At 40.3% G+C, this 72,089-nt stretch overlaps 1 long non-coding RNA gene across 1 annotated transcript; it reads right to left on the bottom strand.

Annotated features, from left to right (window-relative positions):
- Nucleotides 1-12,996: 12,996 nt before the first annotated feature.
- On the bottom strand, nucleotides 12,997-69,398 carry LOC145792291 (uncharacterized). Its single transcript, XR_014331680.1, has 2 exons — nucleotides 68,211-69,398; nucleotides 12,997-13,275 (listed from the first exon to the last, which is right to left on the bottom strand). It is a non-coding gene; the product is annotated as an uncharacterized LOC145792291 (long non-coding RNA).
- Between the last annotated feature and the right edge of the window lie 2,691 nt (nucleotides 69,399-72,089).

Here is a 72,089-nt window from a genome sequence, read left to right as displayed (position 1 = left end):
CGTGATTGTTGTAGACAATGCATGTGGATTAGGTATAACTGAAACTAATCACATTAGTTGAGTCATTAATTTTGACTGTTGAATTAATACAAACATTATGTGTAGTGATTGTGTGATGTATATGTTATGTGTTTACATACTTTGTTTTGTATGGGAGGAGATAGGGGATGTACTCCAAGGTTTAGGGGAAGATAGGGGATGGACCTCTAAACCGGATTTTGTTTGGGAGGAGATAGGGGATGGACTCCATTAGCATCACTTTTATGTGTGCTTATTTATATTGAAGTGTTTTGTTGATACAGCACTAAAATGTATATCAAATTGGAAGTATGAAGTGTTTTGGTTTGAGCCTGAGTCTCAATTGTTTGTTGATATTGGAAGAATGTGAATTTGTTATATATATAGTACTCTGTTGTAAGTTTGGCCAGGTTTTGAGCCATATTGAATTAATATATTGGAAAGTAAAACGAGTCTTAGATATTAATGTCATGAAACTGTATAAAGATATAACTGATTATCTTGGTTAACCAATTATTGAATGATGTTGCTTTATTCAATGCTTATATTTGGTTTAGTATATTTCTGCTGGGCTGTGGCTCACCCTTTATGGGAACATCATTTTCAGGTTCAGGTGATAAGCTACCTCCAAGGACTTAGCTTGGGAGGGTTTGACTTCTGGATTTTGAAGAAGACTATCTTTAGTTAATTGTCTTTATTTATTAGTACATGTAAACATTCAAGCCTAGGGCTTTTCTTGTAATGAGTTAGAACTCATATTTTTGTATCCAAGTGTTGGCTTGGAAAGATGTAAGCCTGTAGGGCATTTTATTCAATGTTACATGTAATGCTTTTATTTAGTAATACTCTGATGAGTGAATTAATAAATTGTTTTCATTAAATAATGCATGTCAATGATATATATAATGGGTTTATTTTGAGGGCGTTACAACTTGGTATCAAAGCGTACCGGGTTTGAATACTTTGGGTACGTGGGAAGTGATTAGTATCACATTGGGTTCGTCTCGTTTGATAGAAACTTAGTGTAATGTTATATGCTTATGTGATAACATGTTTATGTGATTATGTGGGTTTGGAATGTAGTTCCTAGGATGTTGATTGGACCCATGAGTTTCTAGTAGTCTTGTTGGAAAGGCACTTGATCACTGCTGTTTCCAACCGGAACTATAGTAACGCATTGGGACTATCATTATCAGGGAATGAAATTCGTAGGTGCTTATGTGATTATGTGCTTACGTGGAATGAATTATTGTTGTCCAATGCATTAGGACGCGAGTGTTTAGCTTCGGCACATTTATTAATGTGCTAATGTCTTTGTTTCCTTTAATAGGATGTCAGGACGAGGACGAGGACGCGGTAGGCGTGGTAGGCCGGGCAGGCAGGAGGTGCCTGTGCCAGAGGAGATTCCGGTAGTTCAGGAGGGAATTGGCCAGGCCAACGTGGCCGAGCCAGTAGGCCAGCAGGCTATGGGCGCTCTAGCCCGAGAGATAGCAGGGGCATTCAGGGAGTCAGTAGGCATTCTCAGAGCTGAGAATCAAGCTAGGGATGTTGCTGCTGATGCAGGACCTTCCTTTATGAAGAGGGAGTTCTTCCGGTCTAATCCGGATGAATTTGTGGGTGATCCTAAAGAGCCGCTTAAGGCAGATGAATGGCTGGAACAGACAACGAAGACGTTTGAGATGCTTGGCATCGAAGACGAGGGGTTGAAAGTGACCTTGGCATCTTTCCAGTTGAAGGGGGATGCGGGTCAGTGGTGGAAGTTTACTAAGGGTCGTATAGGAGGTACATGGGAGGCTTTTGTGAATGCTTTTCAGGAGAAGTTCTTATCTCCAGCAGTTAGGGAGAAGTTGAGAGACCAGTTCTGCCAGCTTAAGCAGTCAAGTTCTTCAGTGGCCAAGTTTGAGGCTGCATTTACTAGTTTGTCCAGGTTTGCACCTGAGTTGGTGGCGTCTGAGGAACGCCGTTGTATTGAGTTTGAGAAGAAGTTGAGGCGTGGCCTCAAGCTGAGAGTTGGGGGAACTATGATTCGGGATTATGGGCGTATTGTTGATGCTGCAGCTCACATGGAAATCATGATGCAGGAGGAAGAGGAAGGACAGAAGGGCTCCAAGAGGAGTCAGGATGGTCAGAGTGATGGTAGGAGACAGAAGGGTTTTAATCCTCAGCAGTCTCAGGGTAGCTTTTCTAGATCGACTTTTCCTGTGGCGAGTGCTAGTTCGGGGAAAGGTAGTCAGGGAGACATTACCTGCTTCAAGTGTGGCCAGTTGGGCCACAAGTCTCCAGTTTGTCCTCAGAGGGGAGGAGTTCAGAGAGCAGCATCTTCTTCGGCTCGATCTCAGAGCCAGAGTCAGGGTAGAGGCCAGCCACTCTCGTGTTATCAGTGTGGTCAGCTAGGGCATATGAAGAGGTATTGCCCGCAGTTGGGTGGCACACCTGGTGCATCTGGTTTGAGGCAGATTCAGGGTCAGCAGCCAGCTTAGTCGGGTCAGGCCTCGAGGGCCAATCAGGGGGCTTCATCGTCCCAGTCGGTGCAGCAATCTTATGCTCCTAGGGGTGAGCAGGTTGATCAGAGGTTGTCTGGGCGCGTGTACGCTGTTACCGCGCAGGATCTTGTGCCAGCACCATCTGTTGTGAGAGGTACCTTCTTGTTTTGCAACTCGGTTGCTAATGTTTTGATTGATACGGGTGCATCTCATTCCTTTGTGTCTGCTGCATTTGCATCTGTTTTGGAGTTGGAGTTAGCACAGTTAGCATCTCCTATTTGTGTAGTGTCACCTCTTGGGGGTGAATTGATCTTGAAACAAGGTGTTAGGGGTTGTGATATAGAGGTTGATTATCATAGAATCCCATTTTCCTTTGTAGTTATGCCTATGAGGGGTTTCGATGTTATTTTGGGTATGGACTGGTTATCGTCATACCGGGCAGTTATTGATTGCTACCGCCAGAGGGTTATTTGTTGTACCGTGAGCGGAGAGTATTTTCATTTTCTGGGGGACCGGGTTGGTGATGTGTTGCCACCGGGGTATGTTCCACGAGGACGGAGTGAGCTTAGTGGTCTACTTGCTAACCTTTCGATTAGTGAGGATGATGAGACACAGATTGTGTTGCCAAGGGTGGTTTGTGAGTACTCGGACGTCTTTCTAGAGGATCTTGTTGGTTTGCCACCGCATCGGGAGATTGAGTTCTCTATTGACCTAGTGCCCGGCACGGCGCCGATTTCTATGGCACCTTATCGTTTTGCCCCAGCCGAGTTAGTTGAGTTGAAGATTCAGCTCCAGGAGTTACTAGACAAGGGTTTTATACGTCCTAGTGTTTCGCTGTGGGGAGCACCGGCCCTCTTTGTTAAAAAGAAAGGTGGTGCTTTGAGACTTTGTATAGATTACCGGAAATTGAATCGGGCTACGGTTAAGAATAAGTACCCTATGCCTCGTATAGATGATCTATTCGATCAGTTGAAGGGTTCCCGTTGTTTCTCGAAAATAGACTTGAGATCGGGTTATCATCAGTTAAGAGTCCGGGAGGAGGATATTCCGAAGACGGCATTCCGTACGCGGTATGGCCACTATGAGTTTTTGGTGATGCCATTTGGGCTCACCAATGCACCGGCAGTTTTTATGGATTTGATGAACCGGATATTTCGGGAATTTTTAGATCGTTTTGTAGTTGTCTTTGTGGACGACATCCTTATCTATTCACCTTCTGAGGAGAAGCACAAGGAACACTTGAGAGTGGTGCTTGAGTTGCTTAGAGCCCATAAGCTTTATGCTAAGTTTGGAAAGTGTGAGTTCTGGTTAGAAGAGGTCAAGTTCTTAGGCCATGTAGTTTCTGGGGAAGGAGTGTCTGTTGATACATCCAAGACTGAGGCAGTGCAAGATTGGGCCCAGCCTAAGAGTGTGTTTGAGATCCGCAGTTTTCTGGGGTTAGCTGGGTATTACCGTCGGTTTGTGAAAGATTTCTCCAGATTAGCTTCGCCTTTGACTAGGTTGACTCGGAAGGGAGTCAAATTTGTATGGAGTGAGACTTGTGAAAAGTCGTTCCAGGAATTGAAAGTTAGACTGACCACCGCTTCAGTATTGATTATTCCAGAGAGAGGGTTGGGTTATGCAGTCTATTGTGACGCCTCACGAGAGGGTCTGGGTTGTGTGTTAATGCAAGAAGGGAAAGTAGTTGCCTATGGCTCACGTCAGTTGAAAATTCACGAGCAAAATTACCCTACGCATGATCTAGAGTTAGCAGCTGTGATATTTGCCTTGAAGATTTGGAGGCATTATCTTTATGGTGAGAAATTTGAGGTATTCTCGGATCATAAGAGTCTGAAATATTTGTTTACACAGAAAGACTTGAACTTGAGGCAGAGGAGGTGGATGGAATTCATAGAGGATTATGACTTTGAGTTGCATTATCATCCGGGAAAGGCCAATGTGGTGGCCGATGCCCTTAGCAGGAAACCTGTTGGTGACATAGCTAGTATAGCCATCCGAGAATGGGAGATGTTGGGTGCACTTGGGGAGTTTGATTTACTTCTGGGCGAATCCGTTGAGGCTGCGGCCTTATTTTCTATTGTTGCACAGCCTACACTTGTGACTCGAGTGTTAGAGGCTCAGAGAGGTGACCTTGAGGTAGAATCTCTCCGTGAGAAGATTTCCAGTGGGAAGGTTGAGAAGGGTTTGACGGTGTATTCTGACCTGAGTGTGAGATACCGAGACCGTCTGTTTGTGCCGGAGTCTTGCCAAGAGGAGGTACTCCGAGAGTTTCATCATTCACGCCTTGCGGTGCATCCGGGAGGCACTAAGATGTATCGGGATTTAGGTCGCCAGTTTTGGTGGTGGGGTATGAAGAGAGATGTGGCAGCTTTTGTATCTAAGTGCCTTACTTGTCAGCAAGTGAAGGCTGAACATCAGAGGCCAGCGGGTTTGTTACAACCCTTGCCTATTGCAGAGTGGAAGTGGGAACACGTCACCATGGACTTCGTTGTGGGTCTTCCGAGGACTCAGCGGGGTAGTGATGCTATTTGGGTGGTTGTAGACCGGTTGACTAAGTCGGCGCACTTCATTCCGATGTGCGTGAGAGATTCGGTAGATCATCTGGCCGATTTATATATTCGGGACACAGTGAGGTTACACGGGGTCCCAGTGACGATCATCTCAGATAGAGATCCTCATTTGACTACCAGGTTATGGCAGAGTTTGCAGAGTGCCTTAGGCACTAAGTTAACCTTTAGCACGGCTTATCATCCTCAGACTGACGGACAGTCCGAGCGTACTATTCAGATCCTTGAGGATATGCTTCGAGGGTGTGTTCTAGACTTTAGTGGGTCGTGGGAGAGGCACTTGCCGTTGGTGGAGTTTGCCTACAACAATAGTTTCCAGTCTAGTATCGGTATGGCACCGTTTGAGGCCTTGTATGGCCGACCGTGTAGATCTCCTGTTTGTTGGGCCGAGGTGGGTGATGCACCTCTGTTGGGTCCGGAGTTGGTGAGGGAAACGACGGAGAAAGTTGAGCTTATCCGTAAAAGGCTTGTTACAGCACAGAGTCGTCAGAAATCTTATGCTGACCGTAGGAGGAGACCTTTGGTGTTTAAGGTGGGTGATCATGTCTTTCTGAAGATATCACCTAGACGGGGTTTGATGAGATTTGGGAAGAGCGGGAAGTTGTCCCCTCGGTTCATTGGTCCTTTTGAGATCCTTGAGAGGATTGGCGAGGCTGCCTATCGTTTAGCTTTACCACTGCAGCTGTCCGGAGTACATGACGTGTTCCATGTGAGTATGCTTCGGAAATATGAGCCGGATCCATCACATGTGTTGGATTTGACCGATTTAGTGGTTGATGAGGATGTCTCGTATGAGGAGAGACCGGTTCGGGTCTTGGATACGCGGGATCAAGTTTTACGAGGCAAAACCATCCCTTTGGTCAAAGTTTTGTGGAAACATCACGGAGTGGAGGAAGCCACTTGGGAACGTGAGTTGGAAGTTCGCGAAAAATACCCGGACATGTTTATCGATTTGTAATCTTGTATTTAGATTTTGTAATATTATAGAACTTAAGAGCTTTACATATGTCTTAAGTTGTAAAACATTGAGTATGTATCGGTAAATGTGTGTATTTTGAAATTTGCTTCATTATAGAAGTTCAGTGTAACATTGCATATGTTGATTGCATTGTTAAATGTGTTGTATATATCATGCAATTGACTATGATATGGGAATTGCTAACATTGAAAGGAATAATGCATAATAGTGATGCAGGCTGAAATATATGTTGTTTTATATATTGTGAGATGCCTCTTGATAAGGAGATGAAGTGACCAGTATTGGGTCAAGTTGTTTATTATTGTTATATAATATCTTTGGGAATTGAGAAAAACCTGTTTTCAAAAATTTCTGCTTAATTTCGGGGACGAAATTCTTTTAAGGGGGGGAGGTTATAGCGACCCCGGTCTTTTCCCATTTGATTATTGTATCCGGACTTGGGTTCCGTTTATTCTGTCATTATATATTTGTTGTTGTCGTCTTTTATTTTCTTATTTGGAGTTATAGGGTGTGTTGGGCAGGTTTGTTTCAGGTTGGTTAGGTTCGTAAACCAAGAGTTGCTGTCCAGTTTTTGGGTTGGTCGCTCGAGCCAGGATTTGGTCGCTCGAGCGAGGTTTGTTTTTGTGTCTTCTGGCTCGATCCAGATTTGCTTCGCTCGAGCGAGCGACTGCGTCTGGTACAGACCTGAGGGCAGTGCTTATTCGCTCGAGCGATACTTTCTTCGCTCGAGTGAGCGAGGTGTTTGTTTTCGAGTTCCTTGCTCGAGCGAGCATTCTGTCGCTCGAGCGTGCTCCAGGGTTGCAGACCTGAAGCATTGCATTCTTGGCTCGAGCGAGATTTTCTTCGCTCGAGCGAGGTTTTCTTGTGTCTGGTCGCTCGAGCTACCATGTCTTCGCTCGAGCGAGCCTGTCCAGTTTATATACGCAGCAGCGGGTTTTGATCAGTCTTTTTCATATTCATTTTGATTCCAAACCCTAGGTCCGACTTCTCTCTCTCCCTACTCACCTTCTCTCTTAGATTTGATCCACTTAAGGTGTGTTTCTACCCTAGATCCTTCATTAAAAAGATAGAGTGAGTCGAGGGCTTCCATTTAATCTGAATAGTTGGCGACTTGGAGCACTTTGGTGTTTGGGTATCATCTCTGTCTTCTCCATTTGGGTTGTTTTCTTCGAGGTAGGGATTTCCTACTCCATTTTATAAGTTTTGTTCTAAGTTTTGGTATTTTGATATGTTGGGGTTACTTTCATAATTTTGGGAAAAACCCTAGTTGTAATAATTAATTAATTTGTATAATTAATTTAAGGGAATTGAGGAATTTGGTTAAATTCATGAAATTGGGAAATTATTGATTAAATGGTGTAGTTGGATAATTTAAATCACTCGCCTATTGAATTGTTGTTATAGTTATTTCCAAGTCTAGAAATAACTGTTTTGGGCTATCGGTGGAGGATAGTCGTGATTGTTGTAGACAATGCATGTGGATTAGGTATAACTGAAACTAATCACATTAGTTGAGTCATTAATTTTGACTGTTGAATTAATACAGACATTATGTGTAGTGATTGTGTGATGTATATGTTATGTGTTTACATACTTTGTTTTGTGTGGGAGGAGATAGGGGATGTACTCCACGGTTTAGGGGAAGATAGGGGATGGACCTCTAAACCGGATTTTGTTTGGGAGGAGATAGGGGATGGACTCCATTAGCATCACTTTTATGTATGCTTATTTATATTGAAGTGTTTTGTTGATACAGCACTAAAATGTGTATCAAATTGGAAGTATGAAGTGTTTTGGTTTGAGCCTGAGTCTCAATTGTTTGTTGATATTGGAAGAATGTGAATTTGTTATATATATAGTACTCTGTTGTAAGTTTGGCCAGGTTCTGAGCCATATTGAATTAATATATTGGAAAGTAAAACGAGTCTTAGATATTAATGTCATGAAACTGTATAAAGATATAACTGATTATCTTGGTTAACCAATTATTGAATGCTGTTGCTTTATTCAATGCTTATATTTGGTTTAGTATATTTCTGCTGGGCTGTGGCTCACCCTTTATGGGAACATCATTTTCAGGTTCAGGTGATAAGCTACCTCCAAGGACTTAGCTTGGGAGGGTTTGACTTCTGGATTTTGAAGAAGACTATCTTTAGTTAATTGTCTTTATTTATTAGTACATGTAAACATTCAAGCCTAGGACTTTTCTTGTAACGAGTTAGAACTCATATTTTTGTATCCAAGTTTTGGCTTGGAACGATGTAAGCCTGTAGGGCATTTTATTCAATGTTACATGTAATGCTTTTATTTAGTAATACTCTGATGAGTGAATTAATAAATTGTTTTCATTAAATAATGCATGTCAATGATATATATAATGGGTTTATTTTGAGGGTGTTACAGGTTTTGTCATCTTCTCCCTTGGGGCTCCGGATTTGAGGTAGGGATATCCTACTCCTCTCTATGGATTTTGTCTTTAAATTTTGGTATTTTGAGATGTTGGGGTTGGTTTGGTAATTTTTGTGAAAGTTTGGGGCTTTTGTGTTATTTTACAAAAGTTGGGGTTTTATTTATAATAAACCTAGATGCATGTTTGGCATAGAGAAATGGAATAAATGTTGAATCATTGATGAAAAAGGGACCTAAGGGTCGTGATGTTAATTATAGAAATGACCTAATTACATCGTTTGATTAATTGGGATAATTAATTGTGAGAAATGAGGAAATGAAATGAAATTGTCGGGATTGGGAATGTATGGGATTAAAGGGTGTAGTTGAATTATTTATCACTCACCGAAATGAAATGTTGATTGAATATCCAATTGTGCATTTATTTTCTGTTTAGAAATAATTGCTTTGGGCTATCGGTGGAGGATAGTCGTGATTGTTGTAGACAATGCATGATGGTTATACATATCTGTTGAGAATGGGGATATAGCTTACATGCTTATCTGTGAATGTGAGATATAGTTTTTATACATATCTGTTGAAATGATGATAGAGCTAATATGCTTATCTGTTGAAAAAGGGAAAATGAAAAGTAACTTGGACTTATAAGTCGGATGACATAAAAATGTGATTTATGTGGATGTATCAGTGTTGGCCATCTATCAATTGCTAATCTTTTAGTCATTGTTCATGGTTGGTTTAGTGTATTTCTACTGGGCTGTGGCTCACCCTATATGGGAATATCATTTTCAGGTACAGGCAGCATGCCACCTCCAAGGACATAGCTTGGGAGGCTAGATGCGAGCTGATTTTTGCTGTTTAGTTTCTTTTGTTGTATTACATGTATATTCAAGCCAAGGGCTTAATGTGTAGATAAGTTAGCACTCTTTTGTTGTAACCAAGTGTTAACTTGGAAAGCTGTAAGCCCGTAGGGCATTTTGCTTTTTTTTGTTAACATGTAATTCATTTGTAATGAAACTCTGATGAATAGAAGGTTATGGTTATTATTTTGAGGGTGTTACAAAAACTTACCTACAGATTCCACTAATAATAGCCTATATCACACAGAAGGGGCATAAAAACCTATATCTATAAAATTACACTAATAATAACCATAATCATAAATATATACACACAGAAGGGACATAAAAAATAGAGAACCTACCAGAAATTTCAAGAGGTTTTTGATTTCAAAAGACAAATTTGAGTAACTTCAATGGTGGTTCGGAGCTGTGAGTAACTTCAATGGTGGTTCGGAGCTGATGAAACAGGGCTTCGTTTCAGAAACAGAAGGCAAGGAGAATGAGAAGGGACATGCGTGTTTGTGAAATTCAATGGGGAATGGAGGAGTCATCTTTCTCATTCATGGGTATGGGTATGGGTAGAATAAAGGCGCGAATTGTATAGTATATTTTATATAAAAATCAAATTGAAATGTTTTATACGACCATACTGTTTAGGAGTGTGATTAAATATATATATATATATATATATATATATTCATTTAAGAGTAAGAAATAAAAAATAAAAAATAATTATCATTTAAGAGTAAAAAATAATTATCATTTTAACTTTTGAGCATGTTATATACATACGTATGACTGTTTCAATTAAATTTGTAAAAAATTATTTCTAACTACTCGAAAGATAAAAATTATATTAAAATGATAATTATTTTTTATTTTTTATTTCTTAACCAAATTAATTTTTAATTTTTAAAAAAAAATTCTAAAAATCAAACTATACATAGCCTAAGAATCTTTTAATAAGTTATTTCTTACGTTGGTAACTTATTTAATTATTTATTAGTTTTACGACATTTTTACCATCAAGCCTGTTTGGTAACCATTTCGTTTTCAATTTTTAATTTATATTTACAAAAATTTTAAAAACTGTAATAAAAACTTATTTGATAATTTTTTTAGTTTATAAATGTTTGTCTCAGTTTGTAAATTTGAGAAAAAAACGTAAATTCAAAAAATGAACTTACGTTGGTTTTTAAACAAAAATTTAAAACATTTACTAACAAATTTTTTTTTCAATTAATCTTTTTTTTCAAATAATTTTTTTCCAATTAATTTTTTTTTTCAATGAATTTTTTTTCCAACTAATACTAACTAAGAGAGCAATTGGTAATGCTATTTTAAACCTTAAAGAGGGGATTGTAATTCCCAAAATGTGAGGGGTGTCAATGTAATTTACCCAATGAGGGCAAAATTGGTATTTAAAAAAACTAAATTGCTGAAGGGGGGAATCTGTAATGAAACTTTGAACCTCAGGGAGGGAGATGTAATTTCCAAAAGGTGAGGGGGCGAATTGCAATAAACATAAACCTCAGGGGGGTGTCAATGTAATTTACGCAAAAAAAAACTTAATTGGAAAAAAAATTATTTGAAAAAAAATTAATTGAAACAAAACTTTGCTGGTAAAATTTTTAAATTTCTGTTTAAAAACCAACGTAAACTTATTTTTTTTAATTTACGTTTTTTCCTCAAATTGACAAACTGAGACAACCATTTATAAACCAAAAAAATTATCAAACAATTTTTTATGACAGTTTTTAAAATTTTTATAAATATAAATTGAAAACTGAAAATGAAATGATTAGCAAATAGGCTTTAGATGGTAAAAATATTATGAAATTAACAAATAATTAAATAAATTACCAACGTAAGAAATGACTTATCAAAAGATTCTTAGGTCATGTATGGTTTGATTTTTAGAAAAAATTTTTAAAAATTAAAAATTAATTTGGTTAAGAAATAAAAAATAAAAAATAATTATCATTTAAGGGTAAAAAATAATTATCATTTTAACTTTTGGGCAGGTTATATGCATACGTATGGCTATTTCAATTTAATTTGTAAAAAATTATTTCTACCCACTCGAAAGATAAAAATTATATAAAAATGATAATTATTTTTTATTTTTTATTTCTTAACCAAATTAATTTTTAATTTTTAAATTTTTTTTCTAAAAATCAAACCATACATAGCCTAAGAATCTTTTGATAAGTCATTTCTTATGTTGGTAACTTATTAATTATTTGTTAATTTTACAACATTTTTACCATCTAAAGCCTGTTTGGTAACCATTTCATTTTCAGTTTTCAATTTATATTTACAAAAATTTTAAAAACTGTTATAAAAACTTATTTGATAATTTTTTTGATTAATAAATGGTTGTCTCAATTTGTAAAGTAGAGGAAAAAACGTAAATTCAAAAAATAAATTTATGTTGGTTTTTAAACAGAAATTTACAAATTTTACTAACAAATTTTTTTTTCAATTTATTTTTTTTTTCAATTAATTTTTTTCAAATAATTTTTTTCCCAATTATTTTTTTTTCAATGAATTTTTTTTCCAACTAATACTAACCGAATGGGCAATTGGTAATGCTACTTTAAACCTTAGGGAGGGGAATGTGATTTCTAAAATGTAAGGGTTGTCAATGTAATTTAGAAAGTGAGGGCAAAATTAGTATTTAAAAAAAAATTAAATTGTTGTGGGGGAATCTGTAATGAAACTTTAAACCTCAGGGAGGGAGATGTAATTTCCAAAATGTGAGGGGAGAACTGTAATAAACATAAACCTCAAGGGGTGCCAGTGTAATTTACCATATATATATATATATAATCACACTTTAATTAGAAGTGTGATTAATATATATATAAATTAGAAAGCAACATAAAAAATAAATATTATCACACTCAATTAGATTAAGTGTGATTAAAAATTTGGAAATTGTATATTTTATATAAAAATCAATTTGAAATATTTTATACAGTCACACCTATTTAGGAAGTGTGATTAAAAAGTAGAAATGTAAATATAATCACATTTTAATTACATTGTGTGATTAAAAAATATATAAATAATCACACTTATTTAAAAAGTGTGATTATTTATGTAATAGCGTATATATAATCACATTTTAATTAGAATGTGTTATTAAAATATATATATATATATATATAATTACACTCATTTAAAAACTGTGATTAAAAAATAGTAGTGTAGATATAATCACACTTCAATTAGAAGGTGTGATTAAAAAATATATAAATAATCACATTTTAATTAGAATGTGTGATTAAAATATATATAAATAATCACACTTATTTAAAAAGTGTGATTAAAAAGTAATAGTGTATATATAATCACACTTTAATTAGAATGTGTGATTAAAATATATATATAAATAATCACACTTTAATTAGAATTTGTGATTAAAAAAATATATATATAATCACACTCATTTAAAAAGTATGATTAAAAAGTAGTAGTGTAGATATAATCACACTTTAATTAGAATGTGTGATTAAAAATATATAAATAATCAGATTTTAATTAGAATGTGTGATTGAAAAATATATATATAATCACACCTATTTAAAAAGTGTGATTAAGAAGTAATAGTGTATATGTAATCACACTTTAATGAAAAAGTGTGATTAAAAAAATGTATATATAATGTAACGCCCTCGAAATAATAACATTAAACCCAACAAATAAGACAGGCATTGATATTCAAAAGTTCCACATTCTTTCATTTCCCAGAGTTTCATTACAAAAGTATTACATGTTAACAACAAAAGCAAATGCCCTACAGGCTTACAGCTTTCCAAGTTAACACTTGGTTACAACAAAAGAGTACTAACTCATACACATTAAGCCCTTGGCTTGTATTTACATGTAATACATCAAAAAGTAAAACGACACCATTATGTCCGTCTCTAGCCTCCCAAGCTATGTCCTTGGAGGTGGCATGCTTCCTGCACCTGAAAATGATATTCCCATATAGGGTGAGCCACTGCCCAGTAGAAATACACTAAACCAACCATGAACAATGACTAAAATATTAGCAATTGATAGATGGCCAACACTGATATAATCACATCAATCACATATTTATGTCATACGACTTATGAGTCCAAATTACTTTTCATTTTTCCCTTTTTCAACAGATAGGCATATAAGCACTACCCACATTCTCAACAGATATGTATAACCACAATATCCACAGATAAGCATATAAGCTATATCCACACTTCACAAAGATAAGCATATGAGCTCTATCTTCACTTCTCTAGACAAGCATATGAGCTGTATCTACGGAGTTCATCCCCTATCTTCTCCCAACACTATCCGGTTTAGAGGTACATCCCCTATCTTCCCCTAAACCGCGGAGTACATCCCCCATCTCCTCCTCTACACATAACGTATACAAACACATTGGTTCTATATACAATCACTTAATACATATAGTTAATATATTCTATCAACCGTCAAGTTCCATGACACACTTCATTGATTAGTTTCAGTTGGCCTAATCATCATGCATTGTCTACAACAATCACGACTATCCTCCACCGATAGCCCAAAGCAGTTATTTATAAACAGAAAATAAATGCACAAATGGATATTCAATCAACATTTCATTTCCTCATTTCTCACAATTAATTATCCCAATTAATTAAACAATATAATTAGGTCAATTCCCATAATTAACATTTCAACCCTTAGGTCACATTTCATCAATAATTCAACATTCATTCCATTTCTCTATGCCAAACATGTATCTAGGTTTATTATGAGTAAAACCCCAACTTTTATAAAATTGCACAAAAGTCCCAAACTTTCACAAAATTACCAAACCAACCCCAACTTCTCAAAATACTAAAATTTAAAGACAAAATCCATAGAGAGGAGTAGGATATCCCTACCTCGAAGTTTGAGCCACAAAGGAGATGAAGACTCGAAGATCAACGTGTTCCAAATCCCAACTTTTTCAGATTAAAACAAAGCTCTCAACGCCCTCTATCTTTTTAACAAAGGCCCTAGGCTAGATTCACACTCTAGGGAGATCAATTCTTAGAGAGAATATAAGTGTAGAGAGAGAGGGTCTCGGATCTAGGGTTTGATCAAAAAAAGAAGATGAAAAAGTGATGTTCAAAACGCTACTGTCCGCTGATATAAAACACGCTTGCTCGAGCGAAGCCTTCGTCGCTCGAGCGACCAGACACAGAAAACTCTCGCTCGAGCCAAGAAGTTCTCGCTCGAGCCAAAAACTCAAAAGTGCGCTCGAGCGAAAGAATGCTCGCTCGAGCCAACAACTCAAACCCTCAGGTCTGTAACCAGAAGCACGCTCGAGCGACAGACCTCTCGCTCGAGCGAAGAACAAACCAGACTGCTCGAGCCAAGAAAAGCTCGCTCGAGCCAAGAAACGCAACTCTCAGGTCCAGAACCAGACGCCATCGCTCGCTCGAGCGAAGCCACTCTAGCTCGACCCACCAGACACAAACTCAACTCTCGCTCGAGCGACAAACTCCTCGCTCGAGCGATGAGCCAAAAATCTGGGCAGCAACACTAGGCTCCCAAACACAACCAACCTGAAACAAACCTGCCCAACACATCCTATAACTTAATATACCAGTTAAAAGGATACGAACAAGATAATAAACAACTACCAACATCCACGGACACATGTCCGGATCACTGTACAACAAGGGTAAACCCGGGATCGCTATATATAATCACACTTAATTGAAAAGTGACATAAAATATAAATATTATCACACTCAATCAAATTAAGTGTGATTAAAATATCAATCTAATTTTTGTTATCACACTTTCAATAAAAGTGAGATATTTTTTTTGGTTAAAGTGTGATCTTTAACTATTTTTGTAGTAGTGCCGACATTGAGGACGGATATACGGACGCAGCTGTGACGCTGCCAGATCGGTTCAAGATGCCACAAATTGACCGATTTGATGGGTCCGGGGACCCCATGGTGCACCTAAGGTTGTTTTCAGATATCTTAAGGCTGATAGGCCTCACCAGACTATAGAAGCTGTCTCTGTTTGGCCGGACCCTATCGGGTGTGGCAGCCATCTGGTACGCAAAATTGGAGGATGATGTTAAGAGGAACTGGGATGAGATGGCTGAGGCTTTTGTTGCACAATACTCGTATAACACACAAATCGAGATTACGACTCGTGATCTTAAGGCGACGAGACAAGAGGCTAAGGAGAGCTTCTCAGAATTCGTGACCCGATGGAGGGAAAAGGCCTCAATGATGACCATTAGGCCAACAGATAAGGATCAAATACGGATGGTTGTGCGCAACCTCCAGCCCAAGCTGATCCAAAAGATGATCGTGCTCCTCTTCCCTACCTTTTAAGATCTGTATGAGATGGGAGTACAGATTGAGGATGCCTTGAAGCAAGGATTGATCGATAATGGCAGAGAGCAACCCAGAAGAACCTTTAACCGCAACACTAATGCGAGCCCGAGTGGCGCTACAACTACAAGAGCCTCCGAAGTGAGCATGGTCACCACCATTCCCCCTCCAAGAACCATGGCAGCTAAACCATTCTCCGATGCGTCCGGGAGCAACACACAGACAGCCAAATACCAACCCAAAAACCAAAGAACCTTCGCTCCACTATATATGTCCCTGTCCAAAGCTCTAGGGGTTTTAATTAAAAAAGGGCACTTGAAGCCCCTAGAGCCGAGGCCATTGCCGAAAAAACTTCCTCCTACCCACAACCCAGCCAAATATTGTGCATTTCACCAACAGCACAGTCATGACACTGACCAATGCTTCCAATTACGTCATGAGGTTCAAGATCTCATTGATAACGGGGTGATTTTGCCTCCCGAGAAACCCAATGTTACAACAAACCCTCTTCGACCGCACAACCAAGTTCCACCGTCCAAAAGAATCAACTTTATCTAGACTGGGATCGTGGCTTACGATCCTAGCATATATATCACCCTTTCCCGCCTACCTAAGCCAAAGGTGTTCCTTCCTAATTGCATTGACTTGTGTATGTTGGACATCTCCAGAACCCAACCCGAACCAATGGTGGTGACTGTCAAAGACAGAAGAGGGGAGATTTCAGAGGAGAATAGGATTGTTGAGCCAGAGTCCGAGGAATCTGGGAGTTTTATTGAGAAGGTATACAGTCCGAGTGACTACATTTCGTTAGTAGGCCAGGATGGGCCAAATGTGGAATGGCCAACAGGGGCAGAGTTGTGTGTGATCCAAGGAGACGGATTTGGACAGAGGACAGATGGTTTGAAGGTAGTAGAAGGAGACCTTGCCAACCTCCAGTTTTCGATGACCAAGATCCAGGGGACGTAGCAGTCAACTGGTTTGATTATGAGGAATCGACAGAGGCTACCGGGTGGCTGGATGATCAACCGGATGTCGTGGAAGAGTTCCAATCAGAACGAGGCCCGGCAGGGGCGAGAATGTCAGTGACGGCCAGAAGGGCCGAAGAGCAGAATATATCGCCGGAGAGCGCCGGTGTCAAGAATCTCGCTCAGGAGTGGAGCATTTTGAATACATAAATTATTGAACAGCCAACTGTACTGACACAATTGGAACGGGAAAGGTTTGAGGATTCTGAGAGAATCAGGAAAGCTAAAGCCCACGAGAGGACTGAAACTACTATGTACACAGAAACAGAGAATGCTGCGAGCATACGGATGGAGGGTACTGCGAGTACGAGAACAGTCATGCCGGAGTCGGACAGGTGTCTATCGGCTGCCGATAGAATGTGGTGGGAGGACAATGATTTATGTCTTGCCCACACGGATGAGGATTGGGGGAATAACCAACCAGATGATGCCTGGTACATCGGCGAAGTCGATCATATGACTACAAGTGGACGGTATTTCAAGCCCCTACATCTAGATCAGCCAGAGGTGTCTGGGAAAGATAAGGAGGCGGAGAAACAGAAAGAAAAGCAACTCGAAGATGAGGCCATCCTGAGACAGTTGAAAAAGATACAAGCAGACATCTCCATCTGGGGCTGCTTATGGCTTCTCGAGTACATAGACAGGCCGTCCTTTCAGCCATGGACAAGGCTAAACTCTTGATAGACACCACGCCCGAGCAGTTGGTGGGCTTAGTTTTTCCGGGAGGAGCTGTCCCGATGTTAACTTTCTCCGACAAGGAATTGCCACCTGAGGGTGCGAATCACAACAAGCCACTCTACATCTCTGTGGAGTGTAGAAACAAATGGATACCTGTGGTACTTGTCGACACAGGATCCGCCATCAATGTGTATCCGGCAAGAACTGTATATGCAATCGGTTTAAAGACCGCAGACTTCGTGCCAACTGCCCAGGTGATTCTGGCGTATGACAACACGAGCAGAGAAGTAATGGGAACAATGAAAATTTAGACCAAGGTTGGGTCGGGGCAGCATGAAATTGACTTTCATGTCCTAGAGGTTCCCGCCACTTTCAATCTACTCTTGGGGCCGCCGTGGCTACACCAAGTGAAGGCAGTTTCTTCTACCTTCAATCAGGTGGTGAAATACCCCCATGGAAAGGGAGTAGCCATTATTATTGGAAATTCGTCGATCCATCCACCACCGGAAGTATCTACGCCAGCTTTGGAAATTGAGCACGGTATGGAGGATGTGTTCATATCGGGTTTTACCTTGGCCGAGGCTCGGGTGGTTCAGAACATCATAGCTGTTAATGAAGGGGTGTATGTCAGTGCTCAATCAGTATACCTTATGAACAAACTCCAACACGTCCCCGGGATGGGATTAGGAAAGAGTGGCCGGAAGGGCGTAACAGCATTGGCCGAAGTGCCACACAACCCACATACCTTCGACTTGGGTTATCTACCCACCAAAGAGAATTGGATAAGAAAAGGTAAGGAGATGGCTGGGAGAGCCAGAGCGAAACAGATGGGGAAGCCTTTTGAGTTGATGCACCGGCCCATCCAGGGTACCCTAAACGGACGCTTCGTCCAGGAGGGGGAGGACTTTTCATTTTGTGGCTTCCCAGAGCCATGGTTGAATGCAGAGAGAAAGCGCATGCCAGGGTTTGAGATCTTCTTCAACCTGCAATTATCTGGGGATGACGTTGCCGAAGAGCAAACGGACCCATTAGCTGAGGCTGAGCAGAGTAGGAAAGTGGAGTCTGAGGACTTTGAAATTAAAATGGGGGTAGCGCTGGGTTGTCTACTTTCAGATCCTCCGATCGAACAGAAGTGCTTGGGGGATAACTTCTCGGTGTCCATGATCGGGAATGAAACGGCTGCAGGCCTACCAGCAAGCATTTTGGATGCATCCATCACATCCTCTCTCATTTGGCAGTACGAAGAGGGATTTTTGTCAAGCAGCACCAGGTCAGGTAGTGAGCGGAGTCTGATTCCACCGAGTCTTGTGAGTCGGAATCAGGTTCCAGCTCGACTGAGTCTGAGTCCGGTATTCCTGGGGGTGACAACCCGGATGCCACAGTCCTGTCCAGGTTGTCTTTTTCTTTCTCTTTTGAGTCTGTTGTAACAGAAGAATCGGATGGTTTGGAAGTACTTAATGAGAATGATGTGGATGTGGTTTCTGAGTACTTTTCTGTGCTTTTGATTTATTGCTTGAATCAGGACTTTCAAAATTTTGACAAAAATGATGAGGAAGAAATTCCTCCGGTTTTGCAACGATTAATTGATCAAGAGTAGGAAAGGTTTGTTAAACCTTTAGTTGTTGAAATCACTACTGTGAATATTGGTACTAAGAAGGACCCGCGGCTAGTCCAGATCGGGTCCACGTTGTCTTCAGAGGAACGCGAGCGCTTAGTCACTTTATTAAAATATTTGAAAGATGTTTTCGCGTGGTCCTACGAAGACATGCCTGGAATCGATCCTGAGATTGTACAGCACCGGATCCCTCTTGACCCCGAGGCCCGACCCATCAAGCAAAAACTCAAAAGGATCTGCCCCGACTGGGCCATCAGGATTAAGGAAGAGGTCACCAAGCAAATCGACGCAGGCTTCCTGCTGGTGTCTGAATATCTGACTTGGTTGGCCAATATCGTTCCAGTGCCGAAGAAGGATTGTAGGATCAGGGTATACGTGGGTTTCAGGGACTTGAATAGAGCCAGTCCAAAGGACAACTTTCCCTTGCCCCATATTGATGAGTTGGTAGACTTCACAGCGGGGCATGCTTTGCTTTCATTCATGGATGGCTTCTCAGGCTATAATCAGATAGTGATGGCACCTGAAGACCGAGAAAAGACTGTATTCACCACCCCATGGGGGACATACTGCTACAGGGTAATGCCATTTGGGTTGAAGAATACTGGAGCTACATATCAACGGGCTGCAACCACAATATTGCATGACATGATCCACAAAGAGGTTGAGGTGTACGTGGATGACATGATCGTCAAATCCAAAGAAAGAGAGAGCCACTACACCGCCTTGCAAAAGTTCTTTCAAAGGATCAGAGAATTTCGGTTGCGGCTGAATCCTCAGAAGTGTACATTTGGTGTTACAGCAGGAAAGATACTGGGGTTTCTGATTACAAAGAGAGGTATCGAAGTCGACCATTCCAAAATCAAGGCCATCTTAGAAATGCCACCACCAAGGACTGAAAAGGAGGTGCGAGACTTTTTGGGTAAAGTACAATTCATAAGACGGTTTATCTCGAAATTAACCTTGACTTGTGAACCACTTTTTGGCCTCCTGAAGAAAGGAAAGAAATTCCAGTGGGACGGTCGATGCCAAGCTGCTTTTGAACAAATCAAGGAATACTTACAGAACCCACCTGCGCTGTCACCGCCTGAGCCGGGGAAGCCGTTGATTCTGTATCTTTCAATAATTGAAGCGACAATGGGTTGTATGCTAGCGCAAGAATCAGAGGACAAAGTGGAAAGAGCCATCTACTATCTGAGCCAGAAGATGCTAGAGTATGAGACTCGTTACACGCCATTGGAGAAAGCTTGCTTAGCTTTGGTATGGGCTACCAGGAAGCTGCGGCACTACCTGTTAGCTCACTCCGTAATGTTGGTTTCACGACTGGATCCCATCAAATATCTTTTCATGAAACCGGTGCTTACGGGTAGGCTGGCTCGTTGGTTGCTGTTACTTTCCGAATTCGATCTGAAATATGTGACGCACAAGTCAGTCAAGGGAAGAGCAGTGGTGGAATTTTTAGCTGATCATCCGGTGGAAGGGGGTGAAGCAGTCGAGTACTTATTCCCAAATGAGACCATTTTACATATCGAAGATGAAACTTGGACGATGTACTTTGACGGAGCGTCAAACCAGTACGGGTATGGGATAGGGGTGTTGCTAATAGCACCTGACAATTCCCGTATCCCTTTAGCCTTCAAACTCCGATTCAAAGTCTCAAACAACGAAGCAGAATATGAGGCGTGCATTGCCGGTTTAGAAGCAGCCTTGGAACTAAGGGCAAAACGGTTGGACGTCATACCTTCTACATTGAAATGTAGTTGGATTTGTGTTTGATTGCTTAAAATTGTTGCATGATATGCTTCGTTACAGCTTTCTTTGCATGATCATAAGTTATGTTCGGCTTCATGCATCGTCAGTTGCATTTTGCCCCTGCCCTCGGGCGCATATCTTATCTGTTGCTTGTATGTTTGTCTAAGTCTTCGGCCTTGTCAAAAATGGGTCGTCTCAGGGCTTTAACACTCACTCCCGTCACTGTTATGACTTTCGAGTTCTGTCAAAAAGGGGCAACTATAGACACCCCATTTTGACCGTCCTCAAGACTTGGACGTCACCGCTTGAACATTCGGTGATCATCCATGTTCGTGTTTGTTTTGAGTTCCTGGAGGTCTTGGCTACGCGCCTTGCCTCAAGATCTCTCGACTTGCTTGTTTTGTGCTTGGTTTTACCCCAAGGACTTGTTTGTTTTTGCACCTGAGGGTAGAGAGTAGCTTGCTAGCTACCCCTGATACCCACCGACCATGGCTTGAGGCCACCAGCCGTGTTTTGAGGCTACCGGCCATTGGTGAAATAGTCCATTGGCCGGTCGGCACTTTGTGTGGCCGGCCGACCACCTGTTTGGCCGATGGCCTCATTTTCTGGCCAGTACCACCTTTTTGCCTTTTTCAGGCATGGTGCATGCCAGTTGTGCCAGCTGGAATGCACAAACCCTGCCCCCGTGCACATCTGTGGTTGTTTTGCCCCTTTTGCACCTTTTTGGTCTAGCTTCTTGAGGAAGCTTGGACCTTTGTCTTAGCTTCCTCAAGAAGCTTGGACACCTGTCCCAGCTTCCTATGGAAGCCTTGGCCCCTTTGCCTTGGCTTCTTTAGGAAGACTTGACCCTTTTTGAAAAGCTTCCCTTGGAAGCTTAGTCTTTGCATTGTCTATATAAGAGCCCCAACCCTGTCCTTTGTGAGGTTCAGCAAAAAACCAGAGAAAAATACATATATTTATATATATGATATACACTCTCTCTCTATATCTCCCTCTCTCTCTTCATTTGTGTGGGTTTGAAAGCCTAAAGGTGTGTTTTCTTCTTAGTTTTGCACTAAGACACACACCATTACACCATACCTCAACTTGGGAGGTCTTGAGGGTTTATTCTTGAGGTTTTGAGCTGGTTTTGATCAGAAGAAGGTGGTTGGACTTGCTGTTCTTGAGGTGTTCTTCAAGAGTAACACTTTTGCTTCAGATTCCCCAATCTTGCATTAGCCTTTGACCTATCTTGTTTACTGATTTAGACTTTTTGTATAACTAAAAAAGGTCTTGTATTTGCATGCTTAAGATACTTCATTAAGGTTGTTTTGTTGTTTGGGGTCGACCTCCCCCTCTTAGGTCTTGTTTGGCTCTTTTTGTGCTCTCTTTGTTAAGCTTTGAATACTATTGTGCTTTGGCCTTCTCACCATTGAAATCCAATAGATTTTTAGTGGTGATGAAGAGGGTTTGAGGCCTTGCATAGGGGAGGGACACCCCTCTCCCTTTGTCTCTCTTTTGTTTGCATTTTTGGCTCATAAGGGTAGCATGTATGCCTAGCTTTGTTTGGCTTCATTTCAGAGGTTATTTGGTGTTTATTTAGCATGTTTTACCTCTATCCCATGTCGGTTTGTTGACCTCTTGCATGCATAATACACTTGCCTTGTATTCCTCCATTTTGCCTAGAAATACATCTTGACTTTGGACCATCATGTTTGCATGCTTTGGCTTAACTTTGTGAAGTTTTTGGTCATGTTCTAACATGCTTAAGGTCTGTCTTGAGTCTTTGGAGCCATTCTTGCCATGCTTTATATAGACTCTTTGTATTCTAACTTGTTGGCTTTGGGTGTGTGAGTTGTTAGCATGCCTCATTTGGTCTATTTTAGTGATTTGGAATCATTTGTCATACCATTTCAGTTCATGTTTTATGCCTACATGCTTGCATTTGTTACCCTTTTAATGCCTTGAAGAGTTGTGGTCTTATGCTCCATGTTTGAGCTTGTGCGCATGCCTCTTTGTTTAAGTAATTTGGGTTGCCATATCAGTGGGTTTGGGGGCATATTTTGATGCATAAAAACTCTATTTTGGGTTGCTTAGCTCATACCATGTTTGCTTGGGGTAGGTGTTGAGCAATGTTCTCTTTTGTGGCCTTGAATACCTTCTATTTTGCATCCATTCCCTAGCATATCTTGGTGTCATCTTTTGCATACTTCTCAGTGTTTGACATGAGTGTTTAATGTCCAAACATATTGCCCTTAAGTATGCTTAGAGTTATCCCCTTTCATGCTTAGGTGATAGGCCTTGGTGTGTGTATGCTTGCATGCATAAGTTGTGCCTTTTTTTTGACTCTTTTAGCCACTGTTTTAGGGTGGGCTGAGGCCTTCTCATTTCAGTATGAGCCCATCCTTGCACACTTTGCATGTTTGACATATTGCGTTGCATTAGTTGCATGCTTACATTGCATCATGTTCGCATAATTGCACGTTACTTAGCTGAATTGCATTATATACTCTTGTTGTATGCATGACATGTTCATATTGCATTAGTGTAGCCTTGCATGAGTTGCGTCAATTTGCATTGTATATGGCATACATGCATTGCATCGCTCAGTTTGGGATGTGAAACCAAGCATGAGGGGAGAGGTGTGTTCGTACTCGAAGTGACGAAACACGTCTCAACCATCGGTCACCAATACCCTTGATCTCAACAAGATAGGGTGTTAGCACTCATTTGTTTGTTGCATGCATCTACATTAAGTTGCTAACTTGGCATCTTAGGCCATCATGCCTCGAATTGCGTAGTTGATGGCCCGAGGGTCGAGGGCCATGCTCCATTGAGTCCACTGCATGATAGGGAGCGTGGCCATGCTCACATTTGCATGAAAATTCCATGCCATACACTGCTTGCCCTCTGCTGCTGTCAACTGCAGGATTCTGCAGGAAGCAATGGCCGGCCGGCCACCTACAGTGCCGATCGACCATCAGTGGCTGGCCGGTGGTACAAAAGTTGGCCGATAATCCCATTACCATGGCTGGTGAACTTTAACTCTGGCTGGTGACATCCCAGAGCACACAGAGGATGATCCAAAAGGGGTCTAGAGACTTTCATAATTTTCAAAGGAGCAAGGCAATGAAAACAGAGGCAGCAGTGCTATGGCAGCGAGTTTCTGGGCGAGACGAGTCAAGCATGCATCATTCACACATTCTGAGGCAGGGCTGCGGCCACCTTTCTTCTGCATTTAATTTGTTAATTAGTTAGGAATTCTGTAATAATTAATTTAGCGGTATTCATTTGGTTGTGTAATATTTATTCAGACCCTCCGAGTGAGGGCAATTGTGTAATAAGTGTGCGTGAGTGTGTGTATGTCTCCCAACCCCACGTCTTTCTTCCCTTTTATTTACTAGCTTTCGTTGGTTAGTCTCGAGCATGTTTCAATTAGCATACAGTATGATAGCATGTTTGCATCCATTTATTCGTTTTGCATGCACCAGGCTCGGCCCATCATTCTAACTGCATTTGTATTTCAAATCCAAATTGAATACGTGCTAATTGTAGCATTTCACATGTCATCGTAGATTAGCCGAGGCTATCTTAGTTGCATTTCGCATGTGTTGCATTAGCCATCTTAACATGAACTAAGATCATGCATATGATTACTAACTAGTTTTCGTTTTGGCTTGGAGTACTTGGTGAGTTCTTATGCTTTAGCATCTTTGCATGCGTGTGAGTGTTGCCATGATAGCATGCTTACCATGAGGCTATTTGCTTATGTGATATAACTGCTTGAATGCCTGTGGATGGAGGTTAAATTACCTAAATTGGGATAATGCATTAAAACTGTGAGTTTTAAGCCCACTAGATGGTGGCAAAACCATGTTTTCTAAGCCCACCCGAGGGTGGCAAAACTTGCATTTTGGCCTACTTACGAGTAACAAACCATTTTCAAAACAAGCATGCAATGTTTTGTTCCAAATTAGGCGATTTGGTCTATACTTGTTTGCTGTGCGCATAACATAGTACTTCTAGGCTAATAACTGGAATAGGAACACATAATGCTTTCAAAACAAGATATCACGGTTAGTAGAGGCCGATCTTTGATTGGGCGAGAGGAGGTGCTCATAGCTGACTTTCCCTAATCATACCCAAGTTCCCGAGCCGAGGCAACTTTGGTGATGACGGACACGTGGCATTTGGCACCGAGTCAGGGTTTCCTAAATTTCTCAAAATAAAATATTTAGGTGGCGACTCTGTATCTGGCAAAGCAGCCCATGTTTGGCATTTCTTTTCTCAAAATCTGTTTTCCAATACGATTTGCCGAATTCGGACTCTTTGGTTCAGATTAAGAACCGTGACAATTTGAGAGTCCTGAACTGTAGTGAACCCAATATGAACAGAACGGGACTCATCCTCCCCGGGCATTCGGGGACATCTCCAGCGCAGCCAGGTGCCCCGAAAACTGACTGTTAAGCATCGAAAATGGCGTGTGACCACGAAGGTGGTCTCCCGGGCCACAGTGTCCCTCTAGAGAGAGGAAACAATGTGTGCGCCAAAAATCGGAGCAAACGGAGAAAGTTAAGCGGTCCCAAACCGAGGCACACAGCCGACGGCTCAGAAAACCAGAAACTGGTCTCCAAACGGGAATAGTGGTCTACGACCACAAAAAGTAGCCTACAGCCACTGAGAGATGGTCTATGAGACCTCTCCCTCCTTTCAGGAAGAGAAAATAGAACCTGGTTCGCAAACCGAGGCAAAGCACAAAAGAGTCCCGAAGTCCGGAGGCAAGGCTCTCAGCCGAGACTCCGTAACCTCAGAACGAGCACAACATGCGCAATCACCGAGCGCTCAATCGATGACGTCTGAGTCTTAAGGTCGGTTAAAAATTGGGTGTCTACATTATGTTAAACTAATATCGTTAAGCTACAATTACTGAGAAAATTATTTTTCCTAAACGCTAAGCAAGGGTAGTTTGAGTTAAACTTCCCACTTAAGCTAATGAATCATTTAGTGGCCTAAGCTAATTACTTCATAGAACAAAATAGAGAAGGATGGACAAGGACAAAGAAGGTTATCGTGAAACATTCTTCATGAGAGCTAGAAAAGAAAGTTCGAGAAAAGAAAGAGAAATAGGATGGAAATCAAAGGGAATTCAAATTCATCATTTTTTACTTGAGAATTGAACACTTTGGTGATTTAGAACACCTTAAACAATGTGCTTAAGTTAAACTAATATCATTAAGCTCCAGTTAATCCGAAAATTCTCGTTCTTAGAGGAAAAGCAAGGTTATTTTGAGTTAAACTTGGCCACCTAAGCTAATGAAACAATTAGTGGCCTAAGCTAATTAGTTCCTAGAACAAAATAGGGAAGGATGGAGAAGTATGGAGAAAGTTAGAGAGAAACATTCTTCTTGAGAGCAAGAAGAGAAACTTGGGGAAAGGAAAGAGATATAGGAAAAAAATCAAAGGGAATTGAAGTTCATCCTTTTGGAATTTAGAATTGAACACTTGGGTGTTTAAGAAAACCTTAAATAAAGTGCTTAGGTTAAACTAATATCATTAAGCTACGATTACTCATAAAATTCTCGTTCCTAGTGGCTATGCAAGGCTAGCTTGAGTTAAACTTTGCCACTTAAGCTAATGAAACAATTAGTGGCCTAGGCTAATTAGTTCCTAGAACAAAATAGAGAATGATGAAGAAGGACGAAGAAAGTTAGAGAGAAACATTCTTCTTGAGAGCATCAAGAGAAAGTTAGAGAAACAAAAGAAAATAGGAAGAAAATTAAAAGGAAATCAAATTCATTCGTTTGGACTTGAGAATTGAACACTTGCTGGTTTCGAAAACCTTAAATAAGGTGTTTAAGCTAAACTAAGATCGTTAAGCTTATATTACATTGAAAATTCTCCTTCATAGAGTGTAAAGATGGTTAGTTTATTCACCCAAAAAAAAAAATGGTTAGTTTGAGCTAAACTTGGCCACTTAAGCTTTTTTTTTTTTGGGTAAGTAAGTCATAAAATAAAGAAAATGAAATTTAGAAGTTTACAAAGGGCATACCCCAGGCACGCCCAACAACAAATAATTAAATGAATACATAGCCAACATAATCTACCATTGCACCCCATAAGATAGGGGGAGAAACACAAGAACAACAGAAAACAAAATAACCCAACTTTGCCCATATATCCTTTTGTCCCCGAGTAACCCCTACCATCAGAAATAATAGATGGAAACTTGGGATGGATATATGGGCAAAGATACAAACAAACACCAAAAAACTTAAAAACCACAACAAGCATACTCACAAAGCAATAACTCTCGAGACAAATAAAAAATGATAACCAACCCCATTCACCCCCAGTCTCTACCGTAGATCAACACATGAAATCCAGTAAGCATCCCACTCCTCACAGCCGCGACATCCTTGCCACTCAACTAAAGCCATGATAGAGGAAAAAATCTACCTCATGAGAAATCCCGACAGAGTCACTTGAAGCTAGCACGATCACTAACCATAAGCAACAGTCTTGTGAGTCGTAGCGACAACGGTAGCCCCAAAACAACAAACCAATACATAGCCAAAAATAACCTGAGATCAATCATCACATCCCCCAGTCCCTTTCTTGGTAAATCACAAGCCTCAATCCCCATGGCAGTGTGTCCTTCACTCCATGTCAGGCGTGGCAATACGATCAATTAGGATGGGTCACATGAAGACAAGAAGAAACCGGAACCGGTAGCTATCCTCTCGCTCATCTCCCAGTCTCTAACTCAGCTAGTCATCGAACCACTATTCCCCATAGCAGTGACCCCTCAATCACTCTTGGCGAAGATGGCTCAAAACTAACCTCATATCGAGTCACATGAGGATCACACGATCAATCATCATGAGAAAATCAACTATACATGATCCACTGCATAGTAGCTAAAAATAAAATAAAACTAGCCGCCCAAAAATTTCCTCATGAAAGCACCCCACTTAACAGCGTAACTTCCCAGCAAAACAATTTGAAGTCATCCTCAAAAACAGTTCCCACGTACTTTGGTGTTCCAGAATACACTACTTAATACAATTTATATATTTTTTGGGTGAATAAGACATAAATAAAACAGGAGAATGAACAAGATTACAAGGGGCATGCCCCAGGCCCTACATAGCTATACATAAATAAAACAGGAGAATGAACAAGATTACAAGGGGCATGCCCCAGGCCCTACATAGCTATACAAGAGAAAAGAAAACAAAGCCAAAAAACACACACTCTAAAACAAACGCAAGATGTTCAAACACTATATCCAAGAGAAATAGCAGTTGAACAAAAGCGAAAGAACAAACTCAAACCCATAATAAAACATATAATAGTTACGGTCTAGCCATCCAAAGTACCGTATGCACTACCAACCAAAATGGCCCATCCAAAAACACCACAACCCGAACCAGCATTGTCTTGGAGTATACTCCACAGATACAATTTATATATATATAATTATATATATATATATAATGACAACAAATATCCAACCAAAACGCTATCTCACCCATGTGAGTAGGTGACAGCCCTTCATCATTTGCAAAAAGGTATGGACAGAGCCAATGTAGCACTCCACCCAACCAAACCATAACTCAGATTTATACATATATAATATATATAAATAGGAGAAGTGGGAACAGTACGCTGACATACCAGCGTGGGTAGGAAGACCAACGCCCTTCCACGCGCGCTGACATGCGTGAGCCATACAACTACTCCTTTACTACCTTAAGTCAGTGTAACGCCGGCGTTGGAAAAATTTGGTGAACCAGAAAACACACCGGCACCATATAACACACCCAGCTCACAAACTCATCATTAGCGACGGACGACCGAACAGAACCAGCAGACCAAAGCTGGAGAATAAAAACTACCTGGCCACGAACGACCACCAAAACTTCGACAAAAAAAAAAACAGCACTGGTCAACCATAAAACTGACCAGTACCATCCAGCTTCACGAGGTCCCTGAGATGAGTGTATAACACTTCAAGCTCACAACCTCATCACTGGCGACGGTAGGCCGAACAAGATGACCAACAACAGAAGCTAGAGATCAGTTGTGTCTGCCATCATACGTCAGACAGCCACAAGCGAGCTCGCCTGAAACCTCCTTCAATCAGCTCGAAGCAATCGGCAACGTCGTATAGAGAATCAAAGACCAATGCCTCCGATGTAAACACATTGTAGCAATGATGCCGAAGAACTCCAAACACACTTTCGCTGTAACGACGGCGGGAACCCACCATTACACCAATATCCACCACTACCAGAGAACTCCAAAAAATATGAAACACAACCAGAAAGTCAGCATCACCCCTAACCGAGGCTTAACAGACCTGAAACATACTCACTCACCCATAGGAATGTAGGTAGAAGAGCTAAACAAGCTGGCCGGAACAGCACCAGTCCTACACCGCCACGATACACCTTCGAGGGAAGCTTTCTCTCTCTAGAATTTCTCTCTCTAGAATCTAGAGAAAGAGGCTCTACTTTCTTCTCCATCTAATTATAGAGCTTTCTGCCATGACCACTTAAGCTAATGAAACCATTAGTGGCCTATGCTAATTAGTTCCTAGAATAAAATAGAGAAGGATGTAGAAGGACGAAGAAAGTAAGAGAGAAACTTTCTTCTTCAGAGCTAAAAAAGACAGTTATAGAAATAAAAGAGAATTAGGAATAAAATCGAAGGGAATTCAAATTCATCCTTTTGGAATTGAGAATCGAACATTTGGGTGATTTAGAAAACCTTAAAAAAGGTGCTTAAGTCAAACTAATATCGTTAAGCCCTAATTAGTATGAAAATTCTCATTCTTAGAAGTTAAAGGAGCTTAATTTGTGTTAAACTTGGCCACTTAAGATACTGTAATGGCCCAAGATAATTAGTTCCTAGAACAAAATAGAGATGAATGGACAATTTTAGTTTTACTTCGGTTTTATTTTGTTTTTTAAACAGCTATTTGTTTTAGTCCCTCCCTATTATTGGGGGGATGCGGATTTGTTGTATTACCTGGGGTATGCCCCTTGTAAACGTGTAAACTTTGTCTTTTATTTATGACTTACCCACCCAAAAAAAAAAAAAAAAATAGAGATGAATGGAGATGGATGGAGAAAGTTAGAGAGAAACTTTCTTATTGAGATCTAGAAGAGAAAACTATAAACAAAAAAAAAATGAGAGAAATAGGAAAAAAATTTGAAGGGAATTCAAATTCATCCTTATGGACTAGATAATTCAACACTTAGGTGATTTAGAAACATTGAATGAGTTGCTTACGTCAAACTAATATCGTTAAGCTACAATTACTCAGAAAATTCTCTTTCCTAGAGGCTATTCATGGTTAGTTGGAGTTAAACTTCCTAATTAAGCTAAGGAATCAGTTGGTGACCTAAAGTAATTAGTTCCTAGAACAAAATGGAGAAGTACGGACACGAACGAAGAAGGTTAGATAGAAACATTTTTCATTACAGCTAGAAGAGAACGTTAGAGAAAAGAAAGAGAAATAGGTAGAAAATCAAAGGGAATTCAAATTCATCCTTTTGGACTTGCGAATTGAACACTTTGGTGATTTAGAAAACTTTAAATGATGTGGTTATGTTAAATAGAGAAGGATGTAGAAGGACAGACAAAGTTAGAGAAAAACTTTCTTCTTGAGGTCTAGAAGAGAAAGTTAGAGAAAAGAAAGAGAAATAGGAAGAAAATCAAAGGGAAATCAAATTCATCCTTTTGTGCTTGAGATTTGAATACTTAAGTAATTTAGAAAACCTTAAATGAGGTGCTTATGTTAAACTAATATCGTTAAGCTACAATTACTTAGAAAATTGTTTTTCCTAAATGCTAAGCAAGGGTAGTTTCAGTTAAACTTCCCACTTAAGATAATGAATCATTTAGTGGCCTAAGCTAATTAGTTCATAGAACAAAATAGAGAAGGATGGACAAGGATAGAGAAGGTTATACAGAAACATTATTCATGAGAGCTAGAACAGAAAGTTGGAGAACAGAAAGAGAAATAGGACGGAAATCAAAGGAAATTTAAATTCATCCTTTTGGGCTTGAGAATTGAACACTTGGGTGATTTAGAAAACCTTAAATGGGGTGCTTAAGTTAAAGTAAGAGAACCTGTCTTGGATACTTAGCCACAAGAAGTGCAATTGGTGGTTGATCAAGTGAATCCTAAAGTTGGGCAGAGCCATCTACCTAAGCCATCCTTGGGTGTGGCTGAAGAGAGTCTAAGTGATGAGGTCAGGGAAGTTGATAATAGAGATACTGCTGGGAGACTTATGTTCCCAATATTAAAGGGTTGAAGGATCTACAGAAGGATTTGATGGAGATAACAAAACTGGCTCTACCAAACAATGCAGAACTCCTTACGAAAGTGGAAAATTTGATGGGCACCACAGCAAAGAAAAGTGGTCCAGCAAAACAACAGGTCCAACAAGCCACCTCTGCAAGAGGTAACTCCTCTAGCAAGGGCTACAAAAGCCAGAGGAAGAAACACAGGTAAGTCCCAATTTAGTCTGGTTGTGGGTTAGAAATTTTTGTTGTTGTTTCCAATGACTTTTAAAATTGCATCCTGGAATGTTAGAGGGTTTAATGACCCTTCAAGGCATAAAAAAGTTCAAAAAATTTTGAGTTGTGAAGATATCAAAGTCTTGGGCATTTTGGAGACCAAAATAAAAGCTATAAATAAAAATCACATTCTATCTCCTTGTTTAAATAACTAGTCTTTTTTGACAAACTCACAACCTACTCAAACTGGGAGAATTTGTGTGTTGGGACTCGGTTTTTTATTCAGTCAAGTTGATTAATTCTTCTGATCAATTCCTTTTTTGTGAAATCACTGACCTTTCCAAAGACATTGCTTTCAAAGCTTGTTTTGTGTATACTGATAATAGGCATGTTGTTAGGAAGGATTTTTTTGAGTACATGGTTAGGATCTCCCTTTCGTAGTCCAAACTCCCTCTTGTTCTGTTAGGGGATTTTAATGCTATTCGGTATGGTTTTGAGAAATTTGGTGGTTCTTCTGTTTGGTCTAATGATAAAGAGGCTTTCAATTCACATATTCTCCAATCTGAATTGGTGGATCTTTCCTATGGTGGCTGCCAATTCACTTGGGCTAACAAAAGGGACAGTGGGGACTACATTGCTACTAAGATTGATAGAGTCCTAGTTAATGAGTCGTGACTTGACTCTTTCCCAGCCTCTTCTGCCTATTTTTTTCCTTCCTGTATCTCTGATCACTCACCGGTTGTGGTCACTGTCTCTGCTGAAGTGGTCTCCTTTAAGAAACCATTTTTTTTATATTTTATTTTTGGGCTCAACATGAAAATTTTATTCCCACTATGTCTGAGGTGTGGAATCAATATGTTCAAGGTGTCCTTTTTTTTTTGGTGAATTGTTCAAGGGGTCCCCATGCTTAGAGTTTGTCAAAAACTTTGAGATTTGAAGCCTGTTCTTAAGCATTGAACAAGGACTTTAGTGATATCTCCACTGTCCTGGCTACTTGTTCTAAGTTAAGTTTTGTTCAATGGAAATTGGACAAGGATCCTAGCAATCCTCTCTTACAAAACTTTTTTTTTTTTTTTGGGTGAATAAGACATAAATAAAGACAAGAGAATACACAAGATTACAAGGGGAATACCCCAGGCCCTACAACAACTATACAGAGAAAGAACCGAACCCAAACCAAAAGCAGCGAGAACAAAAGAGAAGCAGAACTCAAGCACAATGTTTAGAAGCCATATCCAAAGAGATAGGGGAAATGAACACTATGAAAACAACCCAAAATAATGAAACTAGAAAACAAAAGAAGCGGTCCAGAACAAGCAGAAAAGCACTGCCGAAAAGGACCAAAGACCAAATAAAGAGCATCTAATATGCAGCAAAAGGTTTCCAGGCGCAAGCCACAAAACCAAGTCCAAACCAAACAAGCAATTAAAAAGGTATAACACAACATTGTGCTAACAAAACAGAGCAAAATACTACCCTAGTACATCCCACTAGGGTAGGCGAAAACTGTATAGCAAATGGCGCTAGACATAGACAAAGTAATAACATAAGGCAGCTGATATTCATTCTAAAAACTCCAGATGGAGCTAACAGCAGCCATTCCTTAACCCAGATTTCCATCGAGTTCTAGTCTGACTCATCCAGGAGGCGCATTCAGCAGCCAATCCCTCGAACCAACATTCACCGAGATCCTTGTCAATCTGCAGTCCCTTACTAGACAATATACAAGGTCCTACCAGCATAGATTGGAAGATTGAATTCATTAGCAATGATATACAGATTACAAAGTAACCAATACACACAATGATATATGAACTCACATCACTCAACCTACATTAAACTCACAATACTCTGTAACATCTAACAAGAGATAATTACAACACTCCATATTTAGGCTCACATCACTCAACCCACACATACACCCACAGCACACTATAACCATCCTTAGCCTGCATATAAAAATTACAATATATATAATCATTAGCAAAAACATTTGTGAGGACTGTTTTACTTAACCCACATTCATTTCAAGTAAATTTAGACCTCACTTCACTCAACCCTCAGTGAATCACAATCCATACATGCTGCTGCACAAAGAATAAACAATTAGAGACACTCATTTTGCTTTTAGACACTCAACCATCATTTAGTGAACTCACATCTCTCAGCAGCCCTCCCATTCTGAGTGTATGGGGCTTCAAAACAGTAGCAGGCAAATTCCATTGGGCAATGTACCAGTCTTGCAAAAACTTGAAAGGAATCTCTATAAACAGTATGTTGACCTTAGTGCTGTTGAAGAGAGTTTGGCTCGCCAAAAGTCTAGGATCCAATGGCTTAGTTTAGGGGATAGGAATAACAAATTCTTTTTCAGATCCATTAAAGGTAACATTAATAGGGGTAAAATCCTCAGTATTGAGAGGCATAATGGGCTTAGAACTACCAAGCCTGAGGATATTCAAGATGCCTTCACCAGTTTCTTTTGTGGTTTGTTTGGTATCCCTTTTGATAACCACTACAATGGTTTTGCTAGGATCAATTCTCTTGTGAAATCTAGACTCTCTCATGACCAGTCTTTGATGCTTGCTAGTTCTGTGTCTGATAAGGAGATTAAGGATGTTTTTTGGTCCCTTAAACGTGATAAGGCCCCTGGCCTTGATGGGTTTTCTACTGGTTTCTTTAAGAGTTCTTGGGATATTGTGGGTAGAGAGGTCACTCAAGCTATTAGAACTTTCTTTGAATCTGGCAAGCTTATTTACGAAGTTAATAGCACCATTATTGCCCTTATTCCCAAGGTTCCTAACCCTGTGAAAGTTGGGGATTATAGGCCTATCTCCTGCTGCAACACCATTTATAAATGCATTGTGAAAATCATTGCTAATAGGATTAAAAAAGTTCTCCCTGAACTGATTGATCCTGTTCAGTCTGCATTTGTATCTAGTAGGAAAATCTCCGATAATATTTTCTTGTCCCAAGAGATTATGAGAGGGTACCATAGAGAGTCTCCTACTCCTAGGTGTGCCATGAAAGTGGATATTATGAAAGCATATGATAGCGTGAGATGAGAGTTCATCATTGATATTCTTAGAGCTATGGGTTTTCCCCCTATTATGGTGTCTTGGATTCAAGCTTGCATTACTAGCCCTTCATTCTCTATTTGTATTAATGGTAGCCTATATGGCTATTTTAAAGGTGCTAGAGGTCTTAGACAAGGTGATCCCATGTCCCCTTATCTTTTTGTCTTAGCCATGGAAATTCTTGCTAGGATCTTTGTTGAAAAGTCTCATCTTTCGCTTTTCAAGTTTCATTGGAGGTGTGAAAAAACTAAAATTGTTAACCTCTGTTTTGCTGATGACCTTATGATCTTTCGTAAAGGTGATGTTCCCACTGTTGAATTGATTATGGAAGGCCTTGAGGAATTTAGGTGTCTCTCTGGCCTCACTCCTAGCCCTAGTAAAGAGTAACATCTACTTTTTTGGCTGCAATAATGATTTAAGAGAGGCCATTCTTAGGGTTGCTAAATTTAGTGAAGGAACTCTTCCTATTAAATACCTTGGTGTTCCTCTCATTACTACTAAGTTAAGAGCCTCTGACTGTCACAAACTCACTGAAAGGATTACAAAGAAAATTAAGCGTTGGACTAATAGAATCCTTTCCTATGTTGGTAGAGGCCAGCTCATACAAACCATTCTCTTTTCCATGCAAGTTTATTGGTCTTCTCTATTCATCCTTCCTAAGAAGGTGGTTAAGGAGATAGAGAGTATCCTCAAGGCTTTTCTTTGGTCTGGCACTAATCTCAAGAAGCATAGTGCCAAGGTAGCTTGGGACAATGTGTGTGCTCCTAAAAATGAGGGTGGTTTGGGGCTTAAATCCCTTGAAATTTGGAATAGGGCTACTATTGCTAAATATATTTGGTTTTTATTTTCTGGGGGTGAGCAATCTATGTGGAATGGTTTAAATCGTAATTACTCAAAGGCAAAAGTTTTTGGCATGTTAAAATTACTAGTGAACCTTCTTGGGTTTGGAGGAAGCTTTTTTCTCTTGGGAATATTGTCTCTCCCTTTATCCTTCACAAGATTGGCAAAGGTGAGTCCACTTTCCTTTGGTATGATAATTGGCACCCTTTTGGCCCTCTCTAGGACATGTATGGGGATAGAATTTTGTATGATTCTAGTCTTAACAATGAGACTAAAGTTAGTCAAATTGTTAATGGTGATTCTTGGAATTAGTTGTTTCCTAACTCTTGGGAAATTCAGGAGTGGATCTCTTCTACTCCTGAGAGCTGTAGACCTGATCCTTCTAGGAATGATCTTATCAGCTAGACTCTCACTTTTGTTGGTGAGTTCACTATCAATTCAGCTTGGAATCATTGGAGAAGCAAGTTTGCTAAAGTGGTTTGGCATGAGTTGGTCTGGGGCCTCATGGGATTCCTAGAGTTAGTTTTATTGTCTGGATTGCTATTGAGGAAAGGCTAAATACTGGTGATAGATTGTTTTCGTTTGGTATGGTTACTAACTCTATGTGTCCCTTTCATCAGTACCCTACTGAAAGTCACTCACATCTCTTTTTCACCTGTGCTTTTTCTTCTAGAATTTGTCATGCTATTCAAGATAAATGTAATGTTAATTGGGTGGCCCTCCAATGGACTAAGATTGTTATCTATGCCACCAAAGAGACTAAGGGTAAAACTCTGAGATCCAATGTCCTTAAGCTGGCTTTACTGTGCTTTGTGTACCACATTTGGCTTGAAAGGAATAATAGAATATTCAATAAAGAATTTAAACCTAAAGAGGTTATTATAAAATCTATTATTCACATGGTTAGAGGTAAATTGCTGTCTGTTAACAATTTGTCTAGATTAATAGGTGATAGCTGGTTCCTATCTCAGTGGAACTTGCCTGAGATAGTTTTGAAGCCCCAATCCTTCAGGAATGGGAGGGCTGCTGAGTGATGTGAGTTCACTTCATGAGGGTTGAGTGAAGGAGAGCAAAACTGTATTTCCTAATGGTTTGCTCATTTTACAATAGTTATGGAGCTTTAACTGATTCTGGTTGAGAGTTGAGAGATGTGAGGAATATATTGGTTTGTTGTTTACTAGTGGGTTGAGTGACATCATGCCTCATAAATGATTTTGCTAATGCTTATATATATAGTACAATTTTGTTTGCAGGATAAGGAAGCTTTAATTGAGTGGTGTGAGTTCCTAAATTGTGGGTTGAGTGAAGTGAGGTCCTATATTGTGGGATTTATTTTCTTGTTACCGATGTATGGTTATTATTCTTCATTTGGATGTAAGCATTTGAGTTGCACTATGCAGGTTCTACTGAACTTCTACCAAGAGGCTTTCTTCTACTGTGAATACCAAAGTTTTATTTTCATAGAAGAAGGCCTTGAGGCATATGAGAATCTATGGTTTTTTGATTATGTGAAGACTACTGATACAAAAGTTGGTGGCTGGATATTCTGTCGCCGGTCAGGTTGTCGCTGGATCAAGTGCTCGCAGTATTACTTGCAGACAATTGGATTTTAGCCGTTGATAGTGATGGCTGCCTTAGGCGCCTCATGTTTGCTACTAGTCTTTTCTTGGTTATTGCTACTCCTTTTTGGTTTGTATATATGGTTGTTCCTTTGGCTTGGCGACCTGCTTTGCTTACCTTTGCTGGTTGTGCATAGGAATTGTCATTTGTGTGTGTTTTCTTTCGAATCAGTATTGAGTTCTTAGATTGTGTTCATGTTTCACATTTAGTTTGTATGCGAATCCTGAACATAGTTTAGTCTTTAATATCGATTTGATTTTATTTGGTTTGCTTTTGGTCTTATCATGGCTTCGTTTTGCTGTTGTTTCAGTGTGGGCCTATTTTTTTTAGATGTCTTTAGGCGTTATTTTACTGTATAGCTGTCGTTAGGGCCTGGGGCATGCCCCTTGTACTTGTGTATATTTCTATTTTTATTTTATGTCTTATTCACCCAAAAAAAAAAAGAAGTTAAACTAATATCATTAAGCTACAATTTCTCAGAAAATTCTCTTCCTTAGAGGCTAAGCAAATTATTTTGAGTTAAACTTGGCCACTTAAGCTAATGAAACAATTAGTGGCCTAAGCTATGTAATTCTTAGAACAAAATAGAAATGGATAGAGTTGTACAGAGAAAGTTAGAGAGAAACATTCTTCGTGAGCGAAAGAAGAGAAACTTAGAAAAAAGAAAGAGTAGTAGGAACAAAATCAAAGAGAATTCAAATTCACCATTTGGACTTTACAATTGAACACTTAGGTGATTTGGAAAACTTTAAATAAGGTGCTTAAGTTAAACTAATATCGTTAAGCTACAATTCCTTAGAAAATTCTCGTTCCAAGAAGCTATGCAAGGCTAGCTTGAGTTAAACTTTGCCACTTAAGCTAATGAAACAATTAGTGGCCTAGGCTAATTAGTTCCTAGAACATAATAGAGAATGATGAAGAAGAACGGAGAAAGTTAGAGAGAAACATTCTTCTTGAGAGCTACAAGAGAAAGTTAGAGGAACGAAAGAGAAATAGGAAGAAAATCGAAGGGAATTCAAATTCATCCGTTTGGACTTGAGAATTGAACACTTGGTGATTTCGAAAACCTTAAATAAGGTGTTTAAGTTAAATTAATATCGTTAAGCTCATATTACTGTAAAAATTCTCGTTCATAGAGGCTAAAGAAGGTTAGTTGCGCTAAACTTGGCCACTTAAGCTAATGAAAGCATTAGTGGCCTAAGTTAATTAGTTCCTAGAATAAAATAGAGAAGGATGTAAAAGGGTGGAGAAAGTCAGAGAGAAACTTTCTTCTTGAGAGCTAAAAAAGACAATTATAGAACTAAAAGAGAAATAGGAATAAAATCAAAGGGAATTCAAATTCATCCTTTTGGACTTGAGAATCGAAGACTTAGGTGATTTAGAAAACCTTAAATAAGGTGCTTAAGTCAAACTAATATCATTAAGCTCCAGTTACTACGAAAATTCCCGTTCTTAGAAGATAAAGAAGCTTAGCTTATTGGTCTTCGCTTTTTATTGTTCCTAAAAAGGTTATTCGTGATATTGAGAGTCTTCTGAGATCCTTCTTTTGTTCTGGGGTTGAGTTGAAGTAGCACAGTGCCAAGATTGCTTGGAAGAATATTTGGAAACATAAGAATGAAGGCGGTCTTGGCTTTAAAGACATGGAGGTTTGGAACAAGGCTATTATAGCTACACATGTCTGGTTCTTGTTTTCTTGTGGGGAGTGTTCCATGTGGTGCCAATGGGTTATGTCCTACTTGCTCAAAGGTAAGAGTTTTTGGGGTATAAAAATGCCTAGTGATCCTTCTAGGGTTTGGAGGAAACTCCCGTCTCTTAGGAATTTAATTTCCCCTCTTATCAAATTCAAAATTGGTAATGGGGAAAATGTGTTTCTTTGGTTTGATAACTGGCACCCTCTAGGTTCTCTATGGCATAGGTATGGGCAGAGGATCTTGTATGATACGAACCTACCTGATATTACCAAAGTCAGCTCCATAATTTCCAATGATTCTTGGAAGTGGCCTATCACTAATTCATGGAAGACATAGTGGATTTCTTCCACCACTCCAACCCTAAAGCCCTTCAAAGATTCTCTTGATACCCCCTTCTGGAGCTTGATTGCTGATGGTATGTTCTCTATTCATTCTACTTGGGACTGTTGGAGGGATAAGGGCCCCAAAGTTTCTTGGTCTAAATTGATCTTGGGGCCTCCATTTATTCCTAGGGTTAGCCTTGTTGTGTGGCTGGCCATTAATGAGAGGTTGAATATTGGTGATAGATTATAGATGTTTGGTCTTGTTCCTAATCCTAGTTACCCTTTCTATCATGCACCTGAGGCGAACCACTCCCATCTCTTTTTTAGGTGTGCTTACTCTTCTAAGATTTGGGCTGTTATCCAGACTATGTGCAATACTAGCTGGCCTAATTTGTCTTGGTTGGAGACTGTTGATTTTGCTACTAAGTCCACCAAAGGCAAAACCTTGCAATCTGTTTTCATGAAACGGTCTTTCCTTTGCACTGTGTACCACATTTGGATGGAGAGAAATAGTAGAATCTTTAGTAAAGTGTTCAAACCAAAAGAGATTGTTACTAACTTTGTTATCCAAATGGTTAGAGGTAGAGTTCTTTTTATGGAAAATGTGACTTTATCTGCAGGTGAAAGCTGGTTTCTGATGCAATGTAACCTTCCACCTAAAATCATGAAGCTGTCCCAGGCTAATGATGCTGGGAGGAGAATGAGTGGTGTGAGATGACCTACATTGAGGGTTGAGTGAGGGTAAGCATAAAGTGAGGGATTGTCTAATTTGGGTGTTTTTTTGCAGGTTGGGATGTGTGTGAATTAATTCCATTTAATGATGGTTTCCTATCCATTAGCAAGTTTGGACTGGCCATGTGGTGGGTTGAGTGATGTGAGCCAGGACATTCCTTCTATCAAATGTGGGTTGAGGGCTGTGAGACTGTACATATATGGAGTTCTAACAATTATTATATATTATATACTTTTTGTGCAGGTTAAGGAAGCTATCATGTACATATTCCCTTTGCGGATTTTGAGAGAGTATGTGTGTTGTGTGTCAAGTGATGTGAGACATTATATGGACTGGAGAGAATTCTTAAAATGTGGGTTGAGTGATGGGAGGTCCCAAATAGTGTGTCTGCTTTTTCTGCTTCTCTATGATTATCTATATAGTCTTGATACTCATATATTACTATATATTGGACAGGTATACCTAATCATGGTCTGGTGGAGTGGCGGTGGCTGCAAGATGCGCCCTTCTAGGAGGCAACAAACTGTTTGGACATTGTGGGGAAAGAGGTTTAGAAATACTCTTAAGATCCTAGGAGATGCTAGTAATCCTCAACTAGTCACCTGAAAAGATACAAATACTCCGGTCGGGAGTGCCAGAATTAGCACTCCGACGGACAAGTCAGTTCAGATCCTCAGGATAGCTTGTTTACTAAGTTAAGTGAAGTCATTCTTACATACCTTTCTCAATCCATTGTTCCTGTATTTATACCTGTTCCTTTTGATCCTCGGGGCCAGGGCCTACTTTTTAATCATGTCCTTTCTCTTATTCGGCTCTAAGGATCTACACTTATTCGGCACATGTATTGTATTCGGCTTTCCATTCTGGTAGGATACAGCCGATTAATATCAGTCTTCTAAGGTACGCACCTTCTGATTTTGCCATTATTCGACTCCCACAATTACCCCCCGAACTCCCCATTGACAGTAGTTAATCGGCGTGTTTGGTCTTGAATTGGAAATGTCAAAATAGGTCAGGCGGCTTCACGTGCCCTAATACAGATGTCAGAACGCACACACCTTTTTGGTCATCATTACACTTTCCCACCTTATTTGTGCGTCTCGTATTTATTGTGATTTGAAATTTCAGTCCTTTCGAGTGCACATTTTGTCGAGTATTCGAGACTCTTGGACCGCCAGCAGGCAACCCTTCTCTGACTCACGTTTTTTGTAATTCTTCTCTATCCTTGTCCCGTCTACTCGTAAGTCTTCTTCTCTCTTCTTTGCAACCCTATTTTCTGTTTGTCATTTTGATTTTGGCAGAACCTTGAATCCCCGCAAAAATGGCTAAACACTTGAAAGACCTCCTTTCTGAGGGTCGTATTTTTGGATTCCGGCGACACTTTTCCATTCCCGACGATGTCCACTTATCTCTTCTAACGGACAGTACTCTTGATATGGAGAGGGAGGATCAAAATACGATCATCTTCCCTCTCTTATCCATAGCGGATGGCAGAGTCCGTTTTCTCCTACATCCATTGCTTAGGGCCGTCCTTCGCTATTGGAGTCTCATTCCTTCTCAACCCAACGTAAATTTCTTTCGAATCATCATGGGGGTGATAGAGTTGAACCGACGCCTTAGGATCAACCTTGGCATTCCGGCGATTCGGCACTGCTACGCTTTGGTCAAATCTTCCGGTCGGCTGAGGCGATACTTTCTCAGGGCCAAGGACACTGACCATCACTTGATAACCATGCTTGCCAGTTTTGGTAAGAGAGTTGACGACGTAATGGTCAATGTCCGAGGTAATTGGGAGTTCGATGAAGGCGAAGACCGCCTAGACCCTATTCCCAGACGGAAGGGTGATCCAGGTTGCCATGTAACGCCTCGTGTTTTTGTTGATCTACCTTTTATTCGGCTTTTTTCCTTTAATCACCCCTTGTTCTTTGCAGGTAACAGATTGAAGAAGATTCTTCCCTTAACCGATGACGCAGTCCTTGAGGAAATTAAGTCTGCACTCATATACTTCGGCCGTCCAAACGTACAAAAGCAAGGGAGAGCTGCTCACATACTCCTCCGATACGAACTTACTTATACTACATTTTCAGCCGTGGACGGCATTCCAATTCCATCCGGCGATCAACACTTTTCGGCTCTTCTCTTTCCCAGCTTCAAGAGCCTTAGGCAAATTGGCCTCGAAGATTCGAATTTGGGGAAAGACGCGGAGCCGGTGATAGAGGTAGTTGCCGAACCAACCAGAGAGGTCGCTAAGGAGGCCGAAGAGGTCGACGAGGCGATACGCTCGGCGTTCGAGGCTGCCAGACTTAACCAGCCTTCACCGTCCACTTTGGGTCGGGCAGAGTTTTCTTCTGGAGATATTTTTGCGAATTTGGGAGACCTACCCGGTGATTTTTCCGAAGGTATGGCTGGGGAAAGCCTTACACAGATGGCGCGAAAGAAAAATACCGAGCGAATGGCTGCTCGAAAGAAGGCCGAGGCCGCCCATTCTGAGCCCACCTTGAATAAAACTTTCGTACCCGTTATTGAAGAGATGGCTCAGGTTGCTGCGGCTGAAGCGGGGAAAGAGGTTGAACAGGTCATTGACAAATGGCTGATTCCGGAGGAGCTGGGCAAAAAGCGTAGTGGCGAGGGAGAGGTTGGGTTAGAGATTAGCCCTGCTTCCAAACGGCCTCATTTAGAAGAGTCGGACGTGGTTGCTCCTTTTATTGTTCGGCCAAAGATCAAAGATACGCCGATCTCTTCTGACACCGCAGCCTTTCGCGCTGTACCGGATGTTATGGCCATAGCCCTATCTGCGCAGTTGGTGCTCCTGGTAAGTGACCATCTCAAATTCTCTTGAATTTGTTTTCATTAAGGTATCTGATGATCCCAACTTGTTTTGCAGACGGTTGGGAGGATCGCGAACCTAGGCCGCCACCTGCATGATGCCCTTGGCAGGATTGATCATTTGCAAACGGAGGTGGACGGTCAAAAGAGTAGGGCCGAGTTTGAAGTGATGAGAGCCGCAATGGAGAGTGCACAAGCTGAAGCAAAGGAGGAGAGGGCTCGCTCAGTTGAATAGTTCTGCTCTGACGCTGAGAGTAGGGCAAATGCGAGAGAAGAATCGCTCAAGTTAGCCAAGGAGGCGCTTGCCGAGGTGAAGGTTCAGTTAGAGGAGCTCAGGGCGGCCAAGGAAAAAGCTGATTCTGAGGCTTCTGCGGCATTTGAGGTAGGAAAAAGCGGCGCCTACACGGAATATGTAGATGAAGTCCCCAAATTTAAGAATCGAGGGTTCAAACATGGGTGGCTCAAAGCCCTTGCTGCCGCTGGAGTTACATTGGCCTTGCCAATTCCCTACGAGTAAGTGGACGTTGAGCCACTCGAATCTAACCCCGAGGATTGATCTGGGAGACATTTCAATTTTATTAATTATTTTTAATTCCGATGTAAGTTTTTGTTCGGTAGACTTAGACTTTTGTTGGTTCAGGGTAGTTTCCATGTATAAATTGGTTACTATTTGCACTCAATTTATTAATGAAAATTTCCTAGTTATTTCACCACCGCTTGTACACAGTTTGTGAAGTTATGTTAATGAAAAATGTTTTGCCTTTAACTACTTTGGATAAAATCATTGTTGTGTTTGAGCTTTCAGAGATTGAATATCTTATGACAATATTGATTTATCACTCATATGCCGAGTATTGTGGGCATTTAAGCCGAATAGATTGATGAATCTTAAGTATTTTGAAGAATCGATTCATGAGCCGTCTGGGGCACTTGAGCCAAATAGATTGATGAATCTGCTCTTGCCCCAGGCGGTGCATGATCATTCGGGAGCCGGATGAGTCGACCTTAAGAATTTTGCAGAATCGATTCATGAGCCGTCTGGGGCACTTGAGCCAAATAGATTGATGAATCTGCCCTTACCCTAGGCGGTGCATGATAATTCAGGAGCCGGATGAGATGACCTTGAAAATTTTGAAGAATCGATTCGTGAGCCGTCTGGGGCACTTGAGCCGAATAGATTGATGAATCTGCCCTTGCCCCAGGCGGTGCATGATCATTCGGGAGCCGGATGAGACGACCTTGAGAATTTTGAAGAGTCGATTCATGAGCCGTCTGGGGCACTTGAGCCGAATAGATTGACGAATCTGCCCTTGCCCCAGGTGGTGCATGATCATTCGGGCGCTGGACGATTGAGGTTTTTTCAATTAATGAGATTGCCTCGAGGGCGCTGCCTCTGTAAAGGATAAATGAACAAAGGTACAACCTTTATGAGCTTAGTAAACAGCTGACTCCAGCTCTTGGAGGAAGATTTATCGTGTGAATGTCGAACAGACTCTTCTTTAATAGCAGAGGGGAAGCGAGGACGCTAGCTGAGCTGGGTAGAGACATGAATCGAGGTGGTGGACCTTCGCGCACAGGAAGTAGGAGTTCTAGGGATCGAGAGAGGTGTCAGTCTCCTCGACGTCACAGTAGGTCACCCAGACAGGACAAGCAGTCGCAGGGCAGATCTCCGCAACTCCGAGTCAAGACGGGATCTGACGCGAATCCGTGCCCATTAAGCTTTGCGGTATTTGTGGGGAATAGACCTATGACAGAGGCGGACTCGATCGTTCGAGACCCAAATGTAGCGGTCGAGTTTGCTCGACAAATTTTTCCTCTTGAGGTGCAGCAGTCAATTGTAGGTCGCCAGGACTATGACGTATTTCGAGAAGGCATTCACGGGGCAGTGAAGGGGATTTACACTGCCTATGAAATTGGCATGCGGCTGTGCGCTGCCCGTCGAGAATTGGAGAAGAAGGTGGAACGTATTCGAAGTTTGGAGGCTCGCGCGGAGGCAGCTGAGCGTGAAGACCAGGGTGGCTCAAGCACAACCCGCCGGGCAGGGAAACCCAATTGTGGAGGAAAGGGTTACCAGTCGACTCATCAGTGCCGCGCTCACCGATCGTGAGACGGCGAGTATGTTTGCAATGGAGTCCGCGATGGGGAGGGCCTATGAAAAAGGTTTTCATGAAGGCCGAAAAGTTGGAATCGAAAAGACCAAGGAGAAGCTTGCTGAAGAGGTTTACCGATGTGAGAATCGTGGATTTAGGCATGGTTGGATCAAGGCATCTCAAGCCACGGAAGCTCTTCGAGCATCGGGCATTGATTCGGCATCTCTACCTTACCACAGTAAACATTTTCCGTTTTTCTCTTTTGAAGTTGAGAAAGTGAGGATGAGGGTGATGCCGTATAAGAATACGCATTGTAAGGTTGAATCGTAATAAAAACTATGTAACTTATTGTTGGATTGAATAGAAATGTTCTATTATAAATATTCCGTCGTAGTTCGTATTCGGTATATTCGTGTTTCATTTTATTACAAGGATGTTTGAATGAATGTACAAACATTGATCGTATAGTGATACGCCGGCTTATAGGCGGGGTCGGCCCAATCGTGATGGCCGTTTTATTCTTGAATCTGGCCACTATAATTTCAAGAGGCCAAAAGCTAGTTCGTGGAGTGGCTGTGGCAAATTCCAGTCGACGCGGGGTCTAAGTGCTTGGCCGGTTGGATTGATAGCGCTGTCCCTGTCCCAGACAGTGCATGTGTTCCAAAAAGCCGTTCGGGTACCTAGGCCGTGGTGAATGTCAACTGACGTTCGTCTCTTGGGATGTTGACGTTAATGAAATTGCCTCGGGGTCACTGCCAGCATTTAAAAATAAATGGAATGGACTCTCCGTGCCAGTGACCTTGTTAATATAATGCCATTTGTTGCGTGGGGTTGTATAATATTGCGGATGTAAAACAGAGTTTCTTTAATCAGCCAAACTTGAACTTTGGCCGAGCTTGATGCCGCAATAGATTACAGTGGAGAATTCTCCGGTGTGAGAGGTAGGTCGTTAAGAAAGAAACGGGAGGCGCGTCAGCCTCCAAGTCGTCGAAGTAGATCGCCCTGAAAGGAGACACAACGACCGTTGCCCTTACCCTTCCTTGTCTTGGATCTTGGCCTTGACATTGTCGATGGTGTCAGAGGGAGGTCTAGAGATACGCTAATTCGGACATGGTTGGATCAAGGCATTTTGAGCCGCGGAGGCTTTCCAAACGACGTGCATTGATTCGGGGCCTCCGCTGTATCAACGTGATTAAATCCCCTTTTCTCCTTAGAATTTAAAGATAGATATTGTAATGTTCGAACGCGGAGTGCGTCTATGTAACAACTGTTCGATCAAATAAAAAGTTTTATTTCAAACATTTACGTCTTACTTAGGATTTTTTATATGCTTAGCTAAGCACCTTATTTCGAATGTTGGCATGTTTTGTTTCGTTTTGTTCATGTCGAAGGGTGCTTCGAATTCGGAGGTACTATCTACCCTAGGGTGTTACGCGTCAGAGGCACTGCGAATTCGGAGTCTTAATCGGCCCAAAGATATCTTGCGCCGATGGGGCTCCGTGACCGGCGTTTCGATGCGGAGACTTTAATCGGCCCTAAGGTGTAATGTACCAAAAGGGGGCTCCGAATCCGGAGACTTAGTTTGGCCAATCATGATATCCACGAAGGGTGCTCTGAATCTGGAGTCTTAGTCAGCCCTAAGGTGTCATACACCAAAGGGGGCTTCGAATCCGGAGACTTAGTTTGGCCAATCGTGATATCCACGAAGGGCGCTCTGAATCCGGAGGCTTAATCGGCCCTAAGGTGTCATGCACCAAAGGGGGCTCCGAATCCGGAGACTTTATTTGGCCAATCGTGATATCCACGAAGGGTGCTCCGAATCCGGAGGCTTAATCGGCCCTAAGGTGTCATGCACCAAAGGGGGCTCCGAATCCGGAGACTTTATTTGGCCAATCGTGATATTCACGAAGGGCACTCCGAATTCGGAGTCTTAGTCGGCCCTAAGGTGTCGTGCACCAAAGGGGGCTCCGAATCTGGAGACTTAGTTTGGCCAATCCTGATATCTACGAAGGGCGAATCCGGAGGCTTAATCGGCCCTAAGGTGTCATGCACCAAAGGGGGCTTCGAATCCGGAGACTTTATTTGGCCAATCGTGATATCCACAAAGGGCGCTCCGAATTCAGAGGCTTAATCGGCCCTAAGGTGTCATGCACCAAAGGGGGCTTCGAATCCGGAGACTTTAATCGGCCCTAAGGTGTTATACACCAAAGGGGGCTTCGAGAAATTAATTGAGTGACGAAGAAAAATGGTTTGCATTGCAGAAGTGATATATATACAAGTATCAAAGCCCACAGGTCGGGTTAGTGATAGTGTTTTCATAAAATCTCTGCTTGTGCCCATTGCGGGGAGCCACGGATTTCTTCAATGCCATGGGCTGTCGGGAAGCGCACAAGCTGATGATAAGTGCTTGGAATGGCCTTCATAATATGTAACCAGGTTCGCCTCATGATGACATTATACGGCGAAGGGAGCTTTACGACCAGGAATTCTACTTCGACCGTTCTGGAGCCCGCTCGAACAGGTAGTATGATCTTCCCTAATGGGTACTCAGGATTCGTATTAAAGCCGAACAATGGGTGAGGCGCCGGAGACAGATCTGACTTATTGAAGCCGAGTTTGATGAAAGTTTTGTAATACATAACCTCTGAAGTACTCCCTGGGTCTATGAGAATACGTTAAATGGTGAACCGTTTTACGCGTAATTTGATGACCAATGGATCGATGCGGGAGGCTGTTGTGCCGCTAAGATCGGAGTCATTGAAAGTAATTGTCGGAGCTTCTCTGGGCCATTCGGTCGGAATACGTTGCTTTTGGGGGATTGGATGCGATTAAATTGTGTGCACAGTTGGGGACACAGACAGGTTATAGATTATATGGATCACGCCAAGTGGAGGTGAGTCCTGCCTCAAGGCTAATGCCTGGATTGGCTTTCCCTTTCTCACATACTGTTGTAGTCAGCCTTCTTGCACCAGTTCTTCTAGGTGATCCTTTAATGCGTAACAGCTCTCAGTTTCGTGGTCGTGATCTTTGTGATACTCGCACCGCCTATCCCTTCTTCGCGTGTCGGGTGGCCCCACCATCTTTGATGGCCATTTGAAGAATGAAAGGTGTTGGACTTTAGTCATTATTGCAACGATTGGTTCTGACAACTCTATGTACTTCTTGTCGGCACGCCTCGAGCGCCTACTGTCGACTTGCAGTTGTTCTTTCGTCCGATGGGAACATTGATCGCTTGATCGGCGAGAATCCCACCTTTTGTCTCGTTTAGCGCGTTGCCGTGGCTCAGGGCTCGGAGGTGGCACAGAACTTATTGGTTGAGCAATTTCAAGGGGGGCCGTTTTGTTGGACATTTGTCTGGCTTTTATTCTCAAGGCATCATCTTCCACTTTGCAATACTCTTCAACTTTCTTCATCAACGCCCAGACTGTTTTGGGGGGTCTTCTGTCCCATTTTGAAGGCGATGATGGCCATATAGTCGTTGTAAGCGTCATCGACGAGGTTGAAGCACTCCTAATAGCGCGCCAAATACGCTCTGAGTGTTTTTCCTGACTGGATCTGCATAGCCCAGAGAGAATCAGCCTGTTTCGGCTGTACCTCGTTGGTGATGAACCTGGCCCTGAAGGATTTCTGTAATTGATGGAAGCTTTTGATCGAAGCTGGCTCTAGCTTGTAATACCACCTGACAGCTAATGGCCCCAAGCTGTTGGGGAATATTCGGCACATGAGAGCTTCGTTGTCTGCATGCAATGTCATGGCCTGCTTGTAGTGACGGATATGATCAGTGGGTTTTGATTTTCAGTCGTAAAGAGTGAATGACAGAGCTTTGAACTTCTAGGGTAGGGCCGCCCTTGCGATCCGTCGGACAAAAGGATCGTGCTGGTCTTCTTCGTCTGAACTGATTCTTCTGCGCTTCTTCCTTGTATGTAGACTATTTTCGGAGGAGCAGGAAGTTTCGGATCGTCCCTTCTTGTTGAGCTCCGTGGGTGATGAGTAGGAGTCGTTATCGGTCTCCTTTGGTCGGGCTTGAGGTCGTTGTCCACCTACCCTCGGAGGTCGTTCGGGATCTTGGCGCACAGCTTCTCTGGATTTTGCTACTTCCAGGGCCAAATCTTGACGGAGACGTTCATTTTCAGCGATCATGTTCTCCAGCCTTTGTTCATTCTACTTTGCTTGTTCCATGATCGCTCGCATTGTCTCTTGCGCTGAAGTCGTTGGTGAGTCGAAGTTCAAGGCGCGTCTTGCAGTGATGGTTTCCTTTCCGAGCATATTTGCGGGAGTGAGGTCATCTCCCTGTGCGGTCTCGTCAGTGGCTATCGAAGGATCTTCAGTCACGCCTGCCATGGATGTATTTGAGTATTCCCACAGACGGCGCCAGTTGTGGGGAAAGAGGTTTGGAAATACTCTTCAGATCCTGGGAGACGCTAGTGATCCTCAGATAGTCACCTGAAAAGATACAAATATTCCGGTCGGGGGTGCCGGAATTAGCACTCTGACGGACAAGTCAGTTCAGATCCTCAGGATAGCTTGTTTACTAAGTTAAGTGAACTCATTCTTACATACCTTTCTCAATCCATTGTTCCTGTATTTATACCTGTTCCTTTTGATCCTCGGGGCTAGGGCGTACTTTTTAATCATTGTCCTTTCTCTTATTCGGCTCTAAGGATCCACACTTATTCGGCATATGTATTGTATTCACCTTCCCATTCTCGTAGGATACAGCCGATTAATATCAGTCTTCTAAGGTACGCACCTTCTGATGTTGCCATTATTCGGCTCCCACAGACATGTACCTTGGTGATGGTTGCTTCCAGCGCCTTATCAAGCTATATGTGTGTTAATTAGTTGTCTTAATTTCTGTTTGTACATATATCTTTTCGGTATTTTTACTCTTCTAGTTAATGGTAAAGGTGCCTACTCCTAAGGGCTGTGTAGGAGGGTCCTTGTTTGGACTTGTTTTCATTTTACTTTAACTGTGTTGCTGAAAATGACTTCGAATAAAAAAGACTTGCTAAAGCTGATATGCTACTCTTTCGATCGCTATACAGTGCTGTTTGGTGCTTTCTATCGAATGCTGCCCTCTTTTGGCTGTTGGTTGCTCATGTTGTACAAGAACCTTATCCTTTGCAGGACATGTTTTTTGTACAATCACTGGCTCGATTCACCGTTCTGTTTCTTCTAGTCAGCGATGAAGCTTTAGGGATGGTTTATTAGTTTTTCTAGTTTTGTGCTTGTGTTTTCGCTTTGGTTGGTGTTGTGGGGTTGAGCCTCGATGCTTCCATTGCCGTGGCTTTTTGCTTTTGTTTCTATGTTAGGGCATGGGGCATGCCCCTTGTAATCTTGTAAATCTTTGTGTTTTTTTTTATTTCTTATTCACCCAAAAAAAGAGAAGAAGCTTAGTTTGTGTTAAACTTGGCCACTTAAGGTACTGTAGTGGCCCAAGCTAATTAGTTCCTAGAACAAAATAGAGATAGATGGAGATGGACAGAGGAAGTTAGAGAGAAACTTTCTTCTTGAGAGCTAGAAGAGAAAATTACAGGAAAAAAAAAACAAAAAAAAAGGGAGAGAAATAGGAAGAAAATCAAAGGGAATTCAAATTCATCCGTATGGACTAGAGAATTCAACACTTAGGTGATTTAGAAACATTGAATGAGGTGCTTAAGTTAAACTAATATCGTTAAGCTACGATTACTTAGAAAATTCTCTTTCCTAATGGCCAAGAAAGGTTAGTTTTGAGTTAAACTTTCCACTTAAGCTAATGAATCATTTAGTGGCCTAAGCTAATTAGTTCCTAGGACAAAATAGAGTAGGATAGAGAAGGTTAGAGAGAAACATTCTTCATGAAAGCTAGAAAAGAAAGTTAGAGAAAAGAAAGAGAGATACGATCAAAATCAAAGGGAATTCAAATTCATCATTTTTGATTTGAGAATTGAACACTTGGGTGATTTAGAGCACCTTAAACAATGTGCTTAAGTTAAACAAATATCGTTAAACTCCAGTTAATCTAAAAATTCTCATTCTTAGAGGAAAAGCATGGTTATTTTGAGTTAAACTTGGCCACCTAAGCTAATGAAACAATTAGTGGCCTAAGCTAATTAGTTCCTAGAACAAAATAGGGAAGGATGGAGAAGTATGGAGAAAGTTAAAGAGAAACATTCTTCTTGAGAGCAAAAAGAGAAACTAAGGGAAAGGAAAGAGAAATAGGAAAAAAATCAAGGGGAATTCAAGTTCATCCTTTTGGAATTTAGAATTAAACACTTGGGTGTTTAAGAAAACCTTAAATAAGGTGTTTAAGTTAAACTAATATCATTAAGCTACGATTACTCATAAAATTCTCGTTCCTAGTGGCTAAGCAACGCTAATTTGACTTAAACTTTGCCACATAAACTAATGAACAATTAGTGGCCTAAGCTAATTAGTTCCCAGAACAAAATAGAGAAGGATGGAGAAGGAAGGAGAAAGTTAGAAAGAGACATTATTCATGAGACCTAGAAGAAAAAGTTAGAGAAAAGAAAGAGAAATAGGAAAAAAAATCAAAGGGAATTCAAGTTCATCCTTTTAGACTTGAGAATTGAACCCTTAGGTGATTTAGAAAACCTTAAATAAGTTCTTAAGTTAAAGTAATATCGCTAAGCTCCAATTAATCCGACAATTCTCGTTCTTAGATGCTAAAGAATGTTAGTTTGAGTTAAACTTGGCCACTTAAGCTAATGAAACAATTAGTGGTCTACGTTAATTAGTTCCTAGAAGAAAATAGAGAAGGATGGAGAAGGACAGAAAAAGTTTGACATAAACTTTCTTCTTCAGAGCCAGAAGAGAAGGTACAGAAAAAATAAAAAGAAAAAAAAAAGTGAGAGAAATAAGTAGAAAATCAAATGGAATTCAAATTCATCCTTGTGGACTTAAGAATTCAATACTTTTTTGGGTGAATAAGAATTCAACACTTAGGTGATTTAAGAAACCTTGAATAAGGTTTATAATTTAAACTAAAATCATCAAGCTACAATTACACAGGGAATTCGCTTTCCTAGAGGCTATTTAAGGTTAGTTTGAGTTAAACTTCCCGCTTAAGCTAATGAATTAGTTGGTGATCTAAGTGAATTAGGTCCTAGTACAAAATAGAGAAGGATGGACAATGACAGAGAAGGTTAGAGAGAAACATTCTTCATGAGAGCTAGAAGAGAAAAGAAAGAGAAATTGGAAGAAAATCAAAAGGAATTCAAATTCATCCTTTTGCACTTGAGAATTGAACACTTTAAAGGTGATTTAGAAAACCTTAAATAAGGTGCTTAAGTTAAACTAATATTGTTAAGCTACAATTAATCTAGAAATTCTCGTTCTTAGAGGCTAAAGAAGGTTAGTTTGAGTTAAACATGGCCACTTAAGCTAATGAATCAGTTGGTGACCTAAACTAATTAGTTCTTAGAACAAAATAGAGGAGTATAGACATGGACGAAGAAGGTTAGATAGGAACATTCTTCATGAGAGCTAGATAGAAACTTTCAAATTCATCCTTGAATTAAGCTTCCCACTTAAACTTTCTTCTTCCGTGCTAGAAGAGAAAGTTTGAGAAAAGAAAGAGAAATAGGAACTAATTGGCGTCTCATGGATCTAAACTTAGTGGGGAAAGTGTGGGTCTAAACTTAGTTCCCTGAATAAAATAGAGAAATAGGAAGAAAACTAAAAAGAATTACGTAGATCTGTGGGAAGTGTGTAATTAATGTCATGCATGGTTCCAACTTCATGATCTAAGTTTGATTATGAGAATTGGGTCCATGATTTTGAGCAATTAGTTTCAAATCAGCTATATTTTCAAGTTCTAAAATGTTTTCCATGATTTTGTACCAAAAACACGAATTTTGGACCCTTAAATATCAAATTCAAACTTCAAACACAGTTTTGGAAATACTAGAATTCGGCCTGTCCGCTCGAGTTAAGAAAGTGTCACTCGAGCGTAAAAATCGAGCTCCCAGAAGTTTTGTAGAGAATTGGACGGTGGCTCGAGCATCCAAAGATGTGCTCAAGCAAACCCTGTGTTACATTGCTCATTACTCGAGCGACAGAAAGCTCGCTCGAGCATAAAAATCATGCAACTAGTACTTTTACAGAGTTTTACAGACCACTCAAGCGACCAAAGCTGCAATCGAGCAGAGACCCTATTTTCAACAAATTTTGACTAACTCTTTTAAGTGCGTACTTGCATCCTCGTATCATTTCAAGTATTCTTAGGCAGCAATTGAACTCATATAAACATGGAATGAGTTAGAAACACATGAGGAGAATTGAAATAAAGCGAAGTGAATATTGAATGGTACTTCAATTGTGTATTTGTTATGTGTTTTGTATAGGTGGACGTCCTCGGCCTGTCTGCTCGAGCAAAGAAAGTGTCACTCGAGCGTAAAAATCGAGCTCCCAGAAGTTTTGCAGAGAATTGCACGGTGGCTCGAGCGTCCAAAGATGCGCTTGAGCGAACCCTGTGTTACATTGCTCATTACTCGAGCGACAGAAAGCTCGCTCAAGCATAAAAATCATGCAACCAGTACTTTTACAGAGTTTTACAGACCACTCAAGCGACCAAAGCTGCAGTCGAGCGGAGACCCTATTTTCAGCAAATTTTGACTAACTCTTTTAAGTGCCTACTTGCATCCTCGTGTCATTTCAAGTATTCTTAGGCCCCAATTGAACTCACATAAACATGGAATGAGTTAGAAACACATGAGGAGAATTGAAATAATGCGAAGTGGATATCGAATGGTACTTCAATTGTGTATTTGTTATGTGTTTTGTATAGGTGGACGTCCGAGGCCTAGTGACAATATAACCCACTGTGAGTAATAACTTTATAAAGATATGTTCAAGTTATATTTATTTCCAAAAATGTTATTGTTATTGAAAATGATATATGAATGATTGAATGGACTATTGAAGTACTAATTGTTACTAATGAATGAAGTTCATCTGTGCTTACTCATCTAAGATCTGGGCTGCTATTTAGAATAAGTGTAATGTTAGTTGGCCTAACCTTACCTGGTTAGAGTATGTTGATTTTGCTGTTAAATCTACCAGAGGTAGATCCTTGAAGTCTGCTATTATGAAGCTGTACTTTCTGTGTACTGTGTATCATATCTGGATAGAGAGAAATGGTAGAGTTTTTAACAAGGCCAATGTTCCTGCTGAGGTTGTCACTAAACATATTATCCAAATGGTGAGAGGTAGGATCATTTCTATGAATAATGTGATGAAATCTACAGGTGATAGCTGGTACTTGTCACAATGGAACCTGTCATCAACAATTATGAAATTGCCCCAACATTCAGCTGCTGGGAGAAGTATGAGGGAAGTGAGTGCTCCTATATTGAGGGTGGAGTGATGGTAGCATAAACTGAGAGTTTCCTTAATGGTTGTTCTTTTGCAGGATTTGAAGGTTGTCATATACTTGATGTTGATATATCTTTGGACTAATGAGGGCAAGTTTCTTTGTGGGTCGAGTGATGTGAGCCAATACATGATTTACTATATCTATGGGTTGAGAGATGTGAGCATTACCAAAAATGGTTTTTAATGTTTTTTTATACATGCTATCTCTTTTTTCTTTTGCAGGATATGGATGCATTCAAACTTCTGTTACTAGTTTAGATTGTGTCTAATCTTGTGAGTTGTGGGTTAAGTGATGTGAGACACTATATGGAGAGGAGAGACAAATTTGTTTGTGGGTTGAGTATTGTGAGATCCTATATAATGTTTGTTCTTTTTCTACTCCTATTTGATATAATATACAGTCTTAGTTTTTATATCTGGCTGGATATTGTTCAGGTTTACCTTACCAAGTACAGGTGGAGAGGTCGTGGCTGCAATCTGCGCCCTTCCAGGAGACTTAACATTGCTTTGTTCATTTCTTCAGCGATGGCAGCAAACTGCGCCTTGCCAAATTATCTGCGAGTGATTACTAGGAATCTTAATTACTATTTGTACATAACTTTTGCAATACTTTTTGTTAACCTCCGTGTATTATAAATTCTACAACACCTACGGTCAATGTAAGGGGTTTAACAGTAGTTGGTTTTTGTTAGCTTGGAACACCCACATGATGAATACTTTTTATATACACTATGTGGCTGTTGGGACAGATGTTAAATTCTTTAAGTCTTCCCATACCGTTACTGGTGGCAGATTCTTTATGACTTCACATGTAAAAAACAAGCTCCTATCCTCCTCGGGACATGGTTCTTAGACAACTCATGGGCATTATGGTTCACTGGGTAGTTGATTGATCTGGTTCTCTTTTTGTGTGGTTATTGCGTTTGTTTTGTGGTGGCTGTTGTTAGGTCTTGGGGTATGCCCCTTGTAATCTTGTAAATTCTTCTATTTTACTTATTTCTTATTCACCTTAAAAAAAAAATGAAGTTCATCTTTGAAAGTATATTTGTGGCATCCTTTAGTGAGGCCCTCGCCTGGGGGATATAATACCAAGGCCCATTGTTTAATAGGTCCTTGTTTGCCTAGGGAATATAATACCATGGCCCATTGACCCTTGCATGAGGGAAATTAATGCCATGGCCCATTGATAAAGAGGCCCTTGCCTGGGGAAAATAAATACCATGGCCCATTGACCCTCTCCCGAGGGAAATAATACCATGGCCCATTGGATAATTAAAACACAGGGATCTCTGATGTTAGACCTTCATGGTCACATTTAATAACCCTCGTGGTCCTATTGTTATTAAGCATTGTTAATTTATTGGATGTGCCACATGATTTGAATGAAATGGTTATTGATTTCTAGAAATGTGAAATTGATATTTGTAATGTTATTGAACTTCATTCATATAACCTCTTTATTCTGTTATTATTCATTGGGCATTAGCTCACTATTTATGTTTATATATATGTTGGTGATCAAGTTGAGCATCAAGGTTAGAGATTGCCTCGGAGTCACCCAGTGGTCAGCCTTTTGTGGAGCTCCCGAGAAGGAGCCAACTTGGACACGCGTGGAGCCAAGCAAAGTCTAAACCCCTTTTTGTTATGAACTTTATGAACTCTTGGTTGATTTTTGGTATAGGGGTTTTTGTGTATGTATGACTTGAAAAGTCGAAATTGTGGGTTGAATGTTGTTTTAAAACTTCTGTGATGCATGCACTTACTTATAGAATGGTTGTACAACTTTAATGAAAAGTCTTTTCATATATGCACAGCTCAATGGACTACTTCTATGTTTTAACTTACTTCCGCCAAGCCCGTAATTTTATAATAAATGGATTTCATTAATAGAGGCCGCAGGTAATCTCGATGATTACTGGCCAACCATGACACTAAACCTTTAGGGGCAGATTTGGGTCATGACAATAAGGACTTCATTTAAGGTTTTCTAAATCACCTAAGTGTTATATTCTCATGTATAAAAGGATGAATGCATATTCCCTTTGATTGTCTTCCTATTTCTCTTTCTTTTTCTCTAACTTTCTCTTTTAGCACTCAGGAAGAAAGTTTCTCTCAAACTTTCTCCGTCTTTCTCCATCATTCTCTATTTTGTTCTAGGAACTAATTAGCTTAGACCACAAATTGTTTCATTAGCTTAAGTGGCCAAGTTTTTTTTTATGGGTGAGTAAGTCATAAAACAAAGACAATAAAATGTACAAGTTTACAAGAGGCATACCCCAGGCATGCCCTACAACAAATAATTAAACTACTACAAATAACAACAAAAGCTACCGCGGCTCCCCCAAAGAAAATGGGGGAGATATATAAACCAACCCCACAAAAGTTAGAGAACAACAGAAAATACAAAATGAACCCAACTTTGCCCATATATCTTTTTTGTCCCCAAGTAACCCTTCCATAAAAAATAATAGAAGAGAACTTGGGGTGGATATATAGGCAGGGATACAAGTAAACATCACAAGCTTATAAAACTTAACAACCATACTCTCAAAACAAAAGTAACTAAACTAAACCCCCAACAAGATCAATCGAAAAATGATAACCATCCCCACTTGCTCCCAGTCTCTACTTCGGATGAAAACATGGAATCTAATAAGCATCTCGTTCCTCACAGCCGTGATATCCTAACCACTCAACCAAAGCCATGACGAAGGAAAATCACATCCCATGAAAGATCCTGGTGGAGTCCTATGAAGCCTGCGCAGTCAGTCACCATAATCAATGGTCTTGGAAAGTATAATGAAAACCAAAAACCACCACAACAACAGACATAGTCGACATCGATCCCATCATGAGAGTAACACCACATCCCCCAGTCCCTTCCTAAGCTGATCACAAGCCTCAATCCCCACGGCAGTGTCCCCTTCACTCCGTGTCAGGAGTGGCTAAAGATCAATCAGGATGGGTCACGTGCAGACAAGAGGTAACTAGAAAACTAGTAGGCCGCTCATCCCCCAGTCCCTAACTCAGTTAGCTATCGAACCACAATTCCCCATAGCAGCGACTCCTCAACCACTCTTGGCGGAGATGGCTCAACACCAACGTCATATAGGGTCACATGAAGATTTTTTTTTTTAGGTGAATGAGACATAAATAAAATAGAAGAATAAACAAGATTACAAGGGCCATGCCCCAAGCCCTACAAAGCTATACACGAGAGAAAACAAAGCAAAACAGCTAAGAAAAGCACAACTAAAACCTAGGCGCATGTTGTTCAAAAACAATATCAAGGAGAAATAGCAATTGAACAATAGTGGGGAAGCTAACTAAAAAACCAATAATGAAAAAAAGTAATATCTATGAGTAACCCATCCAAAAACACCAAACACCAATAATGAAAATAAAAACCAAAGTAACCCATCCAGAAAATCCCCGAAATCTGAACCAGCATAGTCTTGAAGCACAACCTACACGAGTGTAACACCATTCCTAAATTGCGCTGGAGGAGAAGCCAACATTCTGATGTATGCGTCATAATAGTTATGAGTAACAAAATATACATCCCACTAGAGTAGGCAAAATAAGTATGTAGTTATAGTAGGTGTAGAACAAAAAGAAAATAAAACACAGCTTTTGAACATTTTGAAATATCCGGAAGGCGCATTCAGCAGCCATTCCCATAGACCCTTTCCTCACTCTTGCCAACTTAGAAATTTCCATTGGCAGCTTGAAATAACAGTCCCTAGTTGAACATTGTTGACATGCATGTCCTAGACAATATAAAAGGACCTGCCAGGAAAGCATAGAAAGATAGAAACCATTAGAGAGCTGAACTCATCCAAGCCATCCATAATCATACGAACAGTGTTAACATCACCTTTACTGAAAATCATAAGATCATCAGCAAAGCAAAGATTAAAAATTCTAGTTTTCTCACATCTCCAATGAAATCTGAAGAGAGGCTGCTTGGATTTTTCATCTAAAATGCTAGCAAGGACCTTCAATACCAGAACAAAAAGGTAAGGAGACATAGGATCTCCTTGCCTAAGACCTTTAGCCCCTTTAAAGTAGCCATGAAGGCTGCCACTAATACAAATGGAAAAAGAAGGACTAGTCATACATGCTTTAATCCAGGAGATCATAGTATGGGGAAAGCCCATCGCATTGAGAATATCAATGATGAACTCCCATCTAACAGTATCATAAGCTTTCATGATATCAACTTTCATAGCAGACTTAGGAACATGCGAGTTCTTATGATAACCTCTCATAATCTCTTGAGACAAAAAAATATTGTCAGAGATTCTTCTCCCATGCACAAAAGCAGATTGAACAGGATCGATAAGATCAGGGAGGACAGCTTTAATTCTGTTAGCAATAATCTTGGCAATGCACTTATAGATTGTATTGCAACAGGAGATAGGTCTATAGTCCCTCACTTTTACCAGGTTAGGAACCTTAGGAATGAGAGCAATGGTAGTATTGTTGATTTCAGAAAGGAGCTTCCCAGATTCAAAAAAGGCTCTTATGGCTTGGGTAACATCTTTACCAACAATATTCCAAGCACTCTTAAAGAAACCAGCTGAAAACCCATCAGGGCCAGGGGCCTTGTTAGCTTTTAATGACCAGAAAGCATCCTTAATCTCCTTATCAGAAACAGGACTAGCAAGTTTGATAGCTTGATCAATAGTGACTCTAGAATGGATAAGAGTATGAATTCTACCAGAACCTCTATACTGTTCCTGAGAAGGAGTACCAAAAAGTTTGGAAAAATAATTGATAAATGCATCATGAACTTCCTCAGGTTTGGACAAAACCCTGTCATCCTCCATATCAACATTAAGAATTTTACCCCTATTGATGTTACTCTTAACAGACCTAAAGAAAAAACTATTGTTCCTGTCCCCCAGGCTAGGCCATTGGACCCTAGGCTTCTGGTGGGCCAGACTCTCCTCAACAACACTAAGATCCACATACTTTTTAAGGAGACTCCTTTCAAGGATTTGAAAAGAGCTATTACTGGGATCCTTGTCTAATTTCCACTGGATGGAATCCAACTCAGTTTTGGTAGGCAAGACTCTAGTAGAAATATCACTAAAATCCTTTTTGTTCAAGGATTTAAGGATAGGTTTCAAACTACAGAGTTTTTGGCAAACTCTAAACATGGGGACACCAATAATGTACTGATTCCAATCCTGAGCAGCTTTAGGAAGGAAGTCCTCGTGTTTGGCCCAAAAATCAAAATATTTAAAAGGTCTTTTTGAAAGAGGGAGCCTTACCAGAAATAGTAACAACAACAGGGAAGTGGTCTGAAATACTAGAGAGGAGAAACATAGCAGTAGAAGTAGGGAATTGGTCAATCCAAGACTCATTGACCAAAACTCTATCAATTTTAGTGGCTATGTAATCACCCCTGGTCCTTTTGTTACCCCAAGTAAACTGACACCCACCACAAGATAAGTCAACAAGCTTAGCATTCAGAATGTAAGAGTTAAAAACCTCTTTCTCACTGTTCCAATGAAGAGACCCCCCAAATTTTTCATAATTGTATCTAATAGCATTGAAATCCCCTAGAAAAGTTAAAGGGGTGGCAAGGCTTAAGAGAGATAACCTAAACATATAGTCAAAAAACTCTTTCCTCAAAACATGTCTATTCTCAGCATAGACAAAACAGGTATTGAAAACCTTGGCCTGAGATAAATCAGTTATTTCACAGAGAATTTACTGATCTGAAAAATTGACCAGTGTGACATTACAAAAAGCTGGATCCCAAAACACACAAATCCTACCAGTTTTGTTAGGTTGAGAGTTTGTCAAAAAAGACCAATTACTTATACAAGATGAGAAAATTTGATTTTCATTAATAGCTTTTATTTTGGTCTCCAAAATACCCATGACCTTAATATCTTCCTTAACCAAAAAATTTCTCATTTCTTTTTGTCTAGAGGGGTCATTAAACCCTCTAATATTCCAAGAAGCAATTTTAAAAGACATAGGGAAACAAAAAAAAAAAAAAAAACTCTCAACCCAAGAAAACAGAAATTACCTTTTTTTCTTCCTCTGGCTTTTACCCTTGCCAGAGGATTTTCTGGTGGTAGAACTTGCAAGACAGTTGTCAAGAGTGGCTTGTGAGCTTTCCTCAGTAGTAGACAGGTTCTTCACTTTCTCCAAAACTTCTGTATCCCCAGGAAGAGCTATCATAACAATATCTAACAATTCCTTCTGTATACTTGCTAACCCATCTATACAATGAGGCAAAGCAATATCAGTATTGATAGCATCTACAAGGGTAGCACTCTGATTGCCCAAAGTCGTATTAGTAACCATGACAGCAGAATTGTTGGCCTCTGATGGAACTTGGCGGTTGTTCTCCTCTGCTGGAGTATGGACTTCCCCATCTGATATATTTCTAGCCAAACTTCCATCCATTTCTTCGTCTATAGGATCTGGTTCTCCCACTTTTCTTTCACCCTTTGCCTTGACAGTGCTCTACCCAGGATTCGGATTGTTCTTAGTTTCTTTCTGAAGATTAACTAACTTTGCTACTTGGGTAGTAACACTTAGTTGTGTCATGCCCAAAAACCAAATAGTGCTCGCATTTAGCCGGAAGCCCCTGATACTCCACCTTAACAATCACTTGATCTTCCCTATAATAGACAAGGAAAGAAGGAGGTTGTTTGGCACTAGCATCCACTTCCACACAAATTCTAGCAAAACACACTCTAGTTCCCTTATCAGTGAGATGATCTGTAAATAATGGAACTCCAACCACACTTGCTATCCTACTCAAGCCATCACTATCCCAATATTCCATCGAGACATTGAAGAATTTAACCCAAACTGGAACTTTTTGGATTTTGTCTTTAGTTAGTCTCATCTTCCGAGTCCATTTCTTGAGGATAAGATGGAAACCCCCTATATACCATTGCCCCCCTTCAAGGACCTCACTGCAGCGACTAGGGCTTTCAAAAATGAAAAAGATGAAACCCTCCCCATTAGAAAGAACTTCCTTAAGCCCTTTGTTTTTCCATAAACTGAAAGCACTATTCCTCATATAGTTAAACGCAACACCCTTGTCAATGAAGTACCCCACTAAACAAGAATCCTATTTTTCCAACGGGTTTGGCCTTGGTGGAAGGTTAACATTGACAAATTCATCATTCACTATAGGAGGAACATACCTTAATGGCAAGCACGAACGATTTGAAGTTGCAGCAACATCAGCCCAAGATTTCTTAGTTTCGGAAGCCCTACCTTGACCTCAGCCTCCTCCTTGACCCCTACCACCTCGGCCACCTCTATAACTGTTTCCCCCCTTCCTCGACTGTGGGATTCATTACAATCGTTCTCATCTAGGGTTTCTGGATCACTTTCTGGATTCTGATCTTCTGGACTGAGCGTAGGGTCTGATTGAAGAGTTAGAGCATCTCCCTTCTTTCCATCGGCGCTGATTCTCGTGATCTCCAAGCTATCAGGGATATTCTTGAAAGATATATCTTCCTTCTCCATCTCTTCAGCCCATCTAGGGTTTAGATGTGATGCGACTGGTGATTTTGGGGTTATACCAGTCGATTCAGGGTCTCTCAACCTTTGAAGTCGATCGGCTATCCTTTGAAGATCCATCGATTGGTTGTTTCATTCATCTAAGCTATCAGCATTGTCACCCATTAAAGGGTCAAGGTTCGAACTTTGACCAATATTTCCAGTATTGCTCATCAATAACTCACTCAGAGTTGTGCACACTTGACTATCTAACCATAATCGTAATACACCGATTTGGGGATTTTTGACTTCCACACTACTGTCCATACACGAACTCACCACATCTTTCCCATTTAATGTTTGGTTTTTGGCAATAACTACTGGCATCGTGAAATCAATGAGGTATTGAAACCCTAGAAAATTGAGGGTTTTCTAGAGAGATGTCAGAGTTTCTCTCACTAACCCATTCTCTTCCAATTTCTCCTTCTATTTTGTTTAACTCGTCACATGAAGATCACGTAGTCAGTCATCATAAATTAACCGTTGTACACCATATACTGCTGCGCCATGGTTGAACAGAAGAAAATCATATAAACCTCAAATGGGCCTAAAATGGGCCCATATATAAATTAAAATCCACTGCTTCAGTACTCAAAAATTGTATTCCCTCCAATCTCCATAGGCAAAAGGTCTTGGTGGGCTCCACAGAAAATGAGCCAACGGCATCCCATATAAACCACTGACGGGCCCACCAACCATAAACAGATAATTGAGAAACCAAATGAACACCAAACCGTGGGCCTAATTGTTACATATAACCCAAGCAACATCATCAAGCACGTGGCTCAGATAGCCCATCTGAGCCCAAAAAAAATAAGGGGAAATTACCAGGAAGTCTTGTTTGAAAAACGTGTAATCTATTTAGTCCCATAACTTTTTGCTTATACCTAAAAGTCCTATAACGTTATTATTCTTCTTCTCTGCCTCTCTTCTTCTTTGTCTCTTTTGCTCTTTGTGTTTTTTGACGATCGTTGATGGGTAACTATATCTTGCTTCTTCTCTTTCTCTTTCCGATATATAGCCGCCGACGACTGACGACTACCATCGATTGGGATTCATCAACAACCACCGACCGTCGACTACTTACTTCACTCTCACCGACAATAGAGAAGATATGTTTCCGATGAAGAAAATGAGTAGATTTACATCAGATCTGATGTAGAGCTACATCAGATCTGAGTAGATCTACATTAGATCCGACTAGATCTAATCAAAAAATAACTGCCAGAGTACAATCCTCTCTCTATATTTGCCTCTCTCCTTCGATCTCTTTTTTTTTTTTACATTTTCTCTGTTATATACTTCTATTTTTTCTATTCTAATGGAGAAAAATTTTAAGTTTTGAACAAGTTGTGTTCGAGTTTTAGTTATAGGCGGTGAAAACTGTAAAATTTTGTAGTTTTAAGTTTTTTTGGTGCTGTGTAGATTTACATCAGATCTGAGTAGATCTACATCAGATCCGGCTAGATCTAAACAAAAAATAGTTGCCGGAGTACAATCCCCTCTCTATATTCACCTCTCTCCTTCGATCTCTCTTTTTTTTTTTTTTTTACATTTTCTTTGTTATACACTTCTCTTTTTCTGCTCTAATAGAGAAAATTTTTAAGTTCTGAACAAGTTATTTTCGAGTTTTAGTTACAGGCGGTGAAAACTGTAAAATTTTACAATTTCAAATTTTTTTTTGTGCTAGAATGAATCATGGTATAAAACTGTAAAATTTTACAGTTTCATAACAGTCTTTAGAACTATAAAGTTTTACTAATATTTTACAGTTTCAAAACTTATTTTTCAGTTTGATCAATATTAGAAATTATTTGCTTAAACCTTACAATTGAAAAATAGCATATGTTTTTCCCATTGTTGTTGTTTTTTGTCGTTCTATTTTTTTCTTTTAGTTTATCAATATTTAGCACATTTTGCTATATTTTTTCACTTTAATTTGTCCGTTTATTTTTTTTTTCGGCGATATTCTGGATATTTCAGTGAGTCTCCAATGATGTTCTTAACGTTCCGTGAACGTTCTGAACATTCCGTCGACTTCCATTAACGTTCTTAACACTCTGGTGAACTTCTGGCGATACTCCGATGACTTCCCAGTGATACTCCGACGACTTTTCGATGATGTTGAATATTCCAATGAGTCTCCGATGACCGTTTGATGGAAGTTTGACGGTAGTAGAATGTAACAGCATCTGTAAATTGAAAAAAAAAAAAAAGGATTTTTTTGGTAACAATTAAAAATATATAGGACTAATTGGTGTAAGTATTTTGTTTGGGGATTAGATAGATCTTGAACTTTGTATACGGAACTTATTGGTAAGTTCCCCAAAAAATAATAACTTGAAACTCCACGTGGTAGACAATTTTCCACAAGTGATACACAAAATCAAAACCAGCTCACAGGTGGGAAAAACCCCACTCACGTGGGGCAATGAGAACTAAACAAACCAACTATATATAGTACATATACATATAATATATAAAGATGATTAGCTTTTACCCATCCCAATAAGCCATCAGCATGCACGGTACCTATATCAAGTAGACAGGCCAAAAAATCAACTCATGTGCAGGATCTGCACGCCGAGCAATTTCACACAGCACCACAAACGTGGTCACTCACGCTCATGAGCATGAAGCTCACACCTTTGCACCAGTCTACCTCAAAAAACACTGACGCCGGAGAGACCACCATGGCTAGCTGAGCTTGACGCAACATACCTGCACTACGCTCCACCAACGAAACTACCAGGACACATCTAAAAAATCACTATCGATCAGCAATAGTAAACTCCAAGACTCCAACATCGCAGCGGAGCAACACGGAGACCAGACCCCACCAGCGGCTGAGTTGGATAAAGAAAACCCAGCACCGACAGGACCACCATCAAGCATCACATCAGAAACGACCAGTTGGATAAACCCAGAACCAGCATCGAACCACCTACTTCTCTGAACCATATTGACCATCGCCAGAGAAAACAGCAAGCTTACCAATGTAGAAACGCCATATCACCGTTTCCAGATGACCACAAAAAAACTGGCCAGAAAATAACACGCCCTGCCAATGCGTGCAACCAAACAGCCAACACAGAGCAAAACAACCCTGGGCATAACATGACTGCCATGAAAACAAACATGACCAGTCACTTACCAGAAAGACGTCCAGCAGGCACCACAACAAGCTGTAGACCCACCGGTGAATCCATACCCCTCCTGGGGGACCTCCGCTTCAGTTACCAGGTTGTACAGCACCGTCCCGTCATCACACCACAGAACCCACCAACGATGATCACACTCCGACAAAGGGCAGCACTAACCCACGACGGTTTAAACCATCAGGGATTGACAGGTGGCATGCCGGTGAAGCAAACTGGGATGAACCCCATTCTCACAACCATGGCTGACCGCAACTGGAGGCCGAAGTAACTGGGTCAAGAAAGAATCCCAGAGCAAACAGCAGAACTCCCAAGCAAACTTGAGACTACACAAACAAAGATCCCACCCCTAACTGGAGCTTAACAGACCTTAAAACATGCTCACTTACCCTCAGATTATGGGTAGATGAGCTAAACAAACTGGTCGAAAAAGTACCCGACTTACTCCACCATGATACACCACCGGGGGAGCTTTCTCTCTCTAGAATCTAGAGAGAGAGGCTCTGCTTTTTTCCCCTTGAGGTGGCCAAGTTTAACTAAAAATAAACTTGCTTTTTTCTTAGGGGGTGAATAAATAAAATAAATAAACTTGCTTAGCCTCTAAGAAAGAGAATTTTTTGAGTAATTGTAACTTAATGATATTAGTTTAACTTAAGCACCTTATTTGAGGTTTTCTAAATCACCTAAGTGTTCAATTCTAAAGTGCAAAAGGATGAATTTTGAATTCCCTTTGATTTTCTTTCTATTTCTCTTTCTTTTCTCTAACTTTCTCTTCTAGCTCTCATGAAGAAAGTTTCTCTCTAACTTTCTCCGTCCTTCTCTATTTTGTTCTAGGAGCTAATTAGCTTAGGTCACTAATTGTTTCATTAGATTAAGTGGCCAAGTTTAACTCAAACTAACCCTGCTTAGCCCTTTAAGAAAGAAAATTTTCGAAGTAATTGTAGCTTAATGATATTACTTTAACTTAAGTACCTCATTTAAGGTTTTCTAAATCACCTAAGAGTTCAATACTCAAGTCTAAAAAGGATGACATTGAATTCCGTTTGATTTTCTTCCTATTTCTCTATCATTTCTCTATGTTTCTCTTCTAGCTCTTAACAAAAAAAAATCTCTCTAACTTTCTCCGTCCTTTTGCAACCTTTTGTATTTTCTTCTACAAACTAATTAGCTTTGGCCACTAAATATTTCATTAACTCCAGTGGCTAAGTTAAACTAAAACTAACCTTGCTTAGCCTTTAAGAAAAAGAATTTTCTGAGTAATTGTAGCTTAACGGAACCTTATTTAAGGTTTTCTAAATCACCTATTCAATTCTCAAGTCCAAAATGATAAATTTGAATTCCGTTTGATTTTCTTCCTATTTCTTTTTCTTTTCTCTAACTTTCTCTTCTAGCTCTCAATAATAAAGCTTCTCTCTAACTTTCTCCATCATTCTTCATACTTCTCTATTTTCTTATAGGAACTAATTAGCTTAGGCCACTAATTGTTTCATTAGCTTAAAAGGCCAAGTTTAACTCATACTAACCCCGCTTGGCCTCTAAGAAAAAGAATTTTCTAATTAATTGTAGCTTAACAATATTAGTTTTACTTAGCACCTAGTTTAAGGTTTTCTAAATCACCTAAGTGTTGAATTCTCAAGTCCAAAAGGATGAATTTGAACTCCCTTTGATTTTCTTCCTATTTCTCTTTCTTTTCTCTAACTTTGTCTACTAGCTCTAAAGAAGAAATTTCCCTTTAGCTTTCTACGTCATTCTCCATTCTTCTCTATTTTGTTCTAGGAACTAATTAGCTTAGGCCACTAATTGTTTCATTAAGTGGCCAAGTTTAACTATAAATAAACTTGCTTAGCCTCTAAGAAAGAGAATTTTCTGAGTAATTGTGGCTTAACGATATTAGTTTTACTTAAGCACCTCGTTTAAGATTTTCTAAATCACCTGAGTGTTCAATTCTCAAGTCTAAAATGATGAATTTGAATTCCCTTTGTTTTTTCTTCCTGTTTCTCTATCATATCTCTATCTTTGTATTCTAGTTGTTAAGAAGAAAGTTTCTCTCTAACTTTTTCCGTCCATCTCCATCCTTCTCTATTTTGTTCTGGGAACGAATTAGTTTAGGCCACTAATTGTTTCATTAGTTTAAGTGGCCAAATTTAACTCAAACTAATCCTGCTTAGGCTCTAAGAAAGAGAATTTTCTGACTAATTGTAGGTTAACGAAATTAGTTTAACATAAGGACCTAATATAAGGTTTTCTAAATCATCTAAGTGTTTAATTCTTAAGTCCAAAAGGATGAATTCGAATTCCCTTTGATTTTCTTCCTATTTCTCTTTCTTTTTCTCTAACTTTCTCTTCTAGCTCCCAAGAAGAAAGTTTCCTTTTGTTTTTGGGTACGTAAGTCATAAATTAAAGACAAAAGTTTACACATTTACAAGGGGCATTCCCCAATAATACAACAAATCCAAGAAGAAAGTTTCTCTCTAACTTTGTCCATCCTTCTCCATTTTGTTCTAAGAACTAATTAGTTTAGGCCACTAATTATTTCATTAACTTAAGTGGCCAAGTTTAACTCAAACTAACCCTGCTTAGCCTCCAAGAAAGAGAATTTTCTGAGTGATTGTAGCTTAACAATATTAGTTTTACTTAAGCACCTAATTTCAAGTTTCCTAAATCATCTAAGTGTTCAATTCTCAAGTCCAAAATGATGAATTTGAATTCCCTTGATTTTCTTCCTATTTCTCTTTCTTTTCTTTAACTTTCCATTCTTGTTCTCAAAAAGAAAGTTTCTTTCTAACTTTGTTCGTCCTTCTCCATTCTTCTCTATTTTGTTCTAGGAACTAAATGGCTTAGGGCACTAATTGTTTCATTAGCTTAAGTGGCCAAGATTAACTATAAATAAACTTGCTTTTTTTTTTGGTGAATAAATAAATAAATTTGCTTGGCCTCTAAGAAAGAGAATTTTCTAAGTAATTGTAACTTAACGCTTTTAGTTTAACTTAAGCACCTTATTTATGGTTTTCTAAATCACCTAAGTGTTCAATTCTAAAGTTCAAAATGATGAATTTGAATTTCTTTCAATTTTCTTCCTATTTTTCTCTTTCTTTTCTCCAACTTTCTCTTCTAGCTCTCATGAAGAAAGATTCTCTTTAACTTTCTCCGTCCTTCTCCATCATTCTCTATTTTGTTCCACGAGCTTAGTAGCTTATGTCACTAATTGTTTCATTAACTTATGTGACCAAGTTTAACTCAAACTAACCCTGCTTAGCCTCTAAGAAACAGAATTTTCTGAGTAATTATAACTTAACAATATTAGTTTAACTTTTTTTTTTTTGGGTAGATAAGTCATAAATTAAAGACAAAAATTTACACATTTACAAAGGACATATCCCAGGTAATACAACAAATCTCACACCACCCCCAAAGATGGGGAAACTGATACCAAAAAAAAAAAAAAAACCTCTAATAGAAAAATAAATTTAAACAACCACATAACAGTAGGTACCCAACAAAGAAAGCACAAATAAAGCACAAAATAGCCCATATATCCTTTTTCGTCTCCAAATAATCTTTATCATCGAAACAATAAACGAGAATTTGGAAAAAATATATGGGCCAATAAACAAAACAATAACCATGTCTCATGAATAATGGCTAAACAAACAAAAGAACCGAATTTAAAATAATAAAAATTACCTCTATCACCTCACGTGATGGCAGCAGCAAGCAGACAGCTTTGCAGCTGGCCACAGAACCCAAGGTGCGTGAAAGCAACACACAGACAGCTTTGCAGCTGATCACTCTACCCCATACGGGTGAACTCCCAATGCCCATATACACGCGCCAATAGCCGTGTGTAGTCAGCAACAGTCTCACCAAAACCATGAACTTGCACTCTGGCGCTATATATGAGGCAGACAAAGCTATAACGTCACCATCGCAATTCCAACGGTAAGAAACAAAAATCCCCTTATCGGAGCAGCACAACATGACCAAGACCCACTGGTGAAACCACCATGGGCCACTGAACCTCCTTACTGGAGCAAAAATACACCACAACCGTGGCCAATGTAGCAGCGACGTTAATAAGAAGTTGAACACTACCAACAACTTCGAGCTCTTTATCATGCAGCACTGGGGGAAAAAAACCCCATGCAACATGCTTGACGACGGCACAGACGCTGTAGTTGAACTAAGTCGTCAGAGACCCGCAACCCAACTGTCGACCGTAAAAGGAAGGCCAGATGGCGCCGGACCTGTGTACCCCCCAAATCCATGAGCAACCCAGAACAGCAAAATATCTTGGCATTGTGTATAGAAAAGCTCAAGAACATTCAGCTATGCACAAACCAAAGCTCAAGAACACGCAGACCCACTTCAAACAGAGTAACTACCGGACATGGAAAACCCAACACTCCGGCGACCCAAACCGTAGATGACAAGCAGGGAACCAAATGGAGCTCAACCTTGCTGAACTGTGAGCCATCCCACCGAGCCGAACCATTGACGACCACACTAGTGGTAACCCAACCCAGAACATGATGCAACGGTATGAACACCCTAGCTCACCTGAGAGTAACACCAAGCTTTAGGCAGCACCCTAAACCAGCTATGAGAATAGCCGAATTAAGACAGACATGTCAAACTTCCGTGAAACCGAAATAAACATGACTTGTTTTAACAGAAATCAACAAATCAAAGCACAACTTAATCAAATAAAGCTGGTCTGAAATTCAGAACAGCCTCTAAATCAATCTCTTACCAAACCAGACAAAGAATATGGTAAGGAACTCTCAAAACACCATGGGTAACAACGGAGAGAGTTTTCTCTCTCTAAATTTTAGAGAGAGAAGCTCGCAACCTAATCCCCTTCCTTGTCATTTTAACTAACCTTGCTTAACCTCCTAGCTTAAGTTAAGCACCTCATTTAAGGTCTTTTAAATAACCTAAGTGCTCAATTCTCAAGTCCAAAAGGACGAATTTGATTTTCATTTGATTTTCTTCCTATTTCTCTTTCATTGCTGTGAGTTTCTCTTCCAGCTCTCAACAAAAAAAAGTTTCTCTCTAACTTTCTTCGTCCTTCTCTATTTTGTTCTAGGAACTACTAATTAACTTAGGTCACTAATTGGTTCAATAGCTCAAGCGGCCAAGTTTAACTAACTATGCTTAACATTTAGAAAAGAAAATTTTCTAAGTAATTCTAACTGAACGATATTAGTTCATCTTAAGTACCTCATTTAAGGTTTTCTAAATCACCTAAGTGTTCAATTCTGAAGTCCAAAATGATGAATTTCAATTCCGTTTGATTTTCTTCCTATTTCTTTCTTTTTTCTATTTCTCTTCTAGCACTCAAGAAAAAGTTTCTCTAACTTTCTCCGTCCGTCCAAGTTTAAGGGGAAGAAAGTAGAGCCTCTCTCTCTAGAATCTAGAGAGAGAAAGCTCCCCCCAGAGTGATTATGGAGTACGGTTCTGATTATCTCCCTTACCCTTGAGGGAGAATGTGTTCTGGGCAACCAGTTGTTTATGGTTCTTTGCAAATTCAATGCCCATTCGCTGGATTTACGGTTCAGTGTCCAAACGCTGGGTTCATGGTTCTTTGCTTCTCTGAGTACGAACTTTGTTTTGTAGGAGAGAGAGAATCGCATGTTATGGTGGTCACTATTGGGTGTTGTAAATTGGTGGTGATGGTCCGGCTGTTTGTGTCCTGGGCTATTTTCCAGCAATGGTGTGTTCTCTGCTTTGAGCTCTATCTTGTTGTTAACTTCTCTTTCCAAGGTGTTACTGTCTTTGTGAGAGAGAGTTATGTCATTTGAGTGTGTATTATGGGTCTTGATGAGCTACGGTTGAGGGTGGTGCCATGACGGGTTTTGCTCCGTGTACTCAGTTTGTTTTGCGCCGTCGGTGGTGTTGTCTCGCCGGTGGTGTTGATTTTGGGTCTGGGTATGTGCCGGTGATGGTTGCCACTGTCTCTGGTTTATTTGTTTGGCCATAATGTCGTCCAACTCAAGCACCGATGCTACAGTGGTGAACGGGTTTGATTAGGTTCGTCGTGCTAGTTTAGTGGGTGTCTTGGGCTATGGCTACACTGGCTCGGTTGGTCGAAGGTTTGTCTTCTTCGGCGTGGGTCTGGAATGTTGCACTATTAATCACCGGAGTTGCCATGGTTATCGGTCTATCGTGCGTGTGCCACTGGCTTGGGTACGCCGGGCATGAAAGGTTTTGTTTTTTGTCTGGTTTCAGAGCAGAAGGTGATAGGTTCTGTATTCTTGGTATACACTCGTCGTCGCCGGCTTGAGGTTGTTGCTGGCAGCATCGTCGTTCTTAGATGGCAGTGTGTTCTGGGGTACAACGATGGAGGAGATCCACGCGCGTGGTGTATGTCCTCTCAGCAAATCAGCCTGATGTGTAGGAGTATAGCTGGATGCACATGGGTGTAAAGTGGGCCCGTGTGATAGTTTGAGTTTTGGCTCCAAATTGAGGTGGGAAAAGTTAAACTTTTCCTGATGAGATATTTGTGTTAGTGGAGCTTTTGGTCCACGTGGTACATTACTGGTTTAGGGAGCCCATGGTTTTCCCAAAATCAGAAGTGGTAATTGGTTATATGGGTTTTGGGGCCCGCCACTACACTTTGGTTGGTAAAGCCACATTTCAAGTTTATTTTCAGTGTGGTTCGAGGTTGATTTGGGTCCCACGAATGGGGTTATTTTGCTAAACCGTGGGTTTTATGGGCCCATTGGTTTTGGGTTCAACTGATTTATAGTTGGTTTGGTTTTGTTGTTCTTTTGGGCGATGATTTTGGGTTGGTTAAGAGGGCCACCGTTGGGCTTACCTTGGTTTATTTGGTCACTGATTTTTTTGATTGGTGGGCCCATATATTTTTGTTTAGCTTTGTTGCAGCACATCATTTATAGTCGATTTTATCATGTTGATTGATCGTGTGATCCTCATGTGACTCGATATGAGGCAAGTTTTGAACCATCTCCGCCAAGAGTGATTGAGGGGTTACTGCTATGGGGAATAGTGGTTTGATGACTAGCTGATTTAGAGACTGGGAGATGAGCGGGAGGTTAGCTATCGATTTTTTTTGGTGGCTTCTTGTCTTCATGTGACCCATCCTAATTGATCGTTGGCCACGCCTGCCATGGAGTGCTGGTCACACTGCCGTGGGGATTGAGGCTTGTGATCTACCAAGGGAGGGACTAGGGGATGTGATTATAACTCTCTTGTTATTTTTGGCTATGTATTTGTCACGACCCCAAACCGCCCCTAGTAGTTTGGTGCCGTGATGGCCAGTAATCCGTAATTACCGAAGGTCAACTTTCAAAACAAAACACAATCAGAGTATAATAAACGGGGCTCACAAATGCGGAAGCAATAATCTAAAATACAAGTGGTCCTTAAGAGCTGTGCATAGATCAAATGCAATGTCAAACATTTCCAATTAACTTTACAACTTGAATACAACAAAGTAAAAGACGGGTTACATCTTGATCAAAAGGCTTCTTGAGCCGACATATACAAAATACAGTTAATACAAGCCAAGAAGCATGATTTTCAAGAATTGCCGACATAAAG

This window comes from Camellia sinensis, chromosome 6 (genome assembly GCF_055761805.1).
Source record: "Camellia sinensis isolate YWXY chromosome 6, ASM5576180v1, whole genome shotgun sequence".
NCBI lineage: Eukaryota > Viridiplantae > Streptophyta > Magnoliopsida > Ericales > Theaceae > Camellia > Camellia sinensis.
The sequence above is the reverse complement of the archived record's forward strand: the minus strand, read 5'-3'. Positions and strand labels throughout refer to the sequence as shown.